At 24.0% G+C, this 72089-nt stretch overlaps 1 protein-coding gene across 1 annotated transcript; it reads left to right on the top strand.

Annotated features, from left to right (window-relative positions):
• The first annotated feature begins 36460 nt into the window (after nucleotides 1–36460).
• On the top strand, nucleotides 36461–57745 carry LOC145835945 (homeobox protein PKNOX2-like). Its single transcript, XM_082943716.1, has 13 exons — nucleotides 36461–36529; nucleotides 37852–37946; nucleotides 38488–38545; nucleotides 38712–38819; nucleotides 39976–40058; nucleotides 45693–45780; nucleotides 48082–48166; nucleotides 48398–48519; nucleotides 51062–51199; nucleotides 51604–51680; nucleotides 53768–53921; nucleotides 54741–54849; nucleotides 57142–57745. The coding sequence occupies exons 1-13, from the start codon at nucleotides 36476–36478 to the stop codon at nucleotides 57204–57206; spliced, it is 1236 nt and encodes a 411-aa protein (XP_082799842.1). The 5' UTR covers nucleotides 36461–36475; the 3' UTR covers nucleotides 57207–57745.
• Nucleotides 57746–72089: the final 14344 nt, after the last annotated feature.

Here is a 72089-nt window from a genome sequence, read left to right as displayed (position 1 = left end):
AAAAAGTTTTTCATAAATACTATATAATAACGATTGAGCAAAATTAACTTTATAAAAAGTATTTTTAAAAGTAGAATAAACAACTCTAATCTTAACAGTACGGCTATTCAAATTCTTCAAAAAAGTATTAATTAAAAAATAAAGGGTTTCCATACTATTTTCAAAAGGCCCCTCTAAAGAAATTTAAAAGCTATGGCCCCCTTCGACAAAATTTCGTTAATAACTACCATTAAAAGCGTTCAATACTTTTTTTGCTCTTAACAATTAACTCAAAAATATCAAGAGTAAATTTCAAATTATGACCTCATGGCCTACTTGTAGCCCCTTAACTGCCCACTACTGGCCCCTTGACTGCTCAAGGGACGGTGCCCACTTTGAAAAACACTGATTTAAAAAAATTACTGTTTTTTGTTTCGAATTTAAACGTATATAAAAACAAAAAATAATTTAAACCAATTTTAAAAAAAAAAAACAAAAGTCTTTATTGAAATAATATTTGCTAGTTTTTGTTTTAAAAAACATATTTGTTGCATAAAAAACATTGTAAAACTTATTACTGATGATGATTAAAAAAAGTAAATATTATTTAAAAAATTACTTTTAACTGATTGGAGTGATCAAAAATGTTAGTAAAAACTCTGTAAAGTTTTTTAGAAAAGCTACTTGTGTACTAAATTACTAAGTGTGCAATAAAAAGTTTATTTTAATTAATTTAGTGTTGATAACATGTTTTGAAGTATAAGCTTAATAAAATAAAGTTTTGTTAACTATCTTAGTAATTGACCTGAGATCTGACCATATTTGAAAAAAGTAAAGGCGCAAAAACTTATTGAAAGTTTTTAACCACACCGCCTGAGTTTAACACCAAATAACTGATACTTGTATTTGTCTCCATTAATATAAAGTATGTTAAAAACTATCAGTTAGAATCAGAAAAAAAGATTTAAATAAATTAAAAATTAATAAAACACTTGTTATAGTACAGTATCAAAAAATTTACTAAGCACAATAAAATAAACTATATGCCAGGTTCATATGGAAAAGTTGCCTTTAAATTGCTAGAGTAAGACTTTTAATATTATGTTTATTATTCAGAACTGTTTTTTTCTGTAACTCTGACAGCTCTGTTTTAAGCAATAGTGATTTAAGTAGCTTTACTTATTAAACCAAACAAAAGTTATTTTATACATTCAAAGTTTATATAATGCACACTTTTGCATTAAAAGCAGGTAAGTAGTGATTTTGAGTTTCACTGTTTTAACATTTGTATCTTCTTATATACTTCACAAGTTTTATCTTATGTTTTATCTTTGATATATTCTACATGTGCAATTCTTTTCTTATGCTGACTTTTTTTTTTCTTTTAAAGACAAATGATATATTCATTCATAACTATCAAGTCACATTAGTATTAAGTATTTTACAAGAAGCTATTTATAAATATTCAATTAAACTGTAAAATGTAAAGTATTTAAAAAATTATCTATTAATTTACTAAATTAAACAAAATATTTATCATAATAAAAATATTTGACTTCAGTAACATCGCTAACAGAAAATCAAAATACATTTTTGAACAAAGTTAAACAGTTTTGGTCATTATTATACTAACTAACTTTTAATTTTTGACATTTCTTTTTGCTGCATTTAACTTTGACGAACTTAAAAAAATAGCTTGTATTTTAATGACAACGGAAATTAAATTTTTGGTTAGCTTTTATTTTCAAAACAAACTTTTAAGAATACTGCATAATTTTATAAAAAAAACTACTTTACTTGAATTGTTTTTTAAGTGCACAAAAACTTACAAATGTAAGTACACCACAAGAAAAGTTGACTTAAATTTTTGGGTCTGCTAAAAGCTGTGTTAAACACTTTAAGATTTATTTTTTATGTATACTTGGTTTAGTTAGGTTAAGTTTACAAGTCGAGGTAAAAGTACACATTACTATTTCAAACACTTTCTATTTACTTTTTAAAGTAATTGTAGTGAATAGTTTATATATTTGTTTTTTCTTTTACTACTTGTATCTATTTTTTACTTATTTGCTCTCATGTAATATTTATTTAAAAAAGTTTATAGCAGTATGTCTATTTATGATGAGTGATGTTATGACTATAAAAACTTTTTAAATAATAAATCAATTTTACAAAACTAGTAAATAAATAATTGGAAAAAAAACTGTGTACATTTACTTCTAAAAGACGTTGCACTATATATGAGCTTTGTATTTTAGTACTGTTCTTATAGATCACCTTTAATATAGTACATAGACAGTTTTTTGTAAATCTATTTATAGTAAACCGACGCTGTTTAAGCATTTTATAAAGTCTAGAATATTCAAAAAGTGTGTTTTTAAGATTTCTTAAAATTTATATTTGTTTTTATTTTAAAGTATTACTCTCAAAGCTGAAAAATTCCAATGGTCGTAATTGCACTGTTGATCTCTTTTCTGTTTATGCTGTTTTTGTAAGATTAATATTTTGCCTATTTTGATTGGTTGGTTCAAATTCAAACTTTGAGTGTTTTGATTTTTCTTGCTCAACAACTATTGCAATTTTCTCCTTATATTAGAGACAGAGTGAAGCCATAGCAACTGGAAGTAAGTCATGTTATAATAGATAATCAGAGTAAAGCTTTACAAATTAGTAATTAAATTAAATTTGTTTTTATATTGTTTTGCAGTGAGTGAACTTCTTTTGATTTTTAACTTTATGTACACTTGTAAAAATGTTTGAATTAATTTTACATTATTAAACTAGTCTAAAATTATCAATCACAGCTCAGCTAAACTTATATTTAAGCTGATTTATTGAAATTTAAGTCTTTAAAAAAAAGCAGTGTGGCCAATTAAACTGGAAATTCTTGAACTTGGTACTTTTCAAAAAACCTTAAATTAATAAAGACCTGAAATTTAAATAAGAAGTTTTACATTTCAAATAACAAATTTTAGATTAGATACTAATACACAAAGAAAAGTATGTATGAAATAAAATTTTATTTAGTATAAAACACATTAAAGTAGCATAGCAGTATTTTTAAAAAAATCTAATATAATTTTTCACCCCAAATTTCACTTTTTACCAGAAAATGACAAAAAGTCTTTGACTTTAAAAAACCTAGAAGAAATTTCTTATAAGTCAGTGGACACCCTGGAAAATGCTTTATAAAGATTAAAACTTCTTTTTTTTGTGTTATTAAACTACACTGTCAATGTTGAAAATAGTTATTGGATTTTTATAACTAAGTATAAAAATTAAAACCAGTTAAACTGTAGAATTTCAAATTTCAAATCAAGTTCCTTTGATGGTTGTACTTTACTCTGAATTTACTTTACACTTTACTCAGAGGGAAAAATAAGTCTGATGTTTTACTACCATATTTGAATCCAAAAAAATACACAACAAGTTAAATATTTATAAGAAGTGCTCAAAAAGCCTTATTTTTCCAATTTAGTTTCTGTCAATATAGATATTTAAGAATAATCTGTAGAAAACCCTCAAAGCAAGCAACTTCCAGAACAAGGCCAGAGGGGTGAGGAACAAAATTAAAAAAAAATTATTTAAACTCTTCAGTTGTTTACTATAAGACACTTTTTATATTAAAATATTTTTGACTAGTTTTTTATATATTAATTGCATTCAGCAAAAAGTTTCAAATACAAATGTATGAATAATTTATCTTTTTAAATCTACTTGTAAATTAAAAAAAAATTAAGACTTATCTAGTTTATTATTTTTTACCCAGGGATCTAATAAGTTCAAGAAACACTCCTTATAAATTTAAATAACTTTTCTAGTGTTACAGTTTTCAAAATATTAAAGATAGAAGTTTGATTAAAAAACAAACGTAGAGTAGTATGGTGGTATTTAAAAAAAAATTCAAATTAAAGATAAAAAATAAACACGAGGATTTAAATGTTGGTAGTTGAATTATACTGCAAAAATTTTGGTCAAAAATGAATGAGAAGATAAATCTTTAATTAAACAGTTTTTTGTTGTTGTTCAAACCGTAATTGGCTTCCGTAGCAAACCTGTTGACTCACCAATTTATTGACAACAGATTGATTTATCTCAAAAGTTATCTTAAACTTAGTTAATTTGTTAAACGTGTCTAGTAGCTAACATGAAAAAACTTGAAAAGCATTGTGGGTCACAGTTAGAAAATAAGACTAGATTTATCAAATGTATTTTACTTGTGTCCTTGAACAAGTTTCTACAAAAATTGAAGTCTAACTAAACCACAATTTATTATTTTTAGATATGTTTAATACACTACTAAAAATAAATTTTCAACTTTTGTTTTTTGTTAAAACTGTATACTTTTGTATAATTAATATATTGTATATATTGTTTTTAATTATGTTTTAAACCTACTAGTTGTTTTAATAATTTTACTGTCAATGTGTCTATAAATCAGCAGCTAAATGTAAGATTAAAAAAGGCTTTAGGGGTGATCCAACATTATTTTACCATAATTACTATGACTCTTAAGTCAAACCTTGAATTGTTAAATATAAGTCAGTTCATGCAACATTAGTTAATCAAAATTTTATTTGTAAAAATAAGTTTCACCCTCTAAGGGATCTTCAGTTAAAATTTAAATAGAAATTTATTTTTGTTCAATTTAGAACCTCAAATATAAATATATAAGTCAGTTTATACAAAATATAAAATACTTTTTTTCAACTTTTAAGAGTATTTTTGAAAACATCTTCCAATATAAACTTATAAGCCATAATTTTTTATTCTCAATTTTTTCTGAGATTTAAAAATCACTAAAAATATATCTTTTTATTATTATTTAGGCTAAAAACATCACCATACTTTAGGAAATGTTTTAGTAGTATTTAAAAAAATAAGTGATAGACAAATTCCTAAAGAGTAAAAACTTTATGACCAAAAATAAAAAGTTGTTTTTTTGTTAGTTGAAAGTTCAAAAGATTTATTCAAATTTTATAAATAGACCAAAAAAAAGTTTGATTGTGATTACTTAAAAATTGCCAAGAGGAGATAGGTTTTTAGTAAACAGTCTTTTTTTTACTTTTTACCTTCTATAAGGACCCAATGAAACTCTGAAAGTTTGATTGCTTATATTTCAAAAAGGTACTTCAAAATATTAATAAAAACTGTATGAAGCAACTGGTAGCTTACTTAATTATGTAATTAACTGAACCCACATGTTCTTTTATTTATGTAGAATTATACTTTTTGTTAATTATTAAAAATAGCTAAATAAATAAAGTTTAATAAAATAATAAATTCTGCTTCTCTGATCTAGTTTTCAAAGATTATCCAAAGTAAAAATAGATATTGCCAATAAAATCCTTAAAATTATATTTATTACATTACAAGGCTTAATTTGCTATACTTTTTTGTTGTTTAAAATGAAAGACTTTTAATTTGTAAAAAGATGTGTTTTGTAGAATTATTTGCAGACTTATAAAAATATTATTAAAAACTTTTGTTTGAGTTAAGGTGATAGGGTCAAATATTTTTAAATGAAAATTAACGCTGGCTCTTACATAAAAGATTTAGTCTAATCTACAGACCTTTAATTTTCTAAAAAAAGACTATTAAAAAGTTGCTTTCTTTTGTTTATATACAAAACATTCTACTAAAAAATTAAATAAATGTTTTGTGTTTTATAAGAAGTGAATTATAGTTAAGGCCATAGAGGGGCCAGCTAAGGTATTATTTAGTAAAATCAAAAAAGAAGTATAAATGACTATTCAAGTTCTGACAATTTAAGCTCTTATTTAGTTTTTTAAAGGGTCATTCATCTAAAACTTATTTATAACAAACAATTATTGTAAAAATTCAAATACGTCTAATTAAAAAGGTTAATTTATTTAAAGAAAATAAAATAGTTTAAGAGAATATAAAAGAAAATTGTTAAGCACTGCTTCAGTGTTTACAGATAAGATTCCAACATGTTATGAGAATAAATTCTGAGAATATAAAATAAAATGTTACTTGAAAATCATGTTTTCAAAAGATAAACAACTAAGTTTTTTGTCTAACTGCTGTTTTTCCAGATAAACATTAGTAAAATTAAACTTAATATACAAAATATTCAAAACAGCTTGCCAAAATTCAATTTTTTTGAGATTAGTAAAAGTAAAAATGAGTCATGATGTAGGGGTAGGGAGTACACCACATTTTTTTGGTCATGTTGTAAAATTTATATTTTTCTTTTTGATTTAGATGTGTTTTAGCATCATTAAGAAGAATTTAATATTAAAAAAAAAATTGCCAAAAAAAAAAATTCCGAACCCAAAAATTGATTTTGACCCCAAAAATCACTTATTTTCATTATTTTTGACTTAAATAGTAATAAAGTCACTTATACATGTCCTATACTTATAGTTTTTATCTTAAATTAAAGTTTACAGTTATAGGCAAACATTTAAAGACATTTCAACTGTTTTTGTTACATTATGATGTCATAATCACACAGAATATGTAAATGTTTTCGATAAAATAGTACTTTTTAAAAATTTAATAAGCATAGCTCTATTTAAAATTTTTTATTCTAAAAGTAACAGTTACTTTAACATTTTAAACAAACTTCTTACATACCTTTAAAGATTTAAATGATGTGGTACTGGTATGTATATTAGCGTGATGTTTGATGTCATAATTCATTTAGTCATAAGTGTTTAAAAAACTCTTAGATAATTATTCAATTAGTATAACAACAAAATAAATAACCAAACATTAAGAAATTATAATGTATTATAGGCAAAATAATTTTTTATGGCATCATTAAGTTAATGATTAGTGCTAATGATAGTACTTCTACCATCATTTGAACTGGAAACTGAAGGTTCAACATCAACTTTCGAAATGTATGACTTCTCACACATGTCTCGCTTCAGAGCTGCTTGTGCTAATTCTAACTCAGTTTGCTTTTCAGTTACATATTTCAAATCAACATCTTCACTTATACGGCCACAACGGGAACTTAGTTGATCAGTATAAAAACATGCCTCATCTCCAGTAAGAGTATCCATGTTTTTGCCTATGTCAAACAACTTGTTAACAACTAGAGGTACGTTTTTATGTCTACCTGTAAATATATTAGATTGTCTCCATTCTTTGTTGAGCTGCCTCAAACTCTTTTTGACACCTGATTTATCTCGGGTCTGCTCCTTATACACTTTACTAAAGTAATTATTTACTACATTTAACAACTTTGATTGTACTTGTTTTATTTTCAGAACATATTCTTCACCAAATGCTTTGGTCCACTGTAAAATGAGAGCTGTTGCATACGCCTTAACACAATTTTTCATCTTTTGTGATTTTGGGTTAGAACAAATGTAAAAAATGTTAATAGCAACATCATAAGTTGTTGGTAGGCAATCTCCCAGAATTATACTTAAATTACTACTATTATTCATCTGTAAAAAATTAACAAAAACTGTTTTTTTTATCTTTAAAAGTATAGTGAACTTTATAAATCTTTAGTACAAAAGCAACTAAGAAGTAAGTAATCAAATTTTTTTGAGTAAACTATAAAACACTTGAAGATCTTGTAGATATCTAATACTTTTCAAACCACTTAAACAATAAACTAAAAATTAAATAAATTTCTATCTAGTGTGTAATAAAACTATAAAAAATTTAATAACTATTAAACTTTTAAAATAAATAAATTAAAGCAGATAACATATAATTTAACTTTAACTTTTTATCTAAAACTCAAAATTAATATATTGATGATTTGTTGCACTAGCCAGTTTTACTGCACTGATAAAATAAAACTGATAAAAAGTTGCATCATTGATTTTAAACTTCATTTCTCATAACTGCAACAAGCTCTAAATATTCTCTTGAGTTCAACAATGAATGATGCAAGCATTAGTTCATTACACTAATGTAAAAGCACAACAGCAGAATAAATTAGCTCTTTTTAATAAAATGTACCCTTACAGTCAAAATTTACATATTTTGTGTGATTATGACGTCATAATGTTACAAACACAGTTAAAATGTCTTTAAATGTTTGCCTATAACTGTAAACTTTAATTTAAGATAAAAATTATAAGTATAGGACATGTATAAGTGATTTTATTACTATTTAAGTCAAAAATCATGAAAATAAGTGATTTTTGGGGTCAAAATCAATTTTTGGGTTCGGATTTTTTTTTTTTGGAATTCTTTTTTTTTAATATCAAATTCTTCTTAATAATGCTAAAACACATCTAAATCGAAAAGAAAAAAAAGTCTAGCAAACATCACCCAAGTACTCCCTACCCCTACATGAGGTGTTTAAAATAAGTTATTAACTAAAAAAGTGTAAGACACTCCTACAATTTCGAGCAATATTTAAAATAACCTTTAAATTTTAAATCATTTGATTCAAATGTATTCATAACCAAAGAATTTAAAAAACATAGAGTTGACATAATTTTACACTAATTTATAATATGTTATAACTCACTAATAAAATTAAGTATGAATTTCTTTAATAAGGTCTTTATATAAAACGATTTACCTTAATTTTATAATTTCTACTGAACATAACTATAAAAAATTCTTAATAAATTTGTTCAAGTAGCTTTTTACAAAATACAACTTATCTTATTTTTTCTAGTTTTTTTTCTTTGAAAAAGAACTTATGGACTGTACATCAAATGATAATATTACCAAACTTAGTAACATAGCCATATATAATTTGTTTAGTAATAAGCTCTCTCATTTCACAAAACTAATTATAAATTATTCACATCAAATTATTCCTTTAATACGAGTTACTTTGACCTACAACTTTATGTATACATTATAAATAAAAAATATTCACTTTTTTTAGAATCGAGTACATCATGAAGAGTTCGTCTGAGATCTGATAGGTGACCATGATGATCACAATCGTGAGATGACAAAACTCCAGCTGTTCAAAACAACAATCAGAGTGATGACAAAACTCCAGCAGTGGCAAAAACATTGAGCCTATAATTGTATGTATATTTTGATTGTTTACAGCAAGAAGCTTTATTTAAATACTTTACAACAACAACTATTTAAATATAAGTTAGTAAAATTAGTAAGCATTAAATAAGCCTGGTTTTAATTGTATTCCCTTGAATTTAATTAAGTTTCTAGAATCTAGAATTCATCATTTGTCTTTAGTTTTTTTTTATTGATAATTTTATAAAACATATTATGTTGATTTTATAAAAAAAAAAAAATCTATGTACACTTACATACTGATATGTTAAGTTTAATAAGTTTAAAAGACTGTCAAAAGTATATATTTCTGAAATAGTTTACAAAAAAACTGTAGTGAGATTATTGTATCTGATGTTTTTATTTTAATACTTAACTTATATATTTATCAAAGAACTATTTTAAATGCTACATTGCTGTTGGCATTAATTTTTACATAATACAATTTTACAAGTTTGTATTTTTTTTCTGGATCAGATATTAAATTTTTCTTTTAATTATCTCTCATAAATTTAAAAAGTTAAATTCTTTTAAGAAACTTAGTATTTCTGTTTAATTATTTTATAAATCATATTTCAGGTTGGTGAAAAATCTTGAATTAAAAAAAATTAGAAAAACCTGGAATTTTTATCTTAAACAAAAGTATTGTATCAAATCCTCCTAATGTATATTAAATAATGAAGTTCCAACAATTATTTTGTAAAACCTGAAATACTTACTGTTTTATTTTTGAATATATTTAGTATTTTTTGAGACTCCCCTTTTCTTAAAATCAAAGATTCATGTTGACTGAAAAATTTATCTAATTTTATTCTTAATTTCAATTAAGCATAAATACTTTTTTAAATAGCGCAGTTTAGAATGTTTTTGTAATCATATAATGGAATGGCTGTTATAAAATAGGTAGCTATTAACAAGGTGGCCAATAATCCTGGAAAAATTTTACAATTTAGGCTAAAAAACCTAAAATTTGAAAAATCTTGAAAAAAAATTTTGAACAAAAATCACTATAAATAGATCCAAAAGCGTGTACTTTCAAAAACCTTTGGCAAATCTCTATTAAACTTTATTTAATTTTCCAAAAAAAAATTCGGCTAAGACTAAGAATTTGGGTGTCAACAGCTTAGATAAAATTAAATGAGTTAATGTTTGTAATAATAAACATCAAAGTCACAATAGTTTGATAGTTTTTTTTTCCTGATAACATATTTATTAAAATTAAAAAAACCTTGTTTATCAATGCCTTAAAAATAAATATATTATATAATTTATGTTCATTATAATAAAATATATTTATAAACTTACGAAATAATTGGTTATATCGCATATAATATATATATTATAATAATAGAAAATATAAATAGATCTATAGTTGTAGTACATGATGTAAGTAAACAAAGTTATTTCTGTTTCGAGAATTCAATTAAATTAAATACTTGATTGCCAAAAAACCTGGAGTTTGTAAAAGAAATACCTGGACTTAACAGTTTATTTAAATTTATGTAATGAGATCTCAATTTGACACAAAAAATCTGTCTTATATTCAAAACATTTTTGTCATCATCAAACATTTTTTCATTAAAAAACACATTTAAAGTAGCTTTACAATTTTTTTTCAATGTCGTTTTACTGTTTAAGACAATTCTTCACCTTAAACATAACTTAATACTAAAAATAGACCCAAAAACTTGTATTTTCGAAAATCTGGAAGAAATTTTTCAAAAACACTTTAGGCAACCCTGTAAAAACCGTGATTTCGAAGGCGATAAAGTATAGTTATGATAATAGTAATACTTAATTAGTATGTTGTATCTCAGAACTTTAATTTAAAACAAAATTTCAACTCTGTCCTTTAATTTTCAAAATTTTACTTGAACACAATTATCAATTTACTGTTTAATTTAACTGATGTTTTGGTCATTAAAATTAAGTAGTAATAAAGTGACTAAGTTGTTATTGCAAATTTTAATATCAAAATTCAAATACAGTTGTTTTTTAGTTCAAATTGCTGGACATCGTTTGATTTTAAGAGCGATAAATATGATCCAAATAAGTATTAACAAGTTAAGTTAAAACTTTTGAAATAAAACTTAAGCAGAATACTTAAATTTTCATAGATAAGAAAAATAAACCTCAGCTTTTACGTTTTTTAAGTGCAATATTTTAAAGTAAAAGCAAATTAAATATGTACTTATTTGAATATTGTATTGTAAATATTCTGAAATTACAAAAAATCCTCTTTTAGTTACTCGGTTTTTAATTTTGGTCTAGAGTAATTTTAGTTTCTTATCGTTCGGACTATGAAAAGTTAAGTTTATAAGTGTACCATGAAAGTTTAAGACTTTTTCTTTAGATCAATTTTTACAAATTACATTGTACTTTTTATAAAAAACTCTTCAAAATACTAGCTATGTGCCAAAATTTCACAAATATTCTTAGAGGACATTTTCAGCATTTGTTAGTTTGTTAAAGGAATTACCCTTTTATACAACCGTTTAACAAAAACTTTTTTTAAGTATTAAAATACCTTCAATTAATATCTGTTGTTTTAATTTGAATAGTTTTTTATCAAAGTTTTCCATAAATGCAGAGTTTCCCAAGCTCAATTTTGTAAAGCCACAATTAGCAGACAATAATTATTATTTTAATTTAATTATTACTTATCACCCTTACTAGTCAATTACGGGTTTAAATTTTCATCCTCTTACTATAATGCCCTCCCGGTAGATAAAACCTAACCTTTAAAATTGATATCGCAAACTTTGGAAAACCCTGATTTAATGCCTGTTAATTTAAAAAACATTCTGGAAATCCTTCAAACAGAAGAAGTAGATAAGCAAAAATTTACAACAAAGTTTTGTCTTAAACAAGTCAGAAAAAACTTGTGGTAGTCCTGTTTTCATAAATGTGATAATGATAAATATTTTAAAGTTATAACTAATCTTAGTTCATTTTACATATTATCAATAATCTAAATGTTAAAATAAAAGCTTCTTGCTGTAAACAACTATTTTGATCGTTTTTTTTTGTCTTGTTGTTCTTTTATGCGCTTGTGTATTTTCGTTTTTTCCATAGTAGTAACTTGGCCACGTTTCTTAAGATAATTTAGTTATTTGAATTCAAGACCCATTACTAATGTATAAATATTGGTCCATTAAAATTCAGGAGATTGTAAGTTAGGAAATTGCACATAAAAACTGGATTTAGTTTTGACTGATAAGATACTTGGAACCTCTATTTGCATTAGAAAACTTCTAAAATCACATGTCAGTTTTTATATACTTGTTTCGTATCCTATCAAAGCATTATTTATAACAACACATAAAGTAAATTGCATGCAGCAGATAAAATTTTACATTTGTGTTCAGGATCCATACGCTTTACAAGTGAAACCTTGACATGTGTCTTAAAAACAAAAATTCGTACATCACAAAAAGAGGAATTATTTGTGTTTGTAAATTATGCTTGTTGAAATATAACTTTTGAATTACTCCCAAAGTTTTTGTCCAAAGAATTTGTAAGTCAGGACTTTGAGATTGAGAAAGTATTCAAATAGTGTAGTTAAAATCTATTTCGTCTAAAATGGCTTTCACATGTAAATGTTGAGGGAGCTTTCTGGTTAAAGTCCTGATACTATTATGCATGTCCCATATTTTCATTTCTCTTGTTCTAGGGTTGTTCACTCCAAGCGAAAACTTTGGCCCACTACACTATTTGTTTTTTACCTTTAAGCCAAGCACAATGGTTATTTAATTGAGTATTTTACTAAAAAATGGCTTTATATAGTTACTCCACCTGTAAGACTTACAACAGGGTGACGTGCAAAAATTTCGAATTAACCTAGTTCGCGAAATAAAAACTCGCCAACCTTTGAAGTTCATAGGTTTTGTCATATGTCACATTTAAGACGCTATAATGTTTATAGCGAAGGTTATAGGACTTTTTATATGAATCTGAACATAAGCCACAGATGTTAATATTTTTGTGGACCAATAACCTATAAGTTCAGTTCAACCCTACTTTACTATGGTTGGTCGAATGACAAAAACGCTCAAGAATTTGGGCCTAATGCCCGATTAGTTTTTCTGTTTTGTTAATATTAAACTTTTCTTTAAAATATTCGGAAACATCTTCTGAAGCATTGGGTTTTAAATCTAGTTGCTTAGCTTTAAAAGTTCTTAATTACCAATTCAGATAGCATTTCATTGTAATTAAGTATTTGTATTAATGAACTTACTAATTGTAAGAAGTTTGAAAAGATTATTGAGACTTTAGGATTAAAGGCGACTAAAGTAAATAATTTGTTATCTGTTGAACGAACAAAACCAACATATTATATAATTAATTTAGGTATAAAGTCTATTACTTCAAATCCTTAAGCTCAGTTGACAATAGCCATTATTTAAAAGATAAAGTTTGTTTAATGATGATATATATCTCATATAAGACATGCTCTTTTGTTTGGATTCAAGATTATTATTCTTAGTCATATCATTCCTGTAACAAGAAACTAGGGGAAGATGAATTAGCACCGCTAATGTCTGGTATTTAAAAGCAGTCGGTTAAATTTTCAAGTAGTGGATACATTGTACTAAAAGTCTTATCCTCTATGCCTCTCACAGTATCTATAAGGTCAGGATTTAACCCAACAACTACACTACGTAAGCTATTTTTCGTTCCAGCAATTAAGAGGCTTACATGCTTCATATTAATACTTCTCAGTAATGAGTTTATTATGCAGTATTATATTTAACACCAATTTAGTCAAGCTGCGTATATCAGAAGAAACTATTTAGTAAACTTAAAACAAGTTATCTGATTGTATTACATAAACCACCGAAAGCTTTACCTGAGGTCGGCAGTGGTAAATTGATAGCTCGTTGGCTGTAAGGGCAACTTCGATCTCAAAAATATACAAAAAAAACTTTAAGTAATAATGCCAGACAAAAATCCTGAAGATAATTAAACCTTATGCCACCATAAATTAATTAGATAATTATAAAAAATCTACAGTAAGTATTGTTGTTTTTAGCTAAAATGGAGAATTGAATTAAGTCTTTTTTTACCTTGACATAATAGGCTATGTAAAAATATATGAAAGTTATAACTTGGGATTTAAAATAATGTTTTTATATAATCGCGGCTAACTTTATACTAATAGTTTTATAAAATAGGTCAGGTAATTATTTAAAAAAATATTTTTAGTATTAGATGTAGTTCATGCTTGCCTCTATAAAAAACACTTATGTTTGTTGTATTTCTACTTGTTAAGTTTTTTTTTAATCTAAGATTGTCAGCATTACGATACATTTTACTTTCAATGCTTAAAACAGGTTTAAACAATAATGTTTTGGTTTTAAAGCAAGTCTAGTCTGAAACTTATACTTTTTATAACTTCTTTATATAAACTTTGTGAAAAAAAAATTAGGGATCGTAACCGTTTTTTATTTAATTTCAAACGTGCGGAAGAAAAAAAATGATATTCTGTTTAACTTTTTTAGCAATTAAAAATCCAACTAAGACATAAATACTGTTTAAGGTATATCTATCCAGAGTAAAACTAGAAATGTCAGTTAAATGTATAACAGTTGATTTTATTTTAACTTAAAGATAATGATCATATACCTGTTAAAGGTATATTTATTCTAGAAATTTTAATGAAAGTTGATTAAATCTATACCTAAGTAACTTAAAGATATTGATCATTTACTAAATTAGTTTTCTATGTTATTTACAAGTAATCTGTACAAGCTAATATAGTATTTTAAAAGAGGAAGATTATGCTTCATTTAGTTTTTAATAACAAAACTTCAAAAAGAGGCTTAAAGCAAAACATGTAAAAACAAACTGTCTTACCTAAACAGAATTGTCTTGCAATACTAGTTACATTGGTTTATAAGAATTAATTTGAACCATTTGTTGCTGTATACATTTTTATTATAAATACAGTATTTGTAATCATTAATTATGAAATTATTGTTTACATAGAAACGGAATTTCAAAAATTCATATGATAGACGAATACTTTGATTAGTAGCAATGAAAATAAACATTTTTGATATTGAATCTTAAACTTCAGAAGTTTTTACTGATCTGCACAAGAAGAATGTTTTCTTTTTACAATCATTTTTGATATTTTCTCCCAGCTATATAAATATGGATCACAAACCCAGTTACTGTAATTTATATCCCCAAATAAGAATATTTTGTCATAAAAGAACGGAAACAAATTCCAAAAGTGCAACCAATTTCTTCTGGCAGTAATTTGATGACCAGGTGTCAGACTTTCTACAACAAACCTCACGAGACCTCAACGGTTCATCTTTAGAGTCATAACAAACCAAAATAAATTTAGAACCAATCAAGCAGTTTTGCATTCATATCTTTGCACTTACATTTTGCTAGCTGTGGCAACTTTCTTTAATCAACTTTAAGAACTTTGAATTTCACTCTAGTTTGGTTGAAATTATCGTAATCACTACCTCCGACTAACATAATTCTTTTAGACTAATACTCACAACTAAAGAAGCGGTTTTCAAACTGTAAAATAAACAATTTTTATCATACTCAGCTTTCATTTTGATAGGTTTTAATACTATATTGACACTTCGTTGGAAATATTATGATTCTTAATACATCAGTTATTATATAATTTGTTAACAAAGAGATTCTTACCAACTTGAGTAACTTTTTCATGTGCTTACTTCGTTCATTTTTATTATATTTTATCCAATCGACTGCTGCTTTGAAAAGATCAAACTGTGAACTTATTTTCAGTTCATTACAAGAAGCTATTTTAAATAAAGCTTAAAAATTTTGCTTTTAAAATGTTGAAGTGTCTTCATTTAAAACACTTGTTGCAGTAAAAAGTTGCATAAAAAATTTGTTTAAACTTTTAAAGTTACAAAGCTTGGTTATTTTATAGTAAATAAAAGTTTTTCAAACAGATATTATTGTATATATAGCTACTTATTTGTTTCTTTGCTTTTTCACATAATTAAAATTTGAAGCTTCCGAAAGTGACATTGTGACAACTTTTTTGTTTATTTAGATTTTTATTTAAAATAAAAAAAATTGCTTGAGTTTACGAATTAACTATAATAAACATTTTTATATATTTTTTAGTGAACTTTGTAACAATATTATAACTTAAATTAGAAGATAGTATTTAACCTTAATAAATATAGATTTAAATATATATAACTAAATTTCATTTACTAGTGTTATTAAAGTTTGAAAACTCTTTTCAGAAATCTTATAAAAATTGATAAAAACTTCACTTTCTTTAGGTACTATTAATCCATTTAATATAAGGAAATTTATCAATGATATTTTCTATATTCATTCTTTATTTAGTTTTCTAAACCTAGAATCAAACTAACATAATTCTGTTTTAGCTTTGTTTCAGTTTTCTTTGTTTTTTTTGCTTTTTTGTCTAGATAAATTATCTTCAGACTATTTAACCTCATTATTGATTTCAACCTACTCAGATACTGAACTAATAAAAATGAAAAATTGAAGTTGCTGATTATTATATTACTACAAATGAAATATAAAAGAAAGCTGTACGAAAAAAAGTTCAGTTTAAATTAAATTTGGTTCTTAAAAAGATCAACCTCAGAGAAGTTTATTAGTAATTTATCTTACTTAAAAAATAAAACTAAGCTAAATATTAATAAAAAAAACAAAAATATCTTTAGTTTATACAGTATCTCAAATAACAGTATAACAAAGTTTTATATGCTCTGTTGAATGGTTAGCTTATTTTATACTTTTAAGTAAATTATTACTACTTTAAACTACAAACTTGTTTAAGGAAAACAGATAAAACTAAATAAGATTTAATATCGTTGTTAGAAGCAGCAGTCTTTTTACAATGTGAAAACGCAAAGAAACTCATTAGTCAAAATATAATCATTAGTCTAACGTTAAAAAAAAAACTTTTTTACTTACTATAAGCTACCTAAACTTTGTTTTTTGAAAAGTTTGAATAAGTTTTTATGCAGCTTTTTACTGCAAAAAAATATTCTAAATGAAAAAGCTTCAATATTTTACAATAGTTTCTGAGACTTATGTGAAACATTTTCTTGTAATAAACTGCAAATAAGTTTAGAGTTGGAACTTTTAAACGTAGCAGTCGATTAGATAAATTATAATATAGTTGAACGAAGTAAGCACATGAAAAAGTTTCTTAAGTTAATAAGACTTCCTTCGTTAACAAATAAAATACTAACTGATGTAATAAAAAATTCATGAAATTTGCGAAAGTTTTATGAAATTTAAGGATATTTTTTTAAAAGCTAATAAAACGAAAGCTGAGTATAATGAAAAAATGTTTAATTTACAGTTTGAAAATCGCTTTTTTAGTTGTGAGTTTGAAAGAGATCGATTAATGTATATTGGAGGTAATAGTTTTTAGATTTTGACCCAAGCTGGTAGTGAAATTGAATTATTTGAAAACAGTTTAAAGAAAGTTAGTACAAAGAAATAAGTGTAAAACTGCTGAAATTGGTTCAAAAGTTAATTGCTTTGGTGGTTATGACTCTAAAGATGAACCAATGAATACTTGTGAAGTTCATTGTAGAAAGTCTGAAATCAATAGCTCTACTACCAGAAGAAATCTGCACTTTTGGAATTCGTTTCTGTTCTTTTATGACAAAATATACTTATTTTGAGATAGAAATTGCTGTAGCTGGGTCTGTGATCCATCTTTATATAGCTGGGTGAGATATTAAAAATTTAATATGGAAAGAAGACAATGTTTTTGTGCAGTTTTCAAAATTCAATGCGTGATTTTTGGAGGTTGTGGAAAAAGTGTTGAAAAGTTTCAAACTGTTAAAACTTATGACCATTACTTAAAGAAATAAACTTTCCTCCCGAAATGCTAGTTGCAAGGCTTCAGTATGGTTACAAAAAGAAACAAGATTTTTGTCATTTTAGATTTAGATAGTGGTTGCAGATCAACACAAGTTCCTAAAGTTTACTAATTCAATATCAAAAATTTTAACCACAACTACCTCTGATTTACATCGGTTTGTTCCATGACAGTTCTTGTTTTCGTTTCAATGAAAACGAAATTATTGTAAATTATGACTAAATTTATGATATAAAATAAAGTAAGTGGTCAGAAAACATTTATGCATATTCATAATCGTGTGTAAACTTGAAAAAATTAATTTTATTAAAAAAATTATCTAAAGAGTCTTTTTTTTTTTGATGAATAAAAAAACGATGGTATTTCCTATTACGGTACTAGTCTGATAATTCTGTTTAAATAATATTTTTTTAAACTATGTTATATAAATGAGCTTGGTTTTAGTTTTGTTAGACTAGTAACTGATTCTTTTATAATAGAAAAATTAACTTCTGAAATCAACGCTCAATTGTTAACAGATATTGGCAAAAAGTGTATACACTAATAAAATGTTCGTAAAAATTTACAAAATTATATAAAAACTTAAGTAAACTTAATTTAACTTAAATTTTAGATTATTACTTTTTCATTTGAAAGTTGAAAAATAATAAAACTAAAACATATCATACTAATTTTGTTTATATTGAAACTGTTTAAAAACACTTTTTATTTTTAAAATTAGTCAAATACCACGGAAGTAGTAAGTAAAAGTAAAAACCAATCAAAATTTTTGATAGTCTCATAGTAATGTTGTTTTTGTTTTAATGGTGTTAACAGAAGTTATTAGTGAGTTTTTGTATTAAACAAATAAAATAAGTTTACATCTTTTTTATGTTTCCATATATAGAACAGGGGTCGGCAAACTATGAGGGCCTAATGCGGCACCCAAAGTCAAAATATTCGGTCTGTGACTTAAAACATACCTTTTTAAACAAAATAAATACAATTGTTCTTGTGGTAAAAAATTACAATTAGGCTTTTAATTTAAACTTTACTTTTTACTAGCGCTTTTTAATTGCTTGTTATGCCACATATTTGATTTAAAAAAGTGTTTTTATATTACTTGGTTTTTATTATTAATTGATTTTTCTTTATGGCAATCAACTTGTAAAAGGCAGCCCTGATTTAGAACAAAAGTTTATCTAAATAAATTAAACTCATTTATTACTTCAAAATAAACTTGAATAAAAAGTCTTAAAACAAAAAAAAATATTTTTTCAACAATATTGTTTTGATTACCAAATTCGTGAGAAACTAGATACTTTATTCTTTTGTCATACAATAGCTTTAATGCGTTTTTACCTCAAGTTTAACTTTTCAAATAACTTTTGATTGAATTTATAACAAGTTGAATGACTTTTTCATTGAATTTATAGCAAATCAAATGAATTTTTAAGTTGAAGTAAATTTTGGCCAAGCTCATCAAAGCAGAAGTCTTGACAAGAACCTTGAGACAACAAGATTAAAGTTTAACCAATATTTATTCTCAAGCTTTATTTTTACCAGACTTCTATGATTCAAAGCTTGTGGGTTGTATTTCGCTATTTCATTTGTGCAATTACTTTTGCCTATTTCAGTGGTCCTCATGCTAATCAAAATCTGTGCAACTCCAATGTGCGATCATCACGAATCCTGAATGTTTAGTATAAACTTCAAACTTTCATGTAATTTTTTGTAACTTCATCAATTTCTTGTTATGTTTAGTGTAAGTTTTATATAACATTTTTTAATGGTTAGGTTTTCATCAAAAAACAAATGTTTGCAAACACTTTAAAGCACTTTGTCTTTTATTTAACTAATATCACAACTGATTACACTGGATCAAAGCATTCATTGATATTCAAATACTTCTAGTTTTAAAAAATTAAACAATTTATTTTATAATAGTTAAAATTTAAATTAAACCAATTTATTTTTTACAATTAAATATCCTTCTAAATATTTATTTTCAATTAAGTATTATTCGTACAATTTCGTCTGTAAAGCTCAGTTTTCAATCTATCACAAGAATATTTTATTAACTTTTATATTTAGTAGCAATTAGCTATTTGTTTATATTTAAGGAATTTAGTTTTCAAACTATAATACTACTTTAAATAAGACTTTAATAATATAATACTTTAAATATCATGATCATAATTAATTTCAATGTAATTCCAAATGTTAAAGGCAAATACCCATGCGCTATAATTAAACTAAAAATAACTTATAATTTAAAAAAAATAAAAACCGACAATTCTAACTATTAAAACTCAAGTTACAACAGTTAAAATCCAAAACAGTTATGTTACGATATTTCGAATTGTCTAAGATTAACTTATAATGCTAAAACTCAACTTTAATATCTAGTTAAACTCCGAGCCCTTTATAAAAAACGTAATAGTTTACTAGCTAAATAAATATGTTTGTACTCCATTCAATTAGACTATAAAAGGTGTTGCTTTCAATTTCTGCAGTATCATTTATAATTTTTTCAAAGTTTAAATATTATTATTGACATATTTTATTAAAACGTCAGTGTACATAACAAAAAGACAAATTTTAAAAATGATTTAGTTTGAACTAACTTGAAATTTTTTATGAGTATATTACCTACTAAGTGATAGTTAAAAACAAAACAACAAATGTTTATTTGGTAAAACATTTATTAAGTTAACAAAACAATTTAATAATTTTTCAACAGAAATTTCAACTCGTGGATCGTTAACGTGACTATTTATTTATTAAATTTGTTTTCAAAACTACTTAAATCATCATCGTTATATGAAAAACACTTTCATATTCAAATTGTTTGATTTTAAATATGATTTACAAAATTTTATAAAAAATTGACAGACAGCTTTTAGTAAACCAATTGTTTAATTATTTTTATATTCTATTAAAATTTGGTATTCCGATAAAAACTGTTTGAAACTTAACTAGTTTTAGAGCTTCAATTAAATTATCTTAATTGATATGTTTAATTCTATTTTCATAAAGCAATAATAATTATTACTTTTTAAAGTAATAAAACAAAGCTATAATACAAAAACTAGAAATTTTAAAATAGTGGAATAAACTAGTGGACAAAAATTCAATTTCAAAATTTAAAGATGTTTACAAACCTAAAAAGTTTAACATTACTGTTTCAATGTGTAGATATGAAATTAATACAAGTTTCAGTTTTAACGTTTTATGTAGTACTTTAAACCTTGTTAAAAAATGGTTTCACCATTCGAACCGACAGTAACATTAGAATTTGATAGATTTGTCGTTATGACAGGCTGTTGGTTTAAAAATATCTTTGAAAATTTGTTAATTGCATAAAAATAAATTTTAAATGTTTTGTTAGAAGTCATTGTTTATGAATAGATGATCAAAGGTTTTTTGTATACTTAAACCAAATTTTTGAGCGCTTATTTTCTGTAGTCCATAGACATATATTTCTTGATATATTGTCATTCTTTCTATGTTAAACTGAAATAAGTTGTTTTTTATATCTACGTAAGTGTTTGTTTTGTATTTTCGGTTTTGAACCGAAAACTTATTTTACTGTTTTTACAAACTAAACAGTAAACTAAAAAAGTAATAAGTTAGAGAATGTATTTTAAAACTATTGTGATATTAACAAAATGTTTAAGTGATCTCAATTTATAAAAATTAAAAACATTACCTGTACTTGTAAAACACACTCTGTTTTTAAAATTAAGTTTATTTTTGTCGCACTTAGAATTAATTTTTAATTGTAGGTAACTTTTTTAAAGCTTTTTAGTTCTTTCAGTTTCCATTCTCTTAAGAATTGGTACATAGTAATTGAATGAAGTAATTGTTATCCTTACGAGAAAAACTATGCTCTAAATATTAAAATACCATTGGTCTTATTTTACAAATACTTCAGATTTTCTTTACAACATTAAACTCTTAATTAACTTGTTTTCGACCGTAAAATATTTTTCTGGGTAATTCTTTAAATGTGCAATCGTCCATTAAAAGGATATTAGCAAAGAAATGAGAAATAAATTGTGTAAAGTGTGGTATGAAAAGACAATAAACAAAATTGTTGTAAATTGTTTGAACAAATTTTCCCTCGGGCAGTGTACTTACACACAGAAGCTAAATTTAAACTAACTTAAGTGTAATTGGATTTGAACGCATTGATACTCTTTTTCGACATATTTCTATTAAAATCTAAAGTTTTAAAAGAAAAGTAAACGATTTCAAGTTCATTGAAAAATTAAAACTGTATTTTGAAAATAAAATAAATACCAACAAAGCAAAAGTTTTTTTTAATATATCCACTTAAGCATTATGTGAAACTTAAAAGTAATTAACCCTATAATTGGTGTAAAATTAAAATTCGTGAACTTTAATTCTAATTAGATCAAAAAAAAGCTTTTATTTTTTTTTCAACTAATTTAAAGCTAGCAAATCATACAATAATTAAATACTTATATTTCTATTTTATTCTTTTAATTTAGAGACTGTTATAATCGTTTAAAGCTTCGCTTCTCAAAGATTTCCCATTTCGAGAAATTATAAAAAATCTGAAGTTGTAAAAAGTGTATCAAAAGTAGTTTAAATTACTAGTGATCAGTTAGCAAAATAATTTAATTTTTTCGGGTTAAACAAAGTTCTATAAAAAGTACTGTTTTTGACAATTTATCAAACTGTACTTTTAAAGTTGTTTTTTCCAGTTAGTATTTGTATTATAGCTACGATTATAAATAAATCAAAATTTCTATTTATTTTTTAAATGTTATTCTGAACAAGTTAAAGTAAACTTAAATAAGTTTGTAAAATAAGCATCTCGTATCTAAAACCGTTAAGTTGAAAAAATATTCTAGGATTGCTTATTAGTTTTAAATATTTAATTAACATGTGTGGGTATATAACGTAAAAAACAAAAATAATAACATATTAACATCTATGAATTATAAACGATGTTTGTAATTAAAGTTTAAAACTAAGAGAAAATTATAAGTTGACCTAATGACTTATTGAAATAATAAATATTCTCAACAGATGTTTAATGTTTAGTGTCAAATGTTTATTTTTTATTCTTGTGTCAAATAATAACTAAAAGTATAATATAATTCACCATACATAATTTGGGTTTCGACACCAACAAAACCTTTTTCACTATTAGAAACAGTTTTGATTTATAAAAAAAAATTAATTTGAAAATTAAAATTTTATGAGTAGTTTTACAACGTAAATTATCAAAATAAATTATACGTGCTACGTACATATTTGAATTTTAGAAATGTATACTGCGCAACTAGAAACTTTTACAACTTTTATTCTTAGAAAACTATTGAAAAATACTTGTTAAAGTTTTATTTATGCGGTTCAAAATTAACAACAGTACTTTTATAATTAAAAAGACTCTTCTTTAAAATTTAATTTAAACGCTTAGTCGTTTTGTAAAACTAGTACTGATTTAATTTTTCGGTTTGTTCAAAACCTTATTGAACTTATTTATTTAGCGAAAAATTTAAACAAACGCGAAAACGTGTTTTTTTACAAAATTTAAGTTTTCTTTTATGAAATATTGCTTATCAAACTTGATTTTAATTTAAATTAATAACAATTATCAAATTTTACAAAAAAAACTTTTAATGTTATAAAACTAACTTTATTTGAGTTAAATAATCTTTTAGAACGATTAATAGTTAAATATATTTTTTCTTAAACGTCTATGATTGAATAAAGTTTATATACTCTAGTAGTTTAAAATAAAAAGGTTTAATTCATGACTTGTTTTTAAATTTTACAATTGTAATAAATAAATTAACCTAACACATGAACACTTTTAGAAATACTTTTAACAAAAGTTCCTAACATATTTGAGTTTACTCTACTTCTTCATAAAGTTTTTATTAAAATTCTGTTATAGTTCAGATTGTTAATTGTTGTAAACCGAACTATTTTTTTCAACGAATCGTCTTATAAAAAATTCAGATACTATATAGCTTTAATTTTACACACATAAAGTTTAACTTAAAAACGCTTATTCAAAAATAAAACCATTAAGTTTTACCAACCAAACTAATAATAATTAAAACTTGTTTGAATTTCAAATGCAAACTTCACAAAATCAAAAAACGTTTGTTCAAATAATGTTGTAAGGCAAATAGTTACGTCACATTGTGAAAATCGCGTTGGAATTGTTAAGCGGTTTTTATACAAACAAATCGAATTTTGTTACAAGTCCTCATCAATGCATGGACCATTTTATAAGCTGTTATTTACAAATACAGCGATATGTTTTATTATGTTAATTTCTTAAGAATTCAAGTTTAAAAAAATTAAGAATTAATTTAAGTTAAGCTCTACTTTTTAATTAAGAAAAACTGTTTGTTACTTTAGGTATTGTAAATATTAACTTTTAAGTAGTCAATAGAATATTGAAGTAAATCTATGTTAAAAATATTCTTATTACAAATTACTGGTTTCATTATCTATTTTAAATTTAATAACTTTACGTTTACTACTTTTAATGTTTAATAATAAACTCATTCACTTTATAATTTTTCATACAATTTTGTTAAATTAACCACTTAAAACAAATAATAGTTAATTTTTATTAAACAAACTCGATGTTAATTCAGAATAAAAAGATTTTTTCTGAAGTAAAGTAAAAACTACATTAAATGTTTGCCTAATATAAAAATTTTAAAAACTTGTTCATTGCGTTTAATTCTTTAATAAACAGTACGAAGTATGATTTGATTTATCAAAAGGTTTAAAAAACTGTTATTTTCTGTTTTTATATTATACATTTTAGTTTTGAAAATATTTTCAGGTTCTAAACATGGTTTTAAGATTTTATTTTATAGTGCTTTTGTTAAGCCATAACTGAATAAATGAAAACTTAAAAAAAAACATGATTAAAATTTAATTGTTTTTGTGATTGATTCTAAAACTCTAAAAAAAATCAATTTATTACTAGTTATAAGGTAAAATTAATTATGTTTTTGCTTTTTATTTTTCTAGTACAAAGTAAGAGAATAATTTCAAACTAATAATATTAAAAATTAGAAAAATTGCTTTAGTTAAACATTTAAGAACTACTTGATTGAAGATTTCAAATTAAATCTCATAGTATTAGTGAAATTAAAGTTTAAAGTTAAGATTAATTTTGTTAAGTATCGGTTAATCTTACGAAGATGACCTAATAAACTTTTAAATTCTCAGCAAATTATTCTTATTACAAATAAACAGTTAACGTAATAATTTGTTACCGATTTGTTTTGTTATTTGAAATCCTTTTAAGCAAACTTATTATGCATTATGACAACAGTTAAGTAATTACACGCATTATTTTTTAATGTTTTGTTGATTTTTCACTTAGTATTATGCATGTTAAATTTAATTCAAGAAAATTTTTGCACTAGTTCAAAAGCATTATATGACTTCAAACAACTATTTTAAAGTTTGATGTTTATGTCAGTCTTTTATTAAGTATATTTACTAAAACTTCTTATAAATGATTCAAACTTTAAATTTTTTTAATCACTTTTAGTAAAGTACAAAAGCATGTATTAGTTGAAAAATCTACATTTGAAGAACATAATTTTTTAAATAATGCTACTTTATAGTATAACAAATATTTATCCAATTAAAATATCTAAAGGTAACAGTAATACTTTTTAATTAAATTAGTTAAGAACTTAAATCACAAGTAACAAGATTAACAAATTTTTCGACTGTCAGAAGTGTAAAAATGACACCAAATATAATAATCAATTTCACACTGCGGTATTACTAAAAAGTTTAATTAACAAATTCCTTACATATCTGAATAGATCATGTCTTCACTTGTTTAATTAAATATTTTATTATCAATGCCTACAAAATAATAACTTTTTTTCTGAGCTAAACACCCTAGAAAATGAGTCCAAATCCAAGTAGCGCTAAAAAGTTTAACTTTAAATTTGATCTTTATTTTTCGATTTTAACACTTTCTGTAAAAACATTTTTTAATGATTGATGCATTAGGAAAAAGGTGCTAAGTTTAAAACAACCAAAAGACTTTATCGTAGTGTAGAAAGTTAGCAAAAATAAAAGATAAGTGCAAACGAGTAACGAAATTCTGAAAAGTTTTAAGTTTAATAATCTAAAACATTATATTAAATAATTTCGTTTTGAAGTGTTCGTTTAAGAACTTTTAAGGGGAGGTAGTCAAAAAAAATCAACTTTAATCGGAGAGCAAAATTTTTAGTTTACAAACAATTAATAGTCATTTAGTTATCTTAATAATTCAACGGAATGTAAATAAACAGTTTATTGTCGCTCAGATCAAATAGAATCACTTCAATTATGACGCAACACCGACTATTATGACGTAGTAATTGACACTTAAATGTTTATCAATCATTCGCAAAACCTTAGTGGCATCGTTTTGAAATATTTAAATTTTTATAAAATTGCACTTAAATGATTTTAATTTTTTGAACTTTTTTTGTTTGTCAATTTATTTTCTGTGTAAGTTTTATAACAAGTCTGTTGTGCATGAAAAAATTATTCTCAAATGAAATTATATTAATGGTATTTTCGGTATCACTATCGAGTTAAAATTATTACTTTTGCATCGAACTTAATAGTATATATATAAAACTATTAATTATAAACTTTTTAGAAAAAAGTACATAAAACGGTAAAACGGTTTTTACTAATTTTTGGCAAGTTTTAAAGACGTATGTGTTTATATTTTTAAGAGCCTATTTGTTAATTCCATCTTTTGTTTATAAATTCAAATAATAATAACAGTTTTAGAAATTTCATAAACTACCACAGCATAGTTCTTATAATTTATACTACAAATAATCATAAGTTTATAGGGAATTTCATTTTTTTTATGTAATAAATTTTCCGCTCTTAGGTAAGAAGCATAATTAATGAAGTAAACTAGGAATGACTTTTCAGCTGTTTAATTATTAATGTAACCACATTAAATTATAACCTTCTCAAAATTTTTATAAAAATGTTTATATTATAAATTTTACATTAAGCAAACAATATTTAAAATCTAGTTCTTTTAAAAAATGGTTGACAATTTTAGCTGAAAAACTTAATGTTAAATTATAACTTTTTTTTTTTGTTTCTAAATACATAGTGTGACAACTGTGATTGAAATTTAGTTATAAACTTTTTACTTAATTAGATGGTAATTTTTATACGTTTTGGTATTTTTTTTATTGTTTTTTGTTTTAACGGTATCATTCTAATTATGCAACTTAAAATGTTAATTTTTATACAAATTTCTTAAACATATAATTACTTGTAGACTTCCGTGTTTCCTAAACAGTTTTGGATAACTAATTCTTAAACTTTTAATCTAAAAAAATTATTACATAACATTTAAACTAAATACAAACTTTATAAAATTTTAATTTTAACTGTCCAGTTAGCTACAGTTAAATTGAAACCATTAGTTTATCAAAAAATAATGTTAATATTTTAAAGAAGTTATACACTAAAATAAAGGCTATTATGATTAAAAAATAATAATTTTGCGTTTGAAATATACATAGAAAAGAGAAAAATATTTACAAAAACATAGTTTTAAAAAAAACTTAGTTGTTTATTTAAATAGTTTTTAGAATACTGAAGTTATGGTACAATTTAAAGTAAATTTGGAATAATTTATCATAAACACATCTAAATCTATAATCAGATAAGAATTATATGAACTGCTTTGACCTTATAAACGTGTTTCAAATAAATTTTATAAAGTGTTTTAAATTATAAAGCAACCAAGTTACATTTTATACAAATTTACGAATTTACTTGTAAAATAAAAAAAAATTGGCAAGCTTTATACTCCGTAGTAAGAGCAAAACCAAATAATTAATATTTTAAATCGATATTAAATTTAAATTGTTTATCTGTCAGTTAACTTTAAATTAAAAAATTGTAAATTTAGTTTATTCTTTGGTAGGTTTTTGTTTGTACTTTTTTTCCTTCAATTAGTTATTCATATATTGTAGCGTATCACTAGTATTGTTATAGATAGTAGTTAGTTTTAGTAACTGCTATTTGTCATATAGTTTACAAACAAACTTAATTTTTAATTTTTTAGTTTATTTTTCAGGAACGTATTTATTGTAGCTTACAATATTTATTTCGGTAAAAAATAACCTTGAATTATAAAACTTATAATTATACGAACTACCAAACAAAATAAATATAAATAAATGTCAAAAACAAATATTTATGTGATTAGAAAAATGTTATATAACACCTAACCAAAATTCAATAAACATAATATCTTATTCACTATCAAAACGAAAGTTTCGTTTGACTATAATTACACACAAAAGTTATGCTTTAATATCTTAATTAGTTTAACATGCTTTATAAGTTTGAACCAGATGTCTTTTTACAATACAAAATATACCTAGTGCTTTAAAATGTTAGAATCAAAAAAATTCGCACCTGTCAATGGTTGCTTACCCTTTTAAATGAGTATTTATTTTCTCATTAAAACCGTTTTAAGTATCAAACACAAAGTAAATAAATTAAACCTTTAATTTTTAATAATACTTTTTTTTACAGATTTAAGTAACATTTATAAACAATATGACGAAAAATTACCATTATCTAAAACTAATATTCAATAAACTTGGTATTTTCAGACCAAATAATCAAACTCAAATAAACTTAATTATTAATTCGACCCTTTTAACCTCAATAATTTCAACATGTTTCTATCGGCTATTTTCATGTACAGATTATTAAATTCATTATAATTTTACATGATTATCTTATTATAAAATAAAGATAATTAAATAGTAAAGATAGTAAGGTGTTTAATTCTTTTTAATAACATTCACTGAAAATTAATTAAAAAAGATATTTTCCTAAATATTTTAAGTTCACTAAATTTAAAAATTACTTCAGATTAGTTTATATACAAATATACACAAACATCCGCTAATGACTACTTAAATCGAACTGTTTTTATAATTTTAAACTTCAATTGTAAAAAAACATACTCAGTCAGTAGAAGTTTATGATTTTATATTTCATACAAAATTTTAACATGTTGTTGATAATAAATAAAGTTAAACTAACTTTGCTATCATAATATTAAAATCTGTTCAATATTTTAATTATGATTTTTTAATAAAAATGAATGCAGTTTTTTCAAACACATGTTTTATAAAGACCTGCTGGTTTATAAATAAATTATTTTCTTCTATTTACAATGTGGAAATTTTAAAATCACTAATACGTTTCTTTAAATAACTATAAATAGATTACAAAATCTTTAAAAATGTATTATCCAGATTTTGAAACATTTTAGCTTAATTTAAGCTTAATTGTTGTCTACTTCAAAAAAATCACTAAAATCCAATTTAAGTTGACCAAAACTTAAATGGCACAAACTAAGTGTCAACTAAATCAACTAAATTTAGTTTTGTAACCCAAAAAAAAATATTTTTTAATCTTTTCAAAATAATCAGCAAAAAGTGAAAAATGAATATTTAAGACATTTTGAATTTCTGTATTACTTTGTTAAAAACAACTTAAAAAACTATTAATTCAAATTAAAGTTTGTCCAAATGTATAAAACTACTATTCCATGGCAGCAGTTTTAATTGGTGTTTTCTTGTTGTAAGCATTTCATTTAAACTTGTTGACACAAATAACGTTTATTAGAACTTTGACCAGCGAACCAGGTCATTTGTTCTGCGACTTATACTTAAGTTGAACAAATTTTTCGAAACAAACAAGTAAGACATGTATTTGAACCAAAATGTAGTACAAGAACAATAAGTATTAGTAAGCTGTAGCTTATAATTAGTTTGTTTTCCACAAAAACAGGTATCTATATTAATAAACTCAATCAAATTGGCTACTAGAGAATTTAGCAACAAAAAACTCTTTGGTATTTTAATAGTACTATAATATAATCAGTAGTATTTAAGGTTGTAGAAATTTTCATCTAGATGCTATCATTTTTATTTGATCTTTTTTTTTTTGAAAACATTTTCTGATTTATATAAGCTTAAAGTAGAAGAAAAACAAGTTTCATAACTTTTTATGTCTAATTTTAAAAGTGTTTTAATATTTATATACTTTGTAAAACTTGTTTTACCAATCTGAGAAATTAAAAGTTTTACATTGGTTTATTTCTATTTAGGTTTATAACATTTAAATGTTATACTTTAGTGCTCATTAGCAAACAAGCAATGAACAAGTTAAGTACTACAAAATTTAAATAAAATGCTACTAATACCTTGAAAGCTTGTTATAAAAACAATACTTAACAAACACTATTTCAAGCATTTGAAATCCCCAGGGCCGGTAGTTCGAAATAACAGCAATTATAAGGTATAAATTTTTTAAAGAGAAAATATTTATTTCAAGCTCAATACTTGTTTTGCAAAGTAGTTAGATTTTGCACGGCTAGAATGATTATGCTCAAGAGTTAGTTTTTACCTAACAAAATTAGAATTTTGTATACTAAAAAAAAGTTCTTTTTACTTTTGGTTTAGGTTTTTTGACTAAATTTTGACGATTAAAGATTTTCAAACACATTAAATAGCTTATCTATACTAACTAATACTTAAGAACTGTTAAAATTACTTAAAAAAAAGTAAACAAAATATCTACGAGAAATTGCAAATATATCCAACAATAGTACTGTGTAAAAGTTATTTTTTATTTCACATATTTATTTTTTGTATCATTAATATCCAACTTTATGCAATTTTGGTTTAACTTTCAAAACAATTTTTTATATATAAAGAAACTAAAATTTCAAATATTACAAAATGTTTATAACATTTTACAAGTAGTGTGCGATTTTTGCAAAAGAAGAGAAATATAATTAACCTATTGACATAAGTAACATATAAACCATATGTTAGGTTTGTGTTTTAAACTAACTTTAGATCAAGTTGAAATGAAGATTGTACTACTTATATAAAAGAAGCTTTTATAAAAGTTTTTAATTAAAATTCAAAATTACTTACCTAAGTTATCAAAACCAATAAATTTAATGAAGACTATATGTATAGTAAACATAAAAAATATCTTTTAAACACTTTGTTTTGATTTGTTTCTGCTTATAAAACATAAAATTTTCTTCTATTATTAATGAAGCTGAATTAAAGCTCTTAAACATTTACAGTATTTAAAATGGATATCTACACTAGGTACAATCAACTAGAACTTGAATTTTTTGAACAACATCATTAAAACTCTGTACTTTAAAACTGAAAACAATGGTATTTTTTAATTTTTAATAAGTGTGTATAAGACTATGAAGTTTTTTTTAATAAAAGTTGTAGGTTAGTTTTTTCAACTTATACTTTTACCTATTGTTTTTTGAGATTTAAGAAACTATGCATAGAACAATCAAAGTACAAAGATTAATGCTAAGACAATCTGAATTTTTAATAAGTTTTAGAGCAAAACTTTTAGTGTTTTATGAAGTAGGTTCTAAAATAGTTATAAAGTACAAAGTATTAAAATCGACATTCACATGACTACCTATATTCGATGTTATATTAAACAGTAAATCTAATATTATATGTAATAAAATTAACTAATCTTTTAATTTAATTTAACTTTCAATTTAATAAACTACAATGAACAATAATAAATGTAAACCTTAAAATTGTAAACTACTTACGATTTGAAAAATATATATAACTAAGATGAAAAACTAAACTTTTACTTTTAAACTTAGTACAAACAAAAAGTTATAATATAGTTAAAACAAAATAATGAAAACTTTAAAAGCACTTTAAAGCTTGAATGCGAAACTTGAACAATCTACAAGTTACTATATAAAGTCGCATAACTAAAAAGTGTTACTAATACAGCACTTACAAACTATAATAAAAACAACTAAGGTTTTCTTTGAAAAACACAATAAAGTTTTGCTTACTAACTAAGGTACAAAATATAAATATAATCAGATACAACTTAAATTAAAGTTTTATATAAAAATGTAATTATAAGTAAATAATCATAAAAATAAACAAAAAAGAATGACAAGCTGATTATTGCAAAATTAAAAACAGTAATAAATCATTATAAAATAGATCAGTATCATTTATTAATAGTTGATAAAGTTAGAATTTGAAAAGGTGCGGCTATTTAATAACATCCGATTTAAAGTAATTATCTCGATCAATTACTACCAATTAGCAAAATGGGTAGCTTTCAAATTTGCATGAGCGTACAAAATTGTACGAGGGGACAAATTTGCATGAGCGTACAAAATTGTACGAGGGGACAAAATTGCACGAGGGCACAAAATTGCACAAAGATACTTTTGCAAGAAGACAATTACAATTTTGCACGAGCAGACAGTTTTGCACGGGTGGAGTTCTTTTTTTTAATATTATATTAGTTTTTTTTTTTATGTTTTTATTTTTTGTTTTTCATTAAGAAATTTTTTTTTTTTTTTACTTTTTTTTATAATGATTTCTATTAGTTTTATTTTTTTTACTTTCACTGTTACCACTTACCCTTACCCTAGGTCAGTAACTTTATATTTCTTTATGCTTATTTTATAATTTTATCTTGTAGTTTTTTTCTGTTTTATTTTTACTCTCGTGCAAAAATTACCCTCCGTGCAAAATTGTTACTCGTACAAAATTGATACTTGGTGCAAAATTGTCTTCGTGCAATTTTGTCCCCTCGTCTAAACTTGTCTTCGTGCAAAAGTATCTTTGTGCAATTTTGAGGTTGTGCAGTATAGTCTTCTCGTGCAATTTAGTAACCTCGTGTAACTTTGACCCGTTCTCAGCAAAATAGAGCACTACTGAATAATTAATTCGATTTTAACAAACAGTTAGATTTCGCTTATAGCAATCAGTGTCATAAATTTTTGAACTATGGCATAATTTGAGCAGTAATTATGTAAGATTCCATTTTTGGCAACTATGTTGAAAACAATAGAAAACAACAAAATAAAATCTAATTTGATAATTAACACATATCCTCCTATACAATAATTTAGTTAAATTAAAAGTTAGAGTTTTTATACATTTTTTTTTACTTTTAAGTTAAAACCTGTTCACGTCTAACCTAAACAAAAAAGTAAACAGAAAAATTTCAAGTATTCAAGTAAAGTTTTAAACACTCCTGGAAAACTTGAAATACCTAGGATATTACTTCGTTGAAAAATTAAGTCAGCTTGCTTAAAAAACAAATACTGTTCTTTACTTATGATGACTTGTTAGAATTTCTGTAATGTTAAAACTAGAAAAAACTTTTATGTTTTATTAATTTATTAATGGAAAGGCTGTTCATGCACTAGGTCCTACGACCGAAAATTTCTAATACTTTTTTTTGTTGTTCAACAAACTATGATAAAAAAATAATTAATAATGTTTTACTTGTCAAACTTAATATTATTACATATATGTTTTTCACAATAATTCAGACATTATAGTTTTAAATAAGATTAAAATTTACAGTAGTTCTTATTAGGAGAGTCAATTAAGTTTTCATTTATAAATTGCAACAATTATCAGCTAAATTTACTAAATGCAAAGGATAGAGTTGCAGATAAAATAAGCTTTCATTTATAAAACAAGCACCTATAAAAAAGTTAAAAAATATGAACAGAATGTGCATTATATTATTATTTTTTGTAGAGAATTTGTTAATTGAACGACAAAAAAGTTTTCAAAAAGTTTGGTCTGATGACCTGGTGTACGAAACCACCTTTTGCTACTTATTCACCAAGGATACAGATAAATAAGTTGTCCACGAGTTTATAGTTTGAAACTTGCAAATATGTACAATGAGCTAATTTGAAGATTCTCAAACTCATTCAAAAAAGGTTGCCGAATTATGAAACACACTCATGTTTTACATTTAAACGGAGATAAATTATCAACGTTAAACAGAACTAACTGTCATGATTAATTAAAATTATTTATTTAGCAGATGTAATTATATTCTCATATTTGATCAAGAGTTACCTTTATTCATTTAATTAACTGATCTAACCGTTTTTAAATTAACTCAAAGAAACTTAACCATTCAACAATATATTTGTTGTTGTTGAATGCTAACGACAATATTTTAGCAAAGGATAAAGTTGCAGATAAAATAAGCTTTCATTTATAAAACAAGCACCTATCATTCATTTTTTTTCTACTAAACAGAGGTCTTTCACAAACACCAGGACTAAAACACTTTCGAGCGCTTTCGTTTTTTTTTTTTTTGTGTCAACAAATTCATTTCAACAAGTGTATAGTTTCGAATTTTTCAAAATTTGTCCCTGGTGCTCGAAATTTACTTCCGAGCAATTTCAGCCAATCACGACCGAGGTCACGTGACCGATTGTTGTCAATCTAAGCTCAAAATTTTGAAGCCTTCAATCAACTCAAGTGATTGGCACATTTTGTTTGCCATTTTCTGTTTGCATTTCATTTTTTATTTGCTTTCCCTTAAAAATGCAACAACTCACTAAATTATCAAACTTTAAAGTGCTCTAATATTTTTGTTTTTAAGTGCTTCAAAGTGCAGTTTAACTTTGGTTGTGCAGTAATGAGTTCATTGCAGTGAAAATGGTTTTACTTCCATTTCATTTATATTTACTTTTTTGTTTTCTCCATTGCATGCGGTAACTTCATACAGTTTTAAAACGTTTGAGTTAATTTTACTTAGTCAGTACAGTAATATTTTCATAAGTTTATTTCACTCTTACTTGCATCACATTCATTATTTGTTTGATGTTTACTCTGAACCAATGGAAGCAAGTTTTTTTTTTGTGAATAATAGTAGTGTGCACTATAATATTCAATTGACCACATTAGTTCTTATAAATGAAATAGTTCACTTATAAACATTGTGTTTGTTTAGTTTATATTACCTCCATTACTTGCAGGTTTTCTAGAAAAAATGATTTCATCAGATAAAAGATTAAAGAGTTTAGTTTTTTATTAAAATAAAAGTATATAGTTTCATAAATTCAATATATAGTTTCATTTAACATATTAAGTTTTTATTTGTCTTTTTTTCTTTGATAAGATATTGAGCTTTTTTACTCAAATCTTATCTCAAATCAAGTCCTAAGTCAAAACATCTGTTTTTAAATAGTTTTTGAAAATTCATTTAATTTTAAATCAGTCTAGTATTTTGACTGTACATGAACATAAATTTATCTTAATTTCATTTTTTGCAGTTAAATTTTTTACCATGGATATCTATTACAACATTAAATAGTACATTTTTACCTTAAACCAGAATATGTTAAATTTCAGATAATTTTTTTGTTCAGACTCTGAAATTAAATTCTTTAGAGAAACATTATAAGAAAACTTTTTATAAAAAAATCTAGTTTTGTTATTTAAGAATCTAACTGATCTATTTGTTTGTTTTCAATGTTTGCACTGTAGTAACCTGTTATCTTGTTAACTACCATGAGTTAATATTATAACAGGATTAGTCTGTTTGTTTTTTATCAAGGGCTTTTTTCAAAGTCAGCTGTTTGATATTGAATATAAAAATTTTTAAAACTAATGCAAATTAAAGTAGTACCAACGTACTGTTTTTACATATATTTACTGTTTGTAACTTGTGTTGTATATAAACACTTGATTTTTAACATTTTCATTAAGTTTCTGTTTAGTTGTTAATTTAATTTTTTACAGCAGTTTATAGTAGCAGTTTTTTATTACAGCTGTCTTTTGTTTGTGCTTAGATACCCTATTGTCTTAAAACAAGTCTTTAAATCATTTAAGTTGAAAAAAATAAATTTAGTACAAAAACTTTAAAATGAAAACAATAACTACAGTAGAGTTTTTTTTAATAAGGTATAAAAACTTTTAGCCCATATTCAAAATATACAATCAAAATGTTATTAAAGTAAAGTTTCATAAAAACCATCTTCTTGAAAAACAGACAAAGTAAAAACTTTTTAGAAATTATTTAAATTAATTCTGTGAAACAGTAAATTATAAATGACAATGTTTCTATAAATTGTTGAAGTGTTGCCATGGTGACTAAAATTTCAAACAACTATGGAAACAATGAAAATTTCTTTAGTAAACAAACAGGAGAAAAGTATTATAATTAGTTGTAACATTTACAAATAACAGAATAAAAACTTAGCAGTTAGTTATGAAAAATATGTTAAATCAATATAAATAGATCCTATAAAACTTCTAGTAGTTTATCTTGCCTAACTTAAGCTGCAGTTTTAAAAAACTTGGTTATAAGAGGTTTTTTTCAAACTGAGTATTGAAGCTTGTGTAGCTTTAATAGAAAGACTAATCTTTTAAATCACTTTTAAACAAAAAAGGGTCTTAAAGTTTTATAATAGTTAAACATTTCTATCCTTGTGTTTTAAAATGTTACAAAATCTGTTTATTTTAAAAGCCCACAAACCTTATTTCATTAAAGTTTAGTTTCTTAAATTGACATACCATAAAAATAAATTATTTTCTCTTAACTTACAGTGATTCAATACATAATATTACATTTAAAAATTTTTTATCAATAAGCTAACAATATATATAAGTAAAAATCAACAAATGTTTGATAAGTATACACCACATGATACAAATGGTGATACTTTTTATTTTTTTCAAAAAAATGTAGTTTATTTCATATTAAATTTAAAATATATGTAGAAACTAAAAAAAAATGATGGAAAATGGAAATAATCAAGAATTTGTGACAATGCAACCTCCTAATCAAGTAAGCTGGAAGTTAATAATAAAAATAATAGCAGTAAACTAGTAAATATAGAAATCTTTGTATTTGGATAGCTTAAAAATCAAACAAAAATATGTTTTTAATAACTTGTTTTATTTATTGTTATTTTAATACTTGATTTCAATTGACAAGCTGACTCTTGTTTAGCTGGTTTTTTTGGCTCTACATTGTCTATTATTTCTTTTTTACTTGGTATTTTTTACTAGTGTTTTTAAGTTATAAGGAATGTAACAAAGTGTTGTTTGTAATTTTCAAATTAAAAAATTCACAATGACAAGTTTTTTTTGGGTGTAATTAGGCTGTAAGATTCAAAAATTTAAGATAATTATGTGCATTGAAGCATGTTAAACTCAACCAGAAATTTAAAATTACTGTCTTTTTGTGAGAAATTTGTCATGAATTGCAAATATAAAAACAAGTTATGTTTTGTAAAATAACAAAAACAGCTAGAATACTTAAATTACATTATATTACGTGTGTGTGCTTTATTTACTATATGGAAAAAAAAAACTATTACCTTTTGACTTTTTATATTAATAAACTTTTAAAGAAACTTTAAGTGATTTAAATGATAAAGCGTTTTGTAAGTGTTTTATAATAATTTTGAAATTAAAAATTGATAGTAAATCATACCATTTAATACTCAATTTTAATGTAATAAAAAGATAATTTATCCAGTTCAAAAAACTTACAACAAAATTAAAGGATTTACTCAGCTGTTAAACAAAATTTAATTGATTTGTGTACATCAAATGTTAAAAACGAAATTGAAAAATCACAACCAATAAAATTTTATTATTTATTTGAATACTTTGATCAGCAGTGTAATAAAGTTAGTGTTTACAACTTGGAACACCTGTTACAGTTGTTAATTTATTTGTTTTAACAAAACTTGTTTACAATGAAATACATCATGTCTAGCTGTTATTTTGTCAATTACAATAAAATGTATTTTTAAAATCTCGTTTCAAAACAATATTTTAATTATGAAACAAAACCTCAATTTCATAAAGTTTTTGAGTAAAATTCATAAAAAGTTTTAAATTTTTTTATTTCAGTTTACTTAATATTTAAAAAACATTATTTGATGCAAAGCCAACTTTACTTTGTTGTGTACCAAAAAAAAGTTAATATTATAGCATAACCTCAACCAAAAATTATGTGTTAGTATTGGTGAAAACGTTTACTTATTAAACTAAAATTAATTAAAAGTTTCTTAATATATTAAGTTTGCACTTAGTAAAAAAAAGTTTAATTTTATAATGCAAACAACTCCTGTATACAAAACCATGAAATTATTATAGGAACACCAGATGAATGGCAACCAAATGAATGGTGAAATGAACAAACATGACGTGGATTATTCTATCTCAGAAAAAGACAAAATGCTTATTAAAAAGTTTGTTTATAACACTTCTGAAATTGATAAGACTTGTTTTACTTTGTAAAAACGCCTTTTTGATTATACATTTTTATATCTTTTACTAGACAAAAATATTATAATTCTTCTTTAGAAAGTTTCAAATACTCATATATGATAATTTGTTTTAAATTTCATAATAAACTAAAATAAGATTTTACAACAACATTTTGTTTATAACTTTTTATAAATAACTATTTTCACACTGTTAGTATGATAAACTATAAGTGATATTTATTTATTTTTAAATCTTATCAAACACTTAAAATAATATGAGGTATTAGCTTTTCAAAAAAGCTTTTTAATTTATTTTCATTATTACCTCAATTAAGTTTCTTTCAGAATAATTTTAACATTTTAAATTGTTCTATAGTCATTCAAAACAAATGAGTTGAAAAACAGTAAATAAAAACATAATTTTTCAATAACTTGTCTGTATTTATAACCAGAATCTTAAAATTAATTCTAATAATTTTTTGAAAGTATTTTATAGTCATACATTTATATCTTTTTTTTTCAGCCACTCACTATGGCCGCTATTGGAGCTACTCTTCAACAAGTGTGAGCAGGCAACTCAGGTAGAAAATGTATAAACATTACTTAAATAAATAATTGTATGTTTTTATAAATATTTTTGCCATTCAGATTAAAAGTTTAAGGTAAACAATAAACAATTTATTGTAAGTTTTATTGCTACTCCGGGCGACTTGTGAAATTATTTTTAACAAATAAATATTGTTTCAGGACAACCTTGTGGACGGCTCTTCCACAGATGAGGAGATCCAGGGATTCTGCAGGAGAAATATTAGAGAGGGTAACATTTACATGGAGAACCCTGAAGTTGACAACCTGGTAAATTATTAAAAAAATTCTTTGTTTTTCTTATTTTTATATCAAGGAAATATTTACATGGAAAACTTAGAAGTTGACAATCTGGCTAATTTGTTTAAATTTTATTTCTTTTTATGATCACAGAAGTATTCACATGGAGAACCAAAAATTTAACAATCTTGTTGCTAATTAAATTTTTATTTGTATCTTGGATTGAAGTAGTATTTGTTTGTCTCTTCCGTATTAAAACCTATACGAAATTATAACAATATTTCATATAAGTTTATTTATATTTATAGTTTTTATTTTTTACGTTTTAATGTAACTTAAAAAACTGTTCTTTTGACGTATTTAAAACTGGAAACTTTGATGTTTTAAATCATTGGGGATTTATTTAAGTGGCTACAAGAAATCTAAGTACTAAAACAAAACATACAAGTGTTTTATAATTACTATGTGGTTGTAAAATCTTATGACACTTATAATTAAAAAATATGTTTATTTACTAAATTTTAGTTAAAAACGTTAAAAAAACAATTTGTTCATATTGTATTATAACTAAACAAGCTAATCAACTCATATTTTTACTCTAAGTTATTCTAATATATTTTGTCAATTATTTTTCTTTATGAACACTTTATACAAATTTTGTTTTTCTAAAACTTAAAGTATAATCTGTTTAAAACATGTCTAAATAAAGAATAATTTTTTTGAGCTTCATACAATTGCTTAAACCACAGGAAACTAGCTAAACGTGTAGAAAAAATATAAATGTCTGTAAATTATATTCAATAAAATACATTTAATAAGAATTTTAAGCTTGGTGAACATGTTTTAGAAAATTTTAACTTGTGAAAAGTTACTTTTGTTATCTCAACTATTTTCAAATAGTATCTATACTTTTTATTTAGTTAAAGCTAGAGAATGTGTAATGAAAGTATTAATATTAAATTAAGTTTATTTAACTTGATAACTGTTTCAGATATTGAGCTTCAAATGTATAACTATAAGAGAGTGTGTTTGGCTAATAGCCTAATAATTAATTTAAGTTAAAGTAATGTACTAAAACTTAAACTTGTGTAAAAATTCTTTTGATTGGAATTTTTGTGAGTAAAATTTAACAAAATATATTCTACTATAAGTATTAAACAACTTCTAAATAAAAAAACAATTTTAGATGATGAAAGCCGTACAAGTTTTAAGAATTCACCTTTTAGAACTAGAAAAAGTTCAAGAACTTTGCAAAGATTTCTGTAACAGGTTGATATTTTTGCATAAAATACTTTCTATTTGTAAGGTAAGTTGATAATTGACTTTTTAAACAACTTAAGCAGTTTTATTTTTATTTTATTAAGTTAATTAAGAACATAAAAATAAATTATAAAATCACAAATAAATGCTGCTAAATATAATTGCAGCATTCTGATTATTTAAGCTATTGTTTTCGTAGAAGCATTTATGCAGCTTATAATACTTCAATATGTCAATATTTCCAAAAACCATGAAATAAAAGTTTTAAAAAGCTAAATAATAACAATCAGAAGAGTTTCTGTTTACAAAGTAAACTGTTATAACTTGAAATTTGAGATATTTGCTTTGAATTTTTGAAAACAAATATCTTTATGACATCATAAATGCCTCAGAATATTGCTGTTAAGACTGGATAGCCAAAAATTATAAATCCCTTTTTGTTTTTAACATAAACAGGTTTTTGAAAATTTTCAACACATTTTTGTTTATATTTTAAATTATAGTTTGATATTTTTTGAAAAAAGTAGTGGAAATTTAAGTAAATGAAATATTTTGTTTTGAACCTTTTAATCTGTTATGATTTTTTTTACATTGAAAATCAGTTAGTAAGTTAAGTATGCTAAAAGTGTTCATATAAACAAATAGATAATAATTATAAAAATATTTTTACTTATAAAGCGTATAAATCAGCTGAAATAACAATGATTTATTAAAAAGTGAGTAAATAATATAAATACGGTTATAATAGCTTAAGTAAACGATTGATAGTCAGAAGAAATATACTAAACTGATATACAAAACTACTAAGTTTATAGTAAAAATCGTTATAGAAAAAAATCAATAGAATTCAAATATATTGATTGTATAACAACTTAAAGTAACTTTATTATCATAAAATGGATAAAACTTCAATTTTTTTTTTGATTTATTTTATCTTTAGCATAAGATGCGTAAATTGTTTTGTATACTAAATATAACAGCTGTAATAATCAATTTTCATTTTTAAATTTATTTAACTAACATAATTTAATACAATTAAAAGTTATAATTTTTTAATTTCAGTTGTAGTACTTAAGTTTTGTATTATATGCGTTAAAACGTTTTTATTAGTAAGTTTACTAGATTTGGTTAAACAGTTTCGTTTTAGATAAAAAGACAGCACTGGCTAACAGATTTATATTTGTTATCTTTCTTTATAATGAAGAAAAACTTGTTCATGTGAAGAAAAGAGAATGATATATAGATGTGTTTATCAACAAATTGTTAAAGAAGCATTGTTTAATTTGCAAATAGTTTGTATCAAAATAGTTTCAGTCTCCATTAAAAATATGAAAGTTTTTATTTTGTTTAAAAGTTTGATTTATATATTTTTTTTATTTATAATCTTTAATGAATGTATTTAGTTTTTTGCATTATCATTGTTTTATTTTTATTTTTTGAATACTATATATGTTACATGAAATGAAGCGTAACTAAATTTGTTATTATTCAAGTAAAGAAATCATAATTTCTTAACATTAGATATTATATGGTATATGAGGAAGACTAAATAGCTAATAACATAGTACTCTTTATAATTTAGATAATTTTTTATTATTAAGAATTGTTGTACATATATAATTAGTTTAAAAGTTTAAGGTTAAATATTTAAGTTGTTGGAACAAGTTCCTAAGAAACAAAAGTTATTTCTTTACTTTAGTGAAACTTTTCTTTTATTTTTGCACCAGTGTTTTTATTTTAAAGCTAAACTTATTGTAGAAAAAATATTAAAAAAAAAATATATATGTTTAATAATTTATGTTTCTAATTCGAAGTATTGATAAATGTACTTTAATTTTAATACAAATAAATTCAAAGTAGCTTTACAAAATCAGTAAAAATTACGGTCTATTTTTGTTACATTACACAAAATACATATCTTGAATTCTAGACAAATAATTTTTTTTAATAAGTTGCAGAATTAAAAGTTGAATAGACTAGTAAACAGTGTGTGAGAAACCATAATTACTTACAAAAATTGAAAATAAATTGGTCAACTATAAATACGTGATGAAAATAAAAAACACAAACTAAAAATGTAAACTATTTATATTTAAACATACTTTTTTTTCAATTTATAGATTTGGTATCAAAACTCATAATGTAAATATTTTTATGAAAGCAAACTTTGAGAAGGTTATAATTTAATGTGGTTGCATTAATAATTAAACAGCTAAAAAGTCATTCCTAATTTACTTCATTATTTATGCTTCTTATCTAAGAGCGGAAAATTATTACACAAAAAATATGAAAATTTCCTAAAACTTTTGATTATTTGTAATATATATAAACTATAAACAAACAAGTAGTTTTCTAATAGAACATAAAAATATAACATTCTAAGCCAAAAAACTATAATTTTTAAACTGTTATCTAGCTACTTTTAAATTACACTTCTCCAATATAATTTTTAATATAAAATAGCTAATTATTGTATTAATTAATCAATTCATAATTTGAGTAAAGAGGTAATTAGATTTATTATAATAGCAGAAATGCTACAATTTAGATCTTTTTTGCTTTTTTTAAAGTTAAGTAGAGTTTTTTAGTACGTTTTAGTAAAAACTCTATATTTATTACGAATTGAAGTTGTTCATGATTTTTTTGAAAATAAATAAGTTTTCTTCAGCAGTTAAATAAAGTTTTTAGGTTAATGTGAAGTTATTTACTAAACTGCGTCAAGAAATAACATTGAAGTAACTACCACCCTATTATAAAAGTTCATTTGGTGTTTCTTACAAAACTATATTTATTCAAACTATAAACTCAACTTACGCAAATAAAGTGATGTTAAAAATAACAAACACAAAAATTTTTATTATTACTCAATTTGATAACATTAGAGTGTAATTTTATAAAAATTGATGTATTTCAAAACAATGCCACCAAGGTTTTCGCTAATGATTGATAAACGTTTAACTGTCAATTACTACGTCATAATTGTCGGTATTGCGTCATAATTGAAGTGATTCTATTTGATCTGAGCGACAATAAACTGTTTATTTAAATTCCGTTGAATTATTAAGATAACTTAATGACTAGTTACTGCTAAAAAATCCTAATTTAGATTTCTAGTAAAATTAAATTTACTTTGAATTATTTGACTTACTTTTTTGTAAGCTATGAGCAAAATTTTAATACTAACTAGCAGTTGATGGTCTAGTAAACTATTATGTTTAATTACTTTTTAAATTTTTTTTTACTGATTTGTAACTTTTTTTTGAACCTTTAAGTCATTAAAGAATCATTCTAGTTCTATATTATTGATTAATATAGTTTTTTCATTAATAAAAAATTAATTGAACAAAAAATATTAATCGGCAATAGTTTAAAAACTTAAATTCCAATTTAAAAGTTGATTAACAAACTAGTTTAATCCTTTTAACTCCATACAAACCACCGATGAATGAAATTGCTCTATAAATTATAATTCTAAAAAAACAAGTATTTTTTATGAAAAATCATCATAAAATACTGAGAAAACAGTTCAAACTTGTTAAGTAATACATTACCTATGCAGAGATGTAAAAAGTTGTTAATTAAACTTTTTAGTATTACCGCTGTGTCCAATCGATTATTATATTTGGTGTCATTTTTACACTTCTGACATTCAAAAAATTTGCTAATCTTGTTACTTGTGATTTAAGTTCTTAATAAACATGATTATGAATGTATAAGTGTGACCAAGTGTAATTTCTAAATTGGATAAAGATTTTATGACCAAAACAATAATAATTTAAAAATTTGAGTAAGCCAAAAGTTTTTTGAGAAAAAAGTAAACTTGCTAAAATGCTTGTTTGAGTAAAACTAAATAAATAGTGGATTAAAAAGTACTTTTTTTAAAACTTGTGATACCTATTTTATTAAATTTCACATTAATAAACAAAAACTTTTTTTGAACACTTTTAAATTACCTATGTAAGATTAAACTAACATAGAATAATTTTGCAAGAACTAATACTAATTTTGATAAACCTAAAAAAAAATTTTTTAAGTGTTCATAAACACGTTCCACTTTACGAATTTACAAAAAAGATTTTTGTCAAATATTTTATTCATTATTTAACTGTTTTAATTTAATGAAAAATTTATCATTTGCATTTTTTATTATACATAAAAAAAACTCAATTATAAATTTTCAATCAACGGCTTTTTTAGGAATGATATATTAAATAACAAAGTTTGTTTTTTCTAAATTTTGAAATAAGTTAAAGTTAGTTTATAAGTAAACAAGATAACTTTTTTGGATCTGTAATGAAAACTTCAGATTTTAAACTAGAATATTTCAGCCAGACAAAGTAGAGTAATAATTTTAAAATTTTTGTATAATATAGTTTAAAGTAATTTAGTAATTAATTTATTCAACATTGGTAGAATTTTTCACTTTTAATAATAATCAAAACACATAAATAATTCATTTTAATCGAATCTTGTTTCGTAGTAGAAATGGTGATAAATTATTACGTTAACTGTTTATTTTTAATAAAAAATAAATTGCTGAGAATTTAAAAGTTTATTAGGTCATCTACGTAAGATTAACCGATACTTAAAAAAATTAATCTTAACTTTTAACTTTAATTTCACTAATACTATGAGATTTAATTTCAAATCTTCAATCAAATACTACTCAAGAAATTAGTCATTTATACGAAATAAACTTATTTTCAAACTAACATAAATGTTTTTAATAACCAGTAATAGTAAAACAAATAGTACAAAACTCTGAACTTATAAAATAATTTGTTTTTGTAAAATAACATAAAAAAAATTAAAGGAATGTACATAAATAAATTTGTTTTTAAACTAAACTTTGAAATAAAAAATCACCTACAATAAAACAAACAGTTTTTAAGAAGTAATCAGTAAACTTAAACTTTTTTTAATAGTACGTTTTAATTTATAAATACAAAAATAAACTAACCGGTTTTGCAACAACAATTAAATGTTTATGTATATATTTTTAAATATGTAAAGCTTGAATAAGATACAAAAACTTTCAGTTTTTTTATTTTGGTTACAAGATCAATCTATATTTTTAATGTTTTTTAAAATATTAATAATGTACATCCATTTGGAAAAAACAACCTAAGTTTTATTTGTCTAAAATGCACAACTTAGTTGATATTAAAACTACAAAAAACTAAAGAAGTTTATTTGTGTCATAGCTTTTAGCTTCAAAAGAATCGACATAATTTTTGAAATAAGGTGAAAGTTTTAGTTGTTATTTGACACAAGAATGAAAAATAAACATTTGACACTAAACATTAAACATCTGTTGAAAATATTTATTATTTCAATAAGTCATTAGGTCAACTTATACTTTTCTCAAAGTTTCAACGAAATTGTTTGCTATTTACACATATTGTTATTTGTAGCGTGATTTAAAAACTTTTTATATTGATATGTGTTACAAAATTGAACTTTTACTAGTAAATATTGTTTTATATTTCTAAACTTAAATTTGCTAATATTTTATGATAGAACTGATAATTAGTTTTATACTTTAATTGTTAAGAAATTTTATATTTAATCAAAAATTTTAAACCAATTGAAAATATCTTACGTCAGAAACTAAATATTAAAAGTGTAATTTTTAAACTTTAGGTATATAACTTGTCTGAAGGGAAAAATGCATTCTGAAAATTTGCTCAGAGGCGAAGTTTCAAACGGATACAACGATTCTAATATAATGGTTTGTTTTTTTATTTAAAACTTTTGCTTTTCATTATTAAAGAATGATAAAATTAAGTTAATGACAACAATTAATCCTAGTAATTTCTAGTCACTTTAATATATTTCAAAGCAGTGTTTTTGACTGACCACAAATAGATAACAACTTAAAATATTTTTTACTCAATCAATTACAGATTTAATTGTTACTAAACTAGGTGTATTAATACTTGTAAAACATACCACAAATTTTCATTTCACGAACTTTTATCAGGAAGTATATAAATACAATAGTTACATCATAAAGAAACTGTAAAAAAGCTCAAAGGTAACATTTTTTATAGAAACTTTTTATATGTTTTTTATTCTATACGCGCTCTTTAATTTTTTTACCTTTAATAAGAATATGTCGAAAATAAAAGTATCAAAGCGTTCAAATCCAATTACACTTAAGTTAGTTTAAATTTAGCTTCTGTGTGTAAGTACACTGCCCGAGGGAAAATCTGTTCAAACAATTTACAACAATTTTGTTTATTGTCTTTTCATACCACACTTTACACAATTTATTTCTCATTTATTTGCTAATATCCTTTTAATGGACGGTTGTACATTTAAAGAATTCCCTAGAAAAATAGTTTATGGTCGAAAACAAGTTAATTAACAGTTTTAATGTTCTGGAACAAATCTAGAAATTAAACGATAATTACTTTTTCAGGATGCATCAAATTGTTCTTGTTTTAAATTGAAAATAACTGAACAATATTTTACTACCTACTATAATTTTCAATTTTGTTTTTCAACTAATACCTTTTAGGTGTATAATTTAATATAAAAATGAAAAATTAACAGTGTTAAAGCAAACAAAAAGATCTGCAAACTTTTTTTAAAATCGTCGATAATTAACAATTTGCAAATAAACTAAGCAACATTTTAGTTTCAGAAAAATGACAGATTTAACAAATACAAATTGAATATTACAAATATTTTTATTTTAAATCTGCTGACAGCTAGACAATTTAAATTTAACATCGATTTTAAAATATCAATTATTTGTTTTCGTTCTAGCACTACGAAATCACTACGACATTTTTTAATATTTGGTTAAGCTTAAAATCAAGTGAGTTTGAAGGTTTTACAAGTTTCAAGGTTTTAGTTAGTTAATGTGGCTATAAATAGCGATAATTGAACATCAGTACATCAAAAATTTTAGTATGTCTAGGTTTAAACATGCTTAATATTTTTTAAATATGTATAAAATTTATTAAAAAAATATGCTTTGTATTATGAAGTTTATGGTTAAATGAAAATTTGAATTCGGACATTATAAATTCAAAAATTTATGAGACCATATATTAAAAAATAAGTCAAAGTAAACTGAAAATAAATATTACAAGAGATATTTAAAAATTACGAAAAATTACTATACTTTTAAACTAATTTTAGCCATATCTCGAAAAATATTCAAGAGCTTTCAAACAGAAGAAAATAGTCTGTAGGTATTAATTAGACCTAAATATGTATTTTTATCTTTTTAAAGTATTTTTTACCTTAAATTTGTGGCCCTTTAATTTTCTTAAGAATTTGAATTGTCGGACTTAAAATTTATACTTTTTACTGCTCAATAATAAGATTTACTTTTAATCCTATTTTAAATCTAGGTTTAATAGTAACCTTAAAGCATTCAACTCATACTAAATTTAAGTATCAGTCTCAGTTTTATATTATTTGGTTTAAAAAAGTTAAAATATACTTTGCAGTAGTTTATATACTAAACTAAAAGTTACATTTATTTTGAGAAAGAATATTTTAAAGTACAATAGTACGGTGTATTATTGTTCAATTAAACAAAACATTTGTTTAATGCATAAATTTGAAATACTTAGTGAGTCCATTAAGTTTAAATTGAAACTAATCAAAATTATAAGTTTAGAATACACCAAAGTATCAAAGCTATGTTTACTTAATCTTACCACAGACTTTAGAGCAGACTTAAAGTATAAACTATAACTGACCTTTAAATCGGGATTTTTGAAACTAAAGATAATGTTTTTTTAATGTTTTTTAGAAGTATGATTAATTTTTTGGTCAATTTCACAATCATTTTAATTCAAGCTTTGCAAAAATAGATATATTTGTTTTAATATCCATTTTGAAGGTTTGTATTGCTTGTCATAATAATAAAAAATTCCAATTACTTATTGTATCTTCTTACTTACAGAACTACTTATTATTAAACAATATTTAATAAATTACTTGCTAATATGTTATTATTTAAAAAACGTTAGCATTAAAGATTATTTTCAATATTTTCAAATTTTTTCAGTCTAACCAACAGCACGTCTCCATGGCCAACCAACCAAATTCTAACGTCACCGTCAATTCGAACGGTGAAATTATTTCCATGCAGGGTTTGAATTATTACATATTGAAGTTAAAATGTATTGATATACTAAATGTTTGTTTAATTAAATGATTGAAAAACAATAAACCTGAAAAGTTTTTGCATTGATATTTAAAAATTCAACTTAAATTAAAATTTTATTCGTTCAATCCAGTTGTTTAAATTTAATTTAATTTAATTTGATCTTGTTATTTTAACAATGTGTTTTAAGTTTAAATAAACACGCAAAACTATTTAGGCTCTTCTTTTACTAATGGTTCCTCTGAGTACCAGCAATACCAGGATGGTTCTTGTGTAAATGGTTCGACACCATTAAACCAGGTAGCAGCTCCAGCAAACAACCATCAAAACAACCATCAGGTACAATAAATTTATATTAATACTTACTTGTGTTTACAACTTTACGTTTATTTACTTAGATTATATTGAGCTTTTGGAAATTTATTACCATAACAAAAAAAATAGTTGATTGTCAGATTAATAGTCAAAAAATTGTAACTTAGGATAAACATTTATCATCAATAATAATAGTTACCAATTTATTTCTGGGTTTAAGTATGAAACAATAGTTTTACAGTCATAAAATTAAACAGGAAACACTTCATAAAGTTTAAAAAAAGTTGTATACAAGTCTATAATATAATATACTTATGTTAAAAATATATTTCGAGATGTTTTATGCAAACTTAGTTTTTGTTTTTTAAATTTTGAAAATGACAAAACGAACATTTATGCAAAAAAAATCAAATAGTTTCACTTAAAACCCAAAATTATCAAAATATAATAGTTTCTCAGAAGTTTTATTTCTAGATGGAATAAAACTAAAACAAACTAACTAGACTAACAAAAAAACTGTCTGTCAATTTTTTATCAAACCTAGTAAATCATATTTCAAAACAAGTAGTTTGAATATGAAAGTGTTTTTCATATAACAATGATGATTTAAGTAGTTTTGAAAACAAATTCAATAAATAATTAGTCACGTTAATGATCCACGAGTTGAAATTTCTGTTGAAAAAATTATTAAATTGTTTTGTTTACTAAAAATTATTTTACCAAATTAAACTGACATTTTAAGACTTATTTTTGTTAATGGTAAGTTTGTAAACTTGAAAGAAGTTTTATTTACATAATATTTGTTTGATGTACTTGTTATTATTATGCTATTACGTTTAACTTTAGAATGTTAGAATTATAAATATTGTAATGCCTATAGTTACATTACAACTTTATATAAACCTTGAGCAAAATAATCTATAATTAATTTTCAATTAACAAGAAATTATACTAAAAAACTGTTTATTTGAAATTTGAGCACAAGATATAAAGTAAAATTTTGAAATAGCTGTAAATGAGCTAATAAGTTATTAACAAACAGTTTAAAGTATTCTTATCTTCTCATATGTTTACTATTTTTTTACAAAAATAATAATTCAAAAGTTATTTTAGATATGTTTATTTTTAATTTTTACCTGAATAATACCTAAATGATAATGTGTACACATATATCTAAAAGTAAAAAAAAATTACTGATGACTGTAAGTAAATCAAAGAAACCCGTTTTTCGCATATACTCGGAACTAGTTTGAGTCTGAATACTTAAGTTTAAACTAGAAAACTACAACTTAAAATTTATAAAAATTATGCAACATAGTTTAATACTTTTTGTTTAGATTTCACATAAAGTATATATAATCTTTATATTTAAAACCTCTATGAACTTGTAAAAATTTATAAACTATAAACACAAAGATTTAAGATTGTAAACCTTCAAGACATATATAAACTCAGCCAGTCAGTCATTTACGGATTAAAAATGTAACAAAATAAAATAAACTGCTTAAAACGTAAACAACAAAGTAAAAACTTTTGTTTGTTTATTTAAAGCACCCTTAAGCGTAAACTGAATTTGTGAGAAAATAAAAAGATTATAATAAATTACTCGAACTTAGAAGCAATTTAAGTGTTTGTTTACAAGTATTGTACGAAATTTATTTATTTATGTACAAGTATTAAAATGAGACGTGACTTTAACAACTTGTAAAATTCGTTTCAACACCAAATAATCTCTTAAATGGTTAAGGTTTACCGAATTTTTTTTCATAGAAGGTAATTATTTGATCACGTTCGAACAATTAAATTCGTATTTTCTATTGAATTTAAATTTTATTTTATGAGAAGCGAAATACTAGTTGCATTACAACTTAATTATATAAAAATACAATGTTAAGGTATGTTTTATTCTACAAAAAAATCTCTTGATTAAAAAATGTTTATAATGCTTTATTAACGACTTTAATTTATATGTAATTCGTTTTTTAAATTAATTTAAAACCATAAACTACTACTTATAACCGTTGGCAATAAATGAGATTCACGTTGTTTTTATTATATTTGTTGTAGCTTAAGTAAGTTTGAAAGCATAGTAATAGTTAAGTTTTTTTTACAAAACTAAAATTGAATAAAACAGCTTGTAAAACATGTTATAGTCAAATTTAAAATTTACTACACTACTTTGAAAACTTGATCGAAAACGTTATAAGAAAACTATTTTTATTAAGATATTCAGTCAACTATACCCTTAAAGTTAGTTAGTTTTTAGAGAGTTATGTTTATTCATTATAAAATTAACAATCTTGTATTTCAAGCAAAAATAATTTCTGTCAAAAAAAAAAACTTTTCTGGTGTATATTATTCAAATCAAGCCACAAGTAAAAAGGTAGCAATTAAAGAATTTCCAAAATATTTTTTTATTAGAAGTTAAGTCTGTTTAGAATTAATTTTTCACTATAAGACAAAAATATATATGTGTAATTTAGAGCTGTATGCATGTAAAACTTGATTTCTGAACTTTAAATTTCCCTTAAAGTTTTATTTTGTAAAATATTAAATAAATTTACAGTACAACCACCATATGAGCGTTAGAACCAATCAGATTCAAGGATTCGAGGAAAACGGACCAATCAGGAAACAGAAGAGAGGGGTATTACCCAAACAAGCAACTGAAATACTAAGAAGCTGGCTCTTTTCACACATCGTTGTTAGTTGGACAAAATATATAGAATATATTTAATATTATGTTTTTGTTTTTTTTTTGTGTTTTTGTTACAAAAAAGCGTATTATTTAAGAGTTTTCTAATTAAGTTTTTTTAAAATTGACTTGTACAAGTATCTGTTTTTTTATTGTAGCTTATTTCTAGTAAGTTGGTTCCAAAGTATTTAAAACTTGAAAGTACAATTTTTTTCTCATAATAAACACATGTATATTTATAAGTATGTAACTGTTAATAGTATAGTTAAATTGTAACTTCTTAAAATAATAGTAACTCATTATGCAATTGAAGTACTTAAACAACTAATTATTTGCATAAATCTTTATTTTTAGTATTTTACGCAACTTATATGAAAATTTTACTTTATTTTTATTTAGTTTAATTAAAATAGCATGCATACCCAACTGAGGATGAAAAAAGACAACTCGCATCTCAAACAAATCTCACACTGCTACAAGTCAATAACTGGTTAGTTTATTTTAATTTTATAAAAATAGTATTTTTTTAGTTATTTAAGTCGCATATCAAACAAATCTCACTTTGTTACTATTCAAAACTAATTGGTTTATTTAATTTATATAAAAATAATTTATTCTACCAGTTTATTTAAAACTCGAACCTAAAACAAGTGTAACATTGTTACAATTCAATATATAGTTAGTTTACTTAACTCATATAAATTTATATTTTTTTAAACTTTATATATCTTTATGGAGTTAAACTAAAGATAACCACCCGACAAAACTTCTTGCCTGGGACGTTTTGTTTAGCTTTAAAAAAAATTGTGCAAATAAAATATAGATTTTTAGTAAAAAAAATTCCAAAGTTTGCACATAATTTGAACTTTAGTGCACAGTAATGTTAATTGAATGACTAATTTATTAGAACTTACATTTAAATATTTTTTCAATTTTTATAGTTTTGCAAAGTATTTTTTCTGTTAAATTTGACCCATCGACTAGTAGAACTGCCTACACTGTATAATAATTGTTTTTGATTTGTAGTTAGTATATACTTCAGTTATTTACTATTTATTTATTTACTAAGTGTAAAAAGGCTATTTCTATTTACTCTTCAATGATAATTTTATTTACTGGTGATTTTAGTGTAACAATTGTAAAAAGTTGAGTTTTATTTAACTATAAAATAATAACATAAATCAAATAAAAACTTGATGTAATTGTCAAATTTAAACAAGAAACAGAAACGTAACAAATTTTGATGAAAAATATTTAAACTTTTACGATAAATACTAATGTTTGTGTTTTCATTAAAATACATAATAAAAAGGTTTAAGCTTGCTTTTAAGCACTAAATATTTTTCGGCAACTTAAAAAATCAAAACTAGTAGAAGTATTACAGTCTTCAACAAAATTAATCAAAACCTTTTAACTTTATACAGAAACTACTTAAACCGTCAATTGAAAGTTAAATATTGCATTAACAAATAATATCAATTATCATCAAATATTTATCAATTTGCTGATAAATGCGATGACAAACCAAATGTCTTTTAACACTTTTTCATTGCCATTTGATTGTTTTGAATTTGTCTGAGCCACTAGATTCTAGGCGCCATTTAAATTCATCAAGTTTTTATTTTCAAAACACATAAAAATACAATTTCATTACAAATACTTTTAGTACTTAAATAAATTTAATATTTTAGTTTATCAACAGTTAAGAATAATTATTTGTTCTACTTTAGTTTTTGCAATTTAGGTTAAAAATACTTATACTTTATTTCATGGCATTAGTTTATGTTTATAAACTATTAATTATAAAAGTAAGGCTATGTTATAAACTGATAACTTACATTGAAGGTTATTAATTCATTAGTTAGGTTGTTTGTTAATTTTTATATTTAGACTTTTATAAATAAAAATATTTCTAAAACTAGATTTTAATTGAAACCAAAAACATAGCCTTGTAACTAATGAAACAAGTTCCTGTCTTAGACAAGCTTAGAATTAAGTTTGTTTATGTCGTTAAAATTATTTATGATTAAAATAAAATTGTCAACATTATAATTAATCAACTGACATCAAATTCTGATAAAAATGTTAATTAACTTACTAAAAGAACGAAATATTTCCTTTTTATTCATGATAAAGTTTTTACGTACAGTTTCTAAAACTTTATTTGTTTTACAATTAGTAAAATTACAAGTGTAATCGTTATAACTGTCATTTAAAATTAATTACTTGATCAAAAAAGTTTACACTATTTTTATACAAATCAATACAGTAAAACATATTAAAAATTTTGTAGAAGTTTGTTACATTTATACTCTTATTATGTACAAAATAAAACACTTTTTTTTTTTTTTAAACGTAGTTTTTTGCTATCATATTTTTTTCCATAGAATACTTGTGACTTGTGATTTTGATAAGTACAAACTATTTACAAATTATACTGTTTTCAGTACAACAGAAAAACCACTTCAAACTTGTTTTTTTTTTTAGTATGTGCCATCATTTTTTGTATAGTCTCACTAAAATTCTACAAGCATATACACAAACCAATAATTTAATAAATAGATAATTTTTTTACAGGTTTATAAACGCCCGAAGGAGGATCCTGCAGCCGATGTTGGACGCCTCGCACTCCAACGACCAATCAAAAGACTCCAAATCTTCCAACAAACTGACCAGCAAGAAGGCGGCCAGGAACAGGAGCAACAACCTCGACAAGTTTTGGAACCAGCAGGTTCATAAAACTATATTAAAAAAAAACATTATTTTACCGCTTGCATGCTGATATATTTGTACATTTTTCTATTAAAATATCTACAGGTAAAACAAGTATATATTTTTAAAAACTATAGAACAAAAAATTTATTATCAGACTGTAAAAAAAGATTGTATTGACGTTTAAATAATGACTAAACTTAAAACTACTAAATTTGGCTACAACCTCGACAAATTCTGGAATTAACAATGAATAAAACTATTTTTTTTTTTTTTAATTCTAAAGCTTGAATTGTCATTATCATTTTTTACTCCAAAATTTCATTTAAAGTGCTGTTAAAACTGTACTAGTGCTGTTAAAAAAAAGTTTTTTTATACTTGAAACTGTTACTGCCACGAACAGTACTTAAGTAATTAAGTAAGAATAGATTCCATCACATTAAAATTAAATAAAAATTGATCATTGTTTAACAAATGAATTTTTAATTAATTTTTCTGTTTAACAAAAATAGTTTTATTTGTTTTACAATTCTCAAATGGATGGTTTTTACCTATGGTCCTCAAAAGATCTTTTCTAGTAAATTGACCCATAACTGATCAAAAGCTACGAACTTATGTATGAAAATAAAAATTACTTAGGCAAACCTGTTTATTAATTTTAATCCTATTTTTTTATCTGTCTTACTTTTTTTATCAGTTTCCCTGATTGTAAATTGTTTACAGTTTCAATTATTTTTTTTCCAATGCGTTAAATTTATTTTTGTAAGATTTTCTAAAAATCTGGGATAAACGTAACACACAAAAAACTTAACTTTATCATGTATTTTATATTAAACAGGTGCAGCAGCAGGCTAAAAATGGTTCGGAAAACACCATTTCTACCTCTTCAAACGGGGAAAACTCCTCCAATGCCAGCTCTAATGGTTCCATCGGTGAAAACGAAAATGGTTTGTGACAAAAGCTTTTTTATTTTGAATTTCAGTATTTTTGGTACTTTTTCAGGTAGAATAAATAGTTTGTAACATGGACTTGTTCTCTTTTTTATAAATTTTTATCTTAGTACATTTTAAGCATTTTTTCAAGTTCAATGTAAAAAAAGTGGATTGTAAAAAAACCTTACTTTTTCAGTGGCATTTTTCGTATTCTTATTTCAATAACAAAAATTTTAAAAGATTCTACACCAAGGATGTATAGGGTTAATTTGATAATTGATAATGATCAATTAATATTTGAAACCTCTGGTTACTGATTAATATTTAGATTTTAAATTTGTCATAAGCTTAATTTGCATTCTAGTTATATTTATTTCTCGTTTTGTGTATTCAGTCCAATTAAGACTGTCATGCGGTCAACATTTTTGGTACTTTTATCAAAATATAAGGTAAGAGAATGTGTCCAATAATGTGGTATAGACTTTGCGTGATTTATGGTAATATTTAAACTGGTAATTTATAGTTTTAAAGTATTTTATTGCACTAATGCTGATTTAATGCTGATTATATTCAGTTCTACTGAGACATGCAATATTTCAAATTTCGTGTTTTTTTGTCTAAATATAAGATAAAAGAATGTGTGTATACCATGTTCACAAATCAGGTCTAGGTTCATGTCATAATAATTAATATTAGTTCAAACTTTTGCTCGTTGACTAACATTCAGATTTTCAATTTTTTTATTAACATGCTGAATTTGAATTTTTGTTTCTCGTTTTGTATTTTCAATTTAACTAAAGTTGACGTGTGGTCTACATTTTTGGTGTTTTTATTTAAGATAAAGGTAAAATAATGCGTCCAATAATGTGCTTAGTATGTATGTTACGAATAATAATGTTTAGAATGATTTCTGGTTGATTCGACACTTTTTGTTTGGTGCTAAGTATCAAGCTAAATTAAGACACAGTTAAGACAAGTGCAGTTACGAACTTAAAAATGGGGCCAAATACTACTTGTTATGATTGATATACATGCGAAAATTGACTAATTATGAAGAGAATTGTTAAACTATTGTAAACTTATTAGTTAATTCAATGCAAACCGCTAAACTTGCTTTATACTTGTGTTGTACATTTCATAAACAGATCAATTCAATTTAGCTAAAAACATTGCTCAATTTGTCTGTAATTATAATTATAAACAACTACTTAAATCAGCTGGCGGCATTTTCAAAGAACGCTTCGTGCTTTCGAATACAATAAACTATTTACTTGACAAATGCAAACTCAATGATGCGTAAAAATAGCTAATAAGTTTTTCAATTGCTGGTCAAACCAGGTATTTAAGTTTATACGTCATAATAACAACCTTAAATAATTTTTAATTTCAACTTTTTCAGTCCTGGGCAAGACGTTAAAAGGTATCCGTGGTGTGCGACTCGATAACCGAAAGGTTCTTCGTGCACCAGGTCCTAAGACTAAAAATTTTGAGCGTCTTTTTTTTTGTCGTTCAATAGACTATACTATTTAAGTATTCTATTTCAATTTTGCCTCAAACAGGGGCGATTTTTGATCATTTTTCTTTTATAAAACATAACAACTTGATGTATATTTTATTTATCGTAAGTTCGCAAAGGTACAGCAAATACACATAAAAAGGTGATATTATAATTTAGTTTTCCGTCGGCAATTTAATGAAATTGTCGCATCAAAAAACAATTTGAAAGTTTACTTTTGTAAATATATTTCACAAATTCAGAAATAAAACCTTTGTACATGTTTTATTCGTATTTAATTGACAAGTAGCTCTATTATTTTGTATTAAAAACAATCTACGGTAAAATATTCAGTTTTAATGAACTAAAAGCTCGAAAAAAACATGGTATTTATCTTTTTTACAGTTTAAAAAGTTTGTTAGTTTAAACCACCACATTATTTAAGTTAGAATCGAAATTAGTTTTTTTTTTTTTTATTAAGAATAGATAAGTTTTTAACGCTTAAAAAAGATAAAGATATAGATATATTTTAGATCATTATTAAAATAGTCTATTGGATTTCAACTTGAATTGAATTTGCCTAAATTTTTCAAGGTCTAGTTTAAATTAAAGTTAAGTTTATTGTAAACTCATGACATTTAAAGTTAGGATAGCTGTGATTTCAATTTAAATTTCGAAAACACTTTTTTAAATAGTTTATTAGGCTATTATTACTTCACCAACTGAAAATTATTTACCAGTGTTAAAGCATCCTATATCTGAATACAAAAAATATTAATAAGTAATGTGAAAAAATTTTACTTACTTTTCAGCAAACCAATCTAATGTTACGTCACAAAACAACGACGTGACCAAAAACGATTCAGCGGAAAGATGAAAAGTATCAGAATGGGGGATTTTTTTTTTGAAGAATGCTGGAAGACTGAGGAATGCAGAAAAAAAGTTTATATAAATATTGCATTTAATAAAAGTTTGATGGTTTTCATACAATGGCTACATTTTTAAAAAATTTTTGTTTTCAAGATTTGCACACACTGTTTTGATGTGAAAGTTAAATTCAGGTTTTTGTTAGTTTTGTTCGGTGCACAACTTTTGGTACCACTGTTTTAGAAAAAGTAAAATAATTAATTTTTTGAGTTTTTTTTTATAACTCACTTTTTATTGAACTACTTACATTTTTTTATTTAGTCGAATACTTTTTGAATTCAAGTTGAACTTACAAAATTGTATGCAAATAACTTTATTCCTTTGAGATATCAGTATTTAGTCATTTAAGTAAGTTAATTTATTAAGCAAATCCATTTTTAAACTACAAACTATGAATAAATAGTAACTAATATTTTTTGAGTCATTTTTTACTTTGAAAACAGAAAAGTTCAAAATATTATTATAGTTTAATAAAGTCATTTATACTTTTATTTATGTGCAGTCATTGCAAAATTTCACAAGTTAAAAAAAAAGATCATTTTTATATGAAGCAAAAATTTTTGTGTCAAAATTGTTTTTTATATTTTTTGTTTGAATAAATTTATAACTTTTTATGTTTGTTTGCTGTTACTTAGTATTTCAAAACTTGTTTATATATTTAAAATTATATTAAAAGGTCAAGTAAAAAATTTATAGAGTTCTCTATTAACTAGTAAAAATATTTCTTACAGTTACAGTAGTTTAAAAAACATAACAAAACTCAATAGTATTAAAAACAAGAAAAAAGATTCTTAAATGTTAAGCTTGATTAAATGAAGCTTTAATTTGTTTGAACACTTACAGTCTTTTTAAGAATACTTACATAAGATATATGTCACTAAAGTTTTTATTATATAACGTTTTGACAGATAAAACCTCTTAAACAAATAGTAAAGTATTTTCTGCAAGGTCCATATTTTCTAACTGGTATTGGAAACATTGTTTATTTTTAATTTAATTCAAAAGCAAATACATACAATAGAAGTCATAAAAACTTATAAACTAAATTGTTTACCTAGATATGTTTTCTTAAAATTTAAGTTTTAAAGATATTATTTAAATTAATATGCACTAAATTGTACATAACTTTATTCTAGTGCTAATCAATGAACGTCCAACAAATTAATACTATTCTAAACGACTTGAAAGACAAAAGTAAATTTTTATAAAATAAAATACTAATGCGCTGTTACTTTTCAGTACTTATAAAAGTTATACATTTTCTTTAACATTATACTTTCAGAATTTTTTTTTACTTTTATGATTTAGACTTTAAAAGTTATGCAGTCAACGAAAGCTATTTTTTAACAAGCAAAATAATTTTCTAGACTAAGACTGAATTACTATGTTGATATTTAGTTTTGTATACTACTTTATGCTTTTTGCACAAAGTAATAAATATAAAAGATTATTTTCGAATGTTCTTTTTTGCATGTCACCATAATGATAGTAAAAATTGATGAATATTTACATAATTGAAAAGCATGAAGTTATTAATTATTTAGTTTCATGGTACGTTTATATAACAAACATAAACTAACCTAATTTATATGTTTTATAATCGACGTTTCAAAACCAAAACAGTAAATTGCTGTAAGAAAAATAAAAATATTAATTTCATTACTTGTCTTACTTTGTTTGTATCACTGTTGACCATTGTAAACTAGTATATTTGGTAGTTTTTAAATGTATCTTTTTGGTAGTTTATTGTTTAGCTTTTACTATAATAAAAATTTATTGTTTTAATATAGAAATTATAATAGATATTAATTTCGTCTTATTTTTTAAACTATTTATAATGAAAATTTTAGAAAAACTTTTTACAATTTTTTAAATGGAAAGCTAGTTTGAAACAGGAGATTAAAATACTTATTAATATTTTACGGAAATAAAAGTACTCTAGTTAGTTATAAAATTAAACTCTTTTATGAAGTGTTGATATTAATTGTGTATTAGTTTTTTTAACATTTTATAAAATAGTTGCCACTTGTGATCAATTTTGGCTCAGAAAACTATTAAAGCAAATGATATTTCATTTTAGAAAAAAAAAGTTTATATATCAATATCAAAATTTCATATAAAATTAAACATTAAGACATTTTACTTCTGACATCGTTGGTGTTTAGCTCATTTAAATATTTAAATAAAACTTTGATAATCACTAGATCGCACTGTAAGACCATCAGTAGTAGTTTCCGTGAGTTTTTAAATATAAAAAGAGTTTAATATCAACCTTTATTAGCAGATGAAGTATTTTAAAGTACAAAACGTCTATAAATTGATATAATACTACCTCCACAAAGCATTTTTTAATCTAAAAAACGAAGGTGACTTAGATTTAAACGAACCTGAAGTTTCACACATATATTTGTTGTATAATTTATAAAATAAACATAAATGGTTTAATACAAAAACTAAAAACAATAACAGCTAATTTTGCAAAAAGTCTTAAGAAATGTCTATCATAGTAAAATTTAGATGAATTACGTTGCTTAAAGCAAAGAAACTAAACGAAATATTTTTGCAAACTATAGTAAAATCTAAACTGCTATTGTTACCAAGTGTTTGAGTTAAAATTAAAACTCCTTTATTACAACTCCCTTACTTTTTAAATTTATTACCTGAAAAAAAGTAAGTAAAATTTTTCAAGTTATTATACAAGAAAAATACAAGCCTACGGATTTTATGGATAAATTTAATTTTTGAACGTAAAAGTAAAAGTTTAATCAACTAAATTGAATGCAGGTTTTTTATATAAAGTCTTTAAAGCTGTTCTACTTGACTGTAGAATCCTAGGTTAAAAAAAACCTTAAGTTCCTTATTCAACCTACAAAAAGATTTTTACAGTTTTTAGAAAGGTACAAAAAAAGTTTATAAATTTTTAGTTTTGTTATACTTACTGTTTATTATTACTACTGTTTAGATTTTATATCGAATTTAGTTAAATAAGCTAGCCGACTCGTTCATTAGTGAATAAATGTTTAAGATTTATATTACTCTAAAAACAAAAATTCAAAGTACAACCAATGAAAAATAAAAACTTCATCAAAATAGAAATAAGTTTTTTGCAAAAGTACTTTTAAAGGACTAAAAAGAAGTTTGAGATAAGAATAATAATATTTGCACGGAGAATTGAAACAAACATAAACCTAAGAATTTTATAGTAGAAATAATAAAACGACAAAATACCAGAATAGTTTTTTTATCTCTGTACTAATTTATCCTAGATTTCGATATCAGAGATTTTTTTGTTGTGAAAATTTATTTTAGCCTAAATTTTAGTGCAATAAATATCAGTTCATTGTAACGTAAGAAATTAATTACTTCCATATGTTTTTCAGTGGTTTAGTTGACTCTACCTTTAGAAGAGTTTTTTTTGTGCTGTAAATATTATGTCTTTAAAAGTTTTGGAACTAAACGATCTGTTTAATATTCTGTGAAGACAGCAAAATTTAAATATATATTTAAAATATTAAACTTAAATTTGATGTATTGTTTAGTTAAATGCAAAAACAAGTATAAGTAAAAGTAAGTGAGTGTTTGTTGCTCTATTCAATTTGACACTTATCCTGAACAAAACTCACAAATTAGCCAAACCTTACAAAGTAGCTATATAATTTTATCAATTTAAACACAAATACTTAATTTACAGAACCTTTTGGTTTATTGTCTTAATATTAAATTTTCTAGATTCCTCCTTTTAGGGTAGGTTACAAGTGATGCTGCGTTTTAAAAGTTAGTTAACCTTATTAAAAAAAATTCAATATAATTGTTTAGCTGGCTGAAATTAAAAAAAACATTAAATCATAAAATCTTGTTGTTTCAATTTCAAAAACTTTTGATCAAAGTCATCTAATAATTCTAATTTAATTTCTGTTGATGTATAATTTTTAATTGCACGTTTAAACATCAGAAAAAATAATGTAAAACTTCAAAATAGAAGAAAAATATTTTATTTTGAAACTGTGTTGTTTTTATTTTCTATTCTAAACTTGTTGATTATCTTATTTGTTTAAACTTATTCTTAACAACTTAAAGTAGGAAAATTTCCAAAAAAAACCTGTATTTTTTCAGTTAACGCACATATGTTTAATATATACTGCTAAGTAATATATACAAACTGTTCACTTCTATTTTTCTTGCAAAAATCCGTTAAACTTATTTCAATATTTCGTTGTATTGACAATACAATTTGTTAAGTGGACTTATTATTCTTACTGTGTGATACAGAGTGACTTTTTTGCGTTTATAGAATACAACTATAAAATGCAATCGCATTTCTGAAAGTTTGAAGAACTGTACCTCTCTAAGTATATATAGAAAATTCTACAGCCCTTGGGCTGGATCATGCCAGCTAAGAATTGTCCCGTTACGTACTTTTTTAGTTTTAAAACAACTTTTACAAAACAAATAAGTTTAGACGTAGTACAATTTTTCAAAAAAACTTTGTCTTCATAGATTTTTTGGCTTGAAATTTATTTTTGCAATTTTTTAATCTTTGCCCACGAAAGACATTTTTTTGTGAACCTTGCCCACAGACTAGAAAAAAAATTTATTTCTAACTAACCTCTATTTTGACAAAACCTTTTTCTTTCTGTTGCCTGTTTTCAGATGTAGAAAATTATTTGTTGTTAGTTTCATATTTTGCACGTACTAATTCAAAGGTTGGTAGCGAGAAAGTTTTTCGTGGGGCCGTAGTTTCGATAGGTTAGATTTAAAAACAAAATAATTTAATAGCAAAGTTGCAATATAAACTAAGATAATAAGTAAACAAAAATACCTACTTATAACTAAGCTGAGGGGAACGGGTAACTTTAGCACGAGCGTCACTTTTGCACGGCAACTGTTTTGCACGAGCTTCAAACGGATAAATTTGCACGCAAGGTCACTTCTGCACAGGGGACACTTTTGTACAAAGTACGCACTTAAAGAGGTACGCATCCGCGTAAAGTACGCAATTACGTTAAGTACGCACTATATCTCGAAATAACCAAAATAAAGAAAAATTTATGTACTTAACGCGGGTGCGTACCTCTTTAAGTGCGTTCTTTGTACAAAAAAGAAGATGCCGTGTACAATTGACCTTGCGTGCAAAAGAATCACTGTGCAAAAGTGACCCTCTGTACAAAAGTGACGCCGTGCAAAAATGTCCCCTCATGCTAAAGTGTCGCTCGTGCAAAAGTGACACCCACCAAAGCTGAGAGCGTATTCACGTTTTTAGTGTGAATAAAATAAAATTTTAATAGTTTTTCACAGGTCTATACTTAATCTAAGTACCTGCTAAATTTTGTACTAAATTTGCCAATTGTTTTAAAACTTAATCGTGTAAGGATATTTTATCTAAAAACAGGACAGTTAAACTTTTAATACTGGATCATTTGTTTATATTTAATTTATTTAATTTGCTGAATATTATGTATTTCAATAATCTAATCAAATAAAAACACCTTTTCAAAGCAGATTTATTAAAGTTTAATCCTTACTGTTATTTAGTGGTTAAACTTTCTGCATTTTATTCAGATTAGACACTTGACAACTAAAGGTTAGAAACCAGAGCTTGTAAGAGAACCAGATTTTAAAAACTCAAACTATTGCATCTATGGTAAATACTTACAAGGTAATCAATTTTTCTTTGACTTTGAAGTTTAAAGCATGGACCTCTTTGCCGTTAAATATGTTGCCAATACTCTGATTTGAGTAGTTTTCAAGATTTGTTATTCTGCTAAAAGTTTCTAGTGAGTTGCTGTCTAGCTTAAAAAACTGAAATAAATCTATCTCTACTTTTTGATAGAATTTCATAAACTATTTTTAAAAACTTATGTTTTTTATTATTATTGCGTTATTGTATATTTAAGTTTGTTGCCGTGTAAAAATTAATATTTTTATAAAGTTCTGACTTTGACGACCACATGTTAAGTTATTTGAGCTGATTTTAATTAAGAGCTTATTAATATTTTTTGAAAAAAGTTAAACTGTTTTATGCCAAAAATAAAACGTTTATAATTTTTTTAATTTTATGGCAGTTTTAACCATTTCTTGTATAAAAAATTAAAAAAAGAAACTAATTATATCTTTTTATAGCTTTGTTAAAAAACACGAAACATAAACTAATGCAATCTTAATAAAAACAACATCAAACTAACAGTACATGCTTTATAATAAGAAAAGCATGTTGTTTTGTAACGAACTTAACAAGCAAAACAAATTTTATACACAACGGCAAAATTATTTAAATTAAAAAGGTCGAAAGGTTAACAATAGTATTTTCAGTTGAAGTGAGTTCAACTTTTTAATCTTTTTTGATTTTAACTGAGCTGAAAACTTGTTTATGATTTTCAGGAATAATCAATAACTAAATAAAATGTTTGTAAGTTCAGTACATAATTAAGCGTACAACACAACTCCAGTTTTTTTTTAAGCGTATCTGATTAATTATTTTGCTAATTTCTTCAAAAGTTAGTTGCTTTACTTGAAATCTGTTGAGCGAAAGTCAAAAAATAAAATAATATCACAACTTATTAGTTTATGAATGAGACTTGAAATCTAACTAATTACCAGTTAATTTTTATTCTATTTTCAAGTCTGACCACAATTAAACTATCTTTTTGTCGTATTATATTTAAAACGAGAAAGTTGTACAAGAAACAAGCTATAAATGTTTTTAGTCCAATTAAGTTAATTTAAGCTGGTAAATTTATTAATAAAATGTAGAATCATAACTTTCATTGTTTTATAACTCTTCAAAAAATTAATTAAGTTTAAAAATTTGATCAGTAACTTTAAATGTAAACTACTATCTAATCCTAAACAATTTTTTATCTGTACTTCACGCTTTGGCCTTAGTAAAATCCTTAAATTCTAAATGATTCCAAAAATAAAACAAGTTTGGTATATGAAACTACTAATTTTTTTTTTAATTAAATAATCAGTGGTCTGATGAAAGATAAGAAGTATAAGTAAGTTTATTTTATTGAACTCTAAACAAAGGCCAAGTTATTAAAACTATAAAAGTTATAGCTATTTATACTTAAAAGTTAAAATATGTACTATAACTTGTTTAATTTTGACATATGGTGGAACTTTTTATAATTTTTTTAGTCAATAGGTCAAAGATTTTCTCTTATATTTTGAAAATTTACAAGACATTTGTAACATTCTCTAATTGAACTTATATTAGCTGATTTATTTATACTTTTATCTAGTTTAATCGTTAAAATACTAAAAATGTTTAAATACGACCTTATTTTTATAAACTTATTAAAAAAAAAATATTAAGTCACAAAATAAACACATCAAGAGTATAAAGTTGAAACACATCAAAGTAATTTTTTTAACTCTAAATTTCAAATAAGCTGTTTTTTTTCAAAATAATGGATATTTAGTGTTTTTTACGAGATGTTATCCGTAAATTTATTAAATATTACGTATATTTTCTTATTTTGAAAATAAGTTTATTAGTAAGCCACTATGAAAACAAAAACCAAGTAGCTCTTATAAATATAAACATACTTAGATAATTTGATTATTTCTGTTTAGCCGATCATATGTTTTCATACTTATATGTAAAATGTTTATATGTAAAAAATATGCTATGCATTTATATAGTTATTTGATTATGTACCTTAGGGAGTGTTAATTTAATTCGCACTGTTAATAAAAATTCAGCGATTTTAGTGTACTATTTATTAGTGTTTATTAGTTATCAATTATGTATGCAATTTCTGCTGAAGTTTTTTACAGTTAGTGTTTTACATTTAAAAAACAATCTGTAATAATATATAGAAAAGTATACAGAAAATTAAAAAAAGCTTAAGTAGTAAGTTTACTTAACCAAAGAGTAGAACTAGACTAACTTATCATTATAATAGTAAGTGTTCAAATTTAAAACTTTATAATAATTGAAAAGTTTAAAAATTCAACTAACAATCTTGGCCTTGTATTACAATTTAATCCTAAACAACTTTTTTGATAGGATTGTTTTAAAAACTACTATCACTTTATTAAAAAATAAAACAACTAGTGGCAAAATAAACTGTTACTTTTCACAATTGTTTTATAACGTTTTCATTGGTCAAAATTTAGTTAAGTTGACCAAACTTTAATTAGTTTAGGTTGCCAAAGCTTGTCTTACTGTAAAACTATTGCCTATATTTATTATAAAAAATAAAAAAACGTCGAAGTTTTGAACTAATTATCAGTTTATTTACATTTGAAAACTATTTTATAAATATCTCTTAAAAGTATAGAAATTGTGTATAATCAAAAACTTACAAACTATGGTAACATTTTCATTTAAAGAATGACGCATTCAACTTATATAATTTTAATAGTATGTACAAATATTTTCATTTTAAATCTGCTGACAGCTAGACAATTTAAATTTAACATCGATTTTAAAATATCATTTATTTGTTTTTTTTTTTACTACAAAACACTAAATTTAAAAATAAACAGTGCAAAAATTTCTTGAAAAAAAGTTTTTATTTTTAGTAAATATATCAAAGTTGTTTATAAAAACAATAAAATTCGCACAATAAAAATGCGAATACATATATAAGGTCAACGCAGTTCATACAGTTTTGATATGTTATTGTAATAAAATTTTATGATAAATTGTTCCAATTTTCTACAAATTTAACCACAACTCTAATTTTCTAACAACTATTTTATTAGTATCCCTATTTGTAAACTATTTTTATTTGAAAATATAGTGTAATACCTACATTTAAGCTTAAGTATTAAATTTAAACTTTTTGCTTTTTTAACTGAAAATATCTTTTTGTATAAAACTTTTAGAAAATAGTATTTTCTGTAAAAAAACTTAAAATTAAGCTCAAAAATATTTAGCAATTTAACTTCACTTATTGAATAACGAATAACTTGACATATGTTAAAAACTGCAGATAATTTGCATATGTCATAAGGTCAAAAAGTTTCTCTAGTGTTGTATAAGCTAAAAAATATTTTTTTATTTTTAGTTTCGATATTTATTTTTGTTTGTTATAGGTATAATTTTATAATTAAAAAAAACTGTATGCTAAACTTTAAAAACTATTAAATTTAATTTAAAACTTTGATTAATTGCTTTATGTTTTATATTTAGAATTCGTTTTCCCAATAAAGTTTTAATAATAATAAACCAGAGCTCAAAAAATATTACATTTTTTTTGTTTGTCTTTTAAGTCAACAAGTACTTGAAAACTTTTATATTAGATTTTGTTCATGTTTTACTAAGCAACGGCGTTATAAAAAAATATCATTTAAGTTTTTGTGTTTTTAATTAGATTAAATCAAATCTAATGTAATTTAGAACTCTGTCTTTCTTTTTTAGTTTCTTGTTTAGTTTTGAAAATATGCTTGATTATTATTTTTTATTTTTTTTGTAGTTAAACATTACACTTAAATTTAATTTGTGAAAGTTTTATTAAAAATTGATATTTTTACAGTTTATAAAAAATATTGTTTAATTTTAAGAAATAAACTTTTTCATAAAAGCAATAATAGTTTTTTACTTATTAATAATTAGACGTATTTTTAAGCTGGTTTTAATAAATAATCAAACTGTTTATTTATTTTTGAAGTTAGTTAACTTCGATGTTTACGAACAAAAATTTGTATATTCATAGCTAAATTTTGTATGTTATTTTAATTTAAGCAAAACTAGCTTAAAAATTTCAAGCAAAACTCTAAAACTTACTGCATATCATGTGCTTTAGCTGCAACACTAAAGTGCAAAACTAATTGCAATAGTTAAAACTTCAACTACTTTAAAATATAAAATCAATATCCATGTAGTAAAATGTTAATATGTTAAGTATGTTAAGATTAAATTATAAATATTCTAATTTTTGTTATTTTCTTCTGTAGTTTCTTAATAGGTAATTTCTTTTTTAGCACTGAATTTTCATAAAGTGCAAGTTTAAACTTAATAATTTCAAGTTATACCAACTCGTTAAAGCTTAACTATTTTTTCTTTCAAGCTCAATTTTAGAAATATGCTTTACTCTCATTGAATAAATGTTTATATGTATATTTATACTTTTAAACTTAAACTAATCAAAGTTAAAAACAAAACAACTTCAAAGAAAGTTTATTAAAAATTTATAAATATTAAAAAAGTCATATATAAAAAAAACGAAAAGATAACACTTAAAACATACTTTTAAGGATTAAAAATTAGTTTTATTTAACTAAAAAACAAAAAAACTCTTGATAACTTATATACATACGTATACATCTGACAATAAAAAAACTTCTTTGGTATACTAAAACACAAAAAAATAGACTTAAAAATGATTTCATAAATATCAATTATAATACAACTTTAATAAAAAAAAAATTCCGATTTTAAACAAGCCTACGAGAAAACTATTGTTTATAATTTTGAGATGCAAAAAATATTTTCTAAAAATTTATACGCAATTTTAGTTTAGTTTATAAAACTTCGCACAACTCTATTCAAAAACTAATCAAAAAAATCAAAAATCTCAAAAAAAGTCTGACTAAAAACTTTTTAGTCTATCTTTTAGCAAGTTGGAATGTTTGATCCTAACGAGGTCTCCAACGGAGGATCCACGTTGCTGTCTTTGCAGTACCTCACCGGGAAGTTGCCAGGCGTGGTGCCGTCGTTGCACGTGTAGGTCACCGCGGCCCCGTGGTCCAGGAAAAAGCTGGTCGCGGTCAGCACCGGAACTGTGGTGGTGCCCGCGACGTAAAAATCGTCCGAATCGCATTCTGAAAAGTTTTATTTTATAAGGAAAAGTTTTCAAGGTTTAATTTTAATAATTCTTATTTTCAATTTTAGCTTAGAATCAACAGTAGACGGTAAAATATGTTTTTAATGTTTCAAAAAAAAATTATTATTAGTTTGCTACCAAAAAGCGTTTTTATAACTTTGGAAAACTTTACTTTTATTTTTATTAAATAAAACTTAACCTGTATTAAAAATAGCTTAAATCTTTTTAAAATGCTTAAGTAGTAAGTTAAAAAAAAAACTTAATTAAGTACTCACATACACTATGTTTGATTTTAAGTTTAACTCTTTACTAAAAAAGACAAAAACAACTGGCACAGAAAATAAAGTTATACTGAAATTTGTCATGAAGACAATAAAACTAACTCCGGAAGCATTCAATATTCGAAGCGTCGAGAGCCCCGTCTTGGCACTGGACCTTATCAGGGGCGCCACTAGCGAACATGGCAGGGTAACTCCCTTGCGCGAGGCATTCGAAGTTCAGGTATTCTTCGTGCCATAGGTCCACCAGGGGAGAGTTCGTCACCTGAGCGTCCGCCACCGTGGGAAAGGACGTTGTCAGGCATTCTGAAAAGTTAGTTTTAATAAAGTTTCAGTTTTTATTAATGTAGGCTTTTCAAACAATGGTAGACTTATTGTTTAGCAACGTAAAATCCACAGCATATAAACTTAAAAAGTGTTTTTTTTTGTTGTTTAAAAAAGTTAAGTTTTGTTTAGTCCACTTGTTTTTTATAAACTTTTATAAATAAGTATTCAAACATTCTTTTTTAGAATCTAGAGCAGGGTTTCAAAAATTCTTTTTCAAAAGGCCTCCTTTAAAGAAATCAAAAAAGCATTAGTCCCTTTCGAAAGCATTTCTCAAAAAACTACCATTAAAAATACATAAGCACCTTTTTTTTCACTCTTGGTCATTAACTCCAGAATATCTAGTGTAAGTTTCAAACTATGTGGCTCTTTACTACTCATGTCTCCCCCCGCTACCTTTGGCCCCTTCGCTGCTTATGACCCCTTAAGTTTCTGTAATGACCCCCTAGGGGCCCACTTTTGGAAAACTTGCTTTAAAAGTATCATTTTTATAGGTAATTGTTTAAACTCATGTCTTAAACTTTATCTCAAACATGTCTTTTAATACTAAGGCGTTCTTGTGTAAAAGTTTATGAAAAAATTCTACAAATTTTAAATAATTGTGACTTAATTGCAGTAATTTTGTTTCTAATGTGTGCATAAACTATTTTAATGTTGAGTAAGATTATTTTAACCTTCAATATACTATTATAAACATATTGTAAGTAAAACAATCTAATTTATGAAAGATATAAATTTAAATTTTATTTAATTTATAAAGTTATACGGGGACGGACGGACAAAGATATAAGTAAAATAAGTGCAACGATAAAAGCACTTTAAGCTTTCAAGGAATAAAACTTGCAGAGTGAATTAATTGGCTACAGGTTACTTATCAAATTGAAACATTTTTTTAAAGAGCATACAACCTATTAAAAAAAAAACTCGTTGAAAATATTTACATTAGACTTAATTATCAAAAATTTATTCTTGACCCTGCTTGACATTAAATATTAACACTTATTTCATTTTAGAGTAATTTTTTTATTAAAAACTTGTTTTTTTTTTCCAAAAAAAAACTAGTATAGCCTACTAAACTTTAGAAAATTCGATTTTTTTTCAAACAAACTAACTCTGGTTGCAGTCGGGGGTCGTGGTGTAATCGAAGTTGCCATTATTGCAGGTCGAAGTTGAAGTGGGACTCTTGTCCGCAGTGAAGTGTGAAGCGGCGCACGTTGCTGTGACGACTGTTCCGTGGGGGTATTTCCCACTTACGAGACTTTTGTCGTACGAAACAGAGCTAACAGCTTTTCCAAGACTAACGGGGTCGCAACCTTTTTAGTTGTTTATTTTAACTAATATATTTTGATTAATATAGTTTTTTACGCTAGCCTTAACAGAGGGAGAGAGACTGGTATGGGGCCGTTTTTTACCCCTTTAATGGGGATATTTTAAACTTACCTTTCTTACCTGTAAAGTAACTTACCTTTAAATTGAAGATATGTAAAAAAAACAAGTTTAACTTCTTTTTTCAGGAGAATTTTCAGCGAGCTTTTTATTTCACTTTGTTGTATTGGTATATTCTTTTTACCTGTGTGAAATTACTTGTTTTTACGTTTAGTATCTGTTTAAAAACATTTTAGGTGTCAGAACTTTTGAATAGACTAAAAATGTTATATACTTTTATATGTTATTCAAAAATACTTTAAAGTAATAGTTCTCTTTTAATACCAAATTTTGTTACAAGGGCTTTTAGCTATATGATATGTTATGTTTTTTTTAATCTCTAGCGTTTTTCACTTTTTATAATAAATCATCCACAAATATAACAAAATCTAAGTACTTTTTGAACAACTAACAAATAAACAATTATAAAAAAATTTATTGTTTTTAAAACTAATAAAAAACTTTTTTCATCGATAAAAGTATGATTTCATACTTATATTCTTCATTTTTACTTTTGAAAAGCAGCCTTCATAGACTTATAAAACATAAAATAAACTTCCTACACCAAACTTACTCAAATGGTCATGAAAAAAAAACAATTTTGAGTTATTCTCTCAATTTTAGCCCTAAGCCATGCAATGTCGTATGTCTACGTAATTTGTCACCGAAATAGTAAACAAATTGTAATAAATTTCGGGTAGTCAAGTAACTTGAACCTTAAATTGCTTGAAATTGTACATTAGAGCATGAAGATGACAGATAAAATGCAATTTGTCGTCCATTTCGACTTTATCAAAGTCAAGTTCGCATGCCTGATAATTTTTTATACTAAATGTGTATTTTAAACATTTAAAACTATTTTGTTGCATCAAAATTTTGTTGTTAAGCAATGAATAATACTATAGTTTTAAAAGTTTCTCCAAATTGAACACAAAATATCTTAAAACGTTTTTTTTTTCTTATGTTCAATTATAAGTAATTTAAACTACGTCCAAAACATCTAAAAACAGTAATTTTACATATTAAAAAAGCAATTTTGTTTGAAATTACTTATGTTACACGAATCATAAACATAAACTGCGCGTTGCCCCTGACATATGTTTTCCGATTAAAAACCTTCAATTTATTTTTTAACGTTGTTTTAACATGTAATATATATTCTTACTAATTTCATATGAAAAAAATACTGTATTTTTTTTATAACATTTGCAACGTATTACAAATTCTATAATTACTTAGAAATCTTATTCAAAGTTTTATTAAGACTGTTACTAAAAGTTTTTATTTTGTTTATAATTTTGTTTTGATAAAATTTGCTTTATAAAACTAAATTAAACAGTATTTTAATTTAATTAACTAGTAAAACAAGTATTGAACTTACTCGAGTTTATCAAAACAAACTAGCTGATCAACTTTAATGACATTTTTTCATGATTAATTGGTTTACTTTGTTAAAAAACTGATTCATTTTTTTATATAAAAAAATTAGGGTGAGTTTTTCCATTAAATAATGTAATCAAAGTATGTTTAGTATAAAAAACTGAACAATAATAAAAAGATTTTTTTCTTAATTTTTATTGTTAAAGCTGTAAAAGTTTTAGTTTTTAATTTTATTAATAAAGTTTTAAATTTTAAATAAGCTAAATTTTTTTGCTTATCAATTCTCAAATAGAAATAGTCTTAATATATATTTTTTTATTACTTTTACCAAAACTAGTAAAACTAAAAGAAATACTTTTTACAAACTGAAAATTGTTTTTTATTCTTACAATTTTCGACAACAATAGTTTTGATAAAAGTTTATTTAGTTGCATTTTATTATTGTAGGTCATAGAGCTTTAAAACTTTTATATAGTTTTTTCTAGCAGTTTCAGCAAGATAAAAAGACAGTTTTAAGGTACATGTTTAGCTATAAAAAAGCACTAAAAGTAGTTATTTTTTAATTAAAAGCTATTGGAACTGTTTTAAAATTAATTTTGTATTTAGTACAAAGCAAAAAGAGCACGAGTATTCAAATTCTGACAACTTAAG

Source organism: Thalia democratica, chromosome 5, assembly GCF_965202585.1.
Source record: "Thalia democratica chromosome 5, ktThaDemo2.hap1.1, whole genome shotgun sequence".
Lineage (NCBI taxonomy): Eukaryota > Metazoa > Chordata > Thaliacea > Salpida > Salpidae > Thalia > Thalia democratica.
The sequence above is the reverse complement of the archived record's forward strand: the minus strand, read 5'-3'. Positions and strand labels throughout refer to the sequence as shown.

Coding starts and splice junctions, on each gene's coding strand:
- LOC145835945 (XM_082943716.1), top strand. CDS start 36,476: ATGATGGAAAATGGAAATAATCAAGAATTTGTGACAATGCAACCTCCT. Junction 40,059..45,692: donor TGCAAAGATTTCTGTAACAG/GTTGATATTTTT, acceptor TTTAAACTTTAG/GTATATAACTTGTCTGAAGG. Junction 51,681..53,767: donor CTGCTACAAGTCAATAACTG/GTTAGTTTATTT, acceptor ATTTTTTTACAG/GTTTATAAACGCCCGAAGGA.